This window comes from Phodopus roborovskii, unplaced genomic scaffold (assembly GCF_943737965.1).
Source record: "Phodopus roborovskii unplaced genomic scaffold, PHOROB, whole genome shotgun sequence".
Taxonomy (NCBI): Eukaryota; Metazoa; Chordata; class Mammalia; order Rodentia; family Cricetidae; genus Phodopus; species Phodopus roborovskii.
Window position 1 is genome coordinate 1,088,768 of NW_026126540.1, and position 72,089 is coordinate 1,160,856.

At 40.5% G+C, this 72,089-nt stretch overlaps 1 protein-coding gene and 1 pseudogene across 1 annotated transcript; both read left to right on the forward strand.

Moving 5' to 3' along the window:
• The first annotated feature begins 986 nt into the window (after nt 1-986).
• On the forward strand, nt 987-1,085 carry LOC127233151 (uncharacterized; annotated as a pseudogene).
• A 2,490-nt stretch (nt 1,086-3,575) lies between these two features.
• Tiparp (TCDD inducible poly(ADP-ribose) polymerase) lies at nt 3,576-31,516 on the forward strand. The gene is made up of 6 exons (XM_051199509.1): nt 3,576-3,816; nt 6,364-7,324; nt 22,145-22,313; nt 23,480-23,640; nt 28,963-29,238; nt 29,555-31,516. Exons 2-6 carry the CDS (start codon nt 6,405-6,407, stop codon nt 30,000-30,002), a joined length of 1,974 nt encoding a protein of 657 aa, XP_051055466.1. The 5' UTR covers nt 3,576-3,816; nt 6,364-6,404; the 3' UTR covers nt 30,003-31,516.
• The last annotated feature ends 40,573 nt before the right edge of the window (nt 31,517-72,089 follow it).

Below are 72,089 nucleotides of genomic sequence, written 5' to 3' on the forward strand. Positions count from 1 at the left end.
AACTTGTAAACTATTCAAGCAAGAACACTCAGTAGAAGATAAGTTGTGGCAGTTTTGTCCTAGCCAAGACTATGTTCAGCCTCAAACTCCAGGAATCAGTGGAGTCAAATTCAGGTTTATTTGGGGGACAGAAGTGGCCCTTTTAGGACTGACTGCTGGAGCAGCTTCAGAGTGTCACAAATGACCCAGGTTCCTTCTTTCTTCCCAAGCATCCTCAGACTATGGCTTCCATCTTCACGTTTTCCACATTACGCTCTCTTTTATTTTTGTCATGAGACACTATTTCCGTCTATGTGTCAGAAGAGGAGGGTGAGGGAGGGAACTGGAGGGAAGGAGAGGCTCTGTATTAGAAAAAGAAATGAGTTTCTATCATTTGAGAGCTTTCCTTATGGGTACCCATAACTGCATGAGATCTAGGGAGGTTAATTTTTTTATGATAATACTTTATTTAAATTTGAAACAAGCTTGTTTTACATGTCAATCCCAGTTCCCTCACCCTCCCATCCTCTCCTGCCCCCACTACCCCTATCCTACCCCCTTTCTACTCTCCAGGGAGGGTGAGACCTTTCATGGAAAGTCTTCAAAGCCTGTCATATCATTTGGAGCAGGGCCTAGGCCCTTCCCCATGTGTCTAGGCTGAGGGAGTATCCCTCTATATGGAATGGGCTCCCCAAAACCATTTGTTTACTAGGAATAAATACTGATTCACTACTAGAGGGAGGTTAATTTTTTAGCTAGGCACCCTGATACCCTTCTTCCTCAAGAAAAAAAGGGGGGACCGGAATCTTTCTAACAAAGGGGGAAAGGACAAGAAGAACTGTATGGCCCAATTTGCCCGTCTTCTCATTCAAGGAAAACACTACTATCCTTCCTAGAAAACCCCCAAATTTCAGTCAGTTACTATAGGGAGCTCAGAGTGCAGAATCCAAGAGCCCTCATGGGGTTACTGGTACTTCTTGTCAAGTGTATGCTATGAATTCACGCTCACTGCAGCAGTATATACTAAGGTTGGAATGGCAAAGAGAAGATTAGCATGGACCCTGTGCAAGAATGACATAAAAATTCACAAAATTTAACATATAAACATTCATATTCCAAGATGTAAAAATCTTTATTTTAATTTCATGTGTAGGACATTTTACCTAAATGTATATATGTGTACCTTGTTTGTGCCCGATCCCCATGGCGATCAGAAGAAGCATCAGATCCCTGGAACTGGAGCCATAAAACGTTGTTAGGTGCCATTGGTTAGTGAGAACAGAACCCGGGTCCTCTGACACAGCAGCAAGTGCTCTTATCTACTGAGCCATCTCTCCAGCCCTCTCACTTCCAGTTCTTGTTTTTAAGAACATTCTGGAAACCAATATTTAACAATAAAATAGATCTAGAAGTACATCTAATTATCAACCCTTAATCACATACTTAATTGAATTAAGATAAGTTATCCCTGATTTTAGTGACCCACTGCCTTTTATATAAAATACCTTCCCATTTAGATGCTGAACTTGGTCATGTGACTTGGGTGGGTCAAAGAAATAGTAGTGATCATAATGCAAGCCATAGCTTTCATCCTGAGGCTTGTTCTCTTGCAACCCAGACTATCATCTTATGAAGAAGCCTAAATCAACCAGGTGGAGTATCCACACACAAGAAAAAACTTCCATTTTTGTATTTTCCACATCGTCAGCTTATTTTTGCATGACTCTAACTCCAACCCCATGTTCTTAGGCCTTTGAGTGAGACCTGCCACCAAGCTGTACAAATGAGCTACTGGTACTATGTCCCAATGGAATTCTTGAGCAAAGAGTCTGGAATCATAAACAAATCGTTATTGTTTTAAATCACTACATTTTGGGCTGATTTGTATATAACAGTCACTGAAACATTACTAAAAGTATAATGAATGAATAACAAAAATTGTTGGACGAGAATGAAATGTTAAAAATAGTACAAAAGCAAAGAAAAAAAAAGAAAGAAACCCAAAATAGATGAGACAAATGATAAATAGTAAGATGACAGATTTAAGTCCAAATATGGTATAAACGACCTGAAACATTAGGCCTAAATGTATATGTGCCCCAGGATTAACTTTGAATGCAGCCCATCATAAAATGGTAAACTTACTTAAAGTATGGTTTTTGCAAATGTTTTTTTGGTAACCATTAAGTGAGTAGGTGAAGTTGGTACAACTTTTAAAAAGCTGGAAATACTACGATGTTATTATAATTTTTTAAAGCTAGAATTTTATTTTGCTTAAGTATGAATTCTGCCCAACCTTCCCACCTGCGTTTGAGGGCCCTGACTTGATAAAATTTGAAACAACACTGCTGGATGATCATTAATCTGGTTTAGCAGTGTCATAAAACCTGGGAACCACAACCTCTTCTTAGCGTCTATTTCTCCAGGATCCCATTTTTGCAATAACTCAGACCTATTAATTTTTTCCGAAATTCCGATTATACTAAATTAATGTAGTATTTCTTTCGCACTACGGGAAGCCTATTCAATACATGTAGTTACCATCTACTGGTCCTTTGCCATCCAGATGACAGTTTCATGTACATTTTTGAGGTTAACACACGGGTCCCTGACATCTCTGAGGGCAGACGTGGGGTATGGGTGATGAGGGCTATAGCTCTAAACCTAGTACACGCTCGGCGCGTCCTGGGTGCCCTGAGTTGTTAAATGAATTAGTCACTACGACGTCCGTGGGCTGTAAAACACGCGCTTACGCGTCTCTATTGTCAAAACTCCAGCGCTGGCTTCCCCTAGCGGAGGCTGAGTCGGTGTCCGAGAACCGGCAGCGGGGCGGGTGCAGCCTTCCCGCCAGCACCGCGCGGGGCTGGAGGTAGCAGCGGCCGCTCGCTTCCCCTCGGGATCCTGAGGCGTCTCGTAAGGAGGCAAATAAACAAAGGCAACCGCACCGAAACCGGTCGTTCCGTTTCACATCCTCTCTCACATCGCGTGCCCTGGTGTCCACGGGAACACTGTGACCCTGCATCCGTCCGCAGGCAGGTGGAGCCCGTTCCTCGCGGCGCGCCGCCTTTTACACACACACACACACACACACACACACACACACACGACACACACAGAGCACACACAGGACACACACACAGGAGATATACACACACGAGACACACACAGAGCACACACAGGGAACACACACACGAGACACACACACACAGCACACACAGAGGAGAAACACAGCGCACACACACAGGACACACACAGAGACACCCAGGAGCCTCGCCTGACACACATACACACACACACACACACACACACACACACACACACACACACACACGAGCCTCCCCTTCCCGAAGACCTTAGCGGACCGTCCCCGGCGGACACGCCCCCTCCCGGAGAGCACAGAGCCTCCCGCACGTCCTCCGCGCTAACCCGCGGGCGCGCGCGCCAGCGGGAGCGAGCGAGCGGCCGAGCCAGAGGGCCCGCGAGCCGGCGCACGCGCACAGGAGGCGGGTCCGCTTCCCGGCACCCACTGAGCGCCCGGCCCCCTCACCCCACCCCACCCCCTCGGCGCCCAAGCTCCGCCCCCCAAGACGAGACCGCCGGGAGGAGGAGACCGGAAGCCACTTAAAGCGGAGCTGGAGCTGACAGGCGAGCGAGCCGGAGCCCGGAGCGCTGTCGCGGCTTTCTGCGCCCCAGTCCGCGGAATGGCCCGCCCGCGGCTCGCCGCCTCGGCCGCCCACGACCCCTAGACGCCGACACCCGCCCTCGGATCAAACCGCTGGCGCAGACCCGGCCCGCCACGCCGAGCCTGTGGTCCGTTCTAAGGGCAGCCCGCCTGAGGTAAAAGGGCTCGGGGTGGGCTGCGAGCGGTGGAGGGACCCCCAGCGGGATGGCGGGCGCCGGCCTCGCCGCCCCGAGTCCCCGCCGGGACAGCGGCGGGTCCGCAGAGTGCCAGGGAGAGCTGGATGCGGCGGCGTCCGTCGCCGGCGGGGTGGGACTGGGTAGGCTCGGGTCAGCGGGACTTGGGCAGGTGTATGGATGGACCGGCGCCGGAGGGCTGCGGGGCCGCCGCCGGGCTCCCCCGGGGGGCCGAGCAGCCAGGGCAGCCCCTGCGGGAGGGCTCGGCGCTGCGGGACGGTTCCGGCCGGCGCGCGTTCCGGGCTGCAGCCCAGAAGTTTGCAGGCTGTGTTGGTGGCAACTTTGAGTGCGCACCGGTCCCCTTTCTTGTCCCCGCCACCCGGGCAACGCCAGCTGGGGCTCGGCCCCGCAGCCCCGGGACTCCGAGGGCGGTCCTCGGAAGGTGCCAGGGCTGGAGGGTGAGTGGCTTCGGGGAGGTCGAGTCCTGAGAAGGGTGGACCGTGAGTGAGTGCGGGGGGGGGGGGGAGCCCGGGTTCCTGAGCACAGAGTGAGGGCGGGGATGCTCACCCACACCCCGAAGTGCAGAGCCGGGTGGAACGGGCGCGGCGGACGGTGGTGCCTGCGTAGACGGTCGCGGCCGGCAGGAGGCGTCGCTCGGACCCGGACGGGCGCCCCGGTGTCTCCCGGCGGCGGGCTGTTTGGAGCGGGCGGTTTCCATGGAAGGTGTGATCAGCCGGGAGTGCCAGACGACCCGGGCGTCACGAGGTGAAGGGTGGCGCGATTGGGTTGCCCGCTGCGGGCGGCCGGAGGAAACGTCCTTCCAGTCTTTATTTTTCTGTTATGCAAACTAATTGAGGAACTGGTGGCTTCCGTTCTCCTCTCCTCTGCTTCCCAGTTCTGTTTCCGAGTTTGGGCAGTAAGAGAAAAGTTGTGTGTGCGCGTGCTTCTCTCTGTATGTGTGTGCACGTATAAATAAGATGGCTTTAGTGTTTGCTTGGATTGGTGTGATAGGAGTGGATAATGTGCGTGCGTGGGGGAAGGCACAGGCCGGTTTGATACGGAGAGGGAATACCACAATCTGTGCCAATTGAGCCTTGAGGCTAGAGCACCGAATGATGAATAATAACGCCTGGCTTGGCTGCTCTCCAGTTATTTATGTCTCATGTCAGATCCCTCCTTCGTGAAGCTTTCTCTAACAATGCCAGCCAGCTCATACTGAACTCTTTAAAAAAAAAAAATCTCTTTTGTACTTAGACTAACACTTTGTTCCATGCCTTGTATTTTTCTGAGTTTTGATTATTAAGCACTTTTTATACATAGACTTATAAATCGCTCTAGATTTTCATATTCGTTTTTTAAAAGCACACAGATTTATCATTTTTGGTTTTGACCTTCAACCAAGAGCAAAGTATCTAATGTGTGCCTTTTCTTCAGTAATGCAGCCACGAAATATTTATGGATATCCTCAGTAGTGCACTGTGCTAGATACTGTACTGGTCCCCTCAGATGCATACTTGGTTAAATCATAGATTTTTGCATCAAAGAGCTCTTTCAGTCTATTGGACAAGTAAAAAGACCATTAATTGTTCACCATTGTCCCTTCTCATCGGGCACAATTAGTAAATACCTGGAAATCTTACTCTTTTTAAAGGGGCTGGTTCTTGAAAGAAAATTTCTTAGTTCCTCACAGTTCATTCAGATTCTGAGATTTGGTGTTTTATATTGTATTTTTTGTTTATAATATACTTTCATTTGATTTTATTTTTTAAATGGGTATGTGCAGCTTCTAAAGACAAGGACTGGAAGACTTTTTGTATAGTTGTGTTGTACTTGGTGTCTAACACACAGTATAGTGACTATTGAAGTTAAGCATGTTCTGATATTCCTTCTGTTTAATAATGTTTTTGTTAATTATAAAAGTAGATCTTTAACATTTGGGATTTAGATACTGGGACTTTCAGATTATAAAAATGCTATCAGGCTACTGGGTTTCTTTTATATCACAATTCAATTGAAAGCTCTTATTTCTGTTCTTGCACACATCCTCCCCCACCTAGTTCTTTCACTTTTTAGCTTTTAAGTTTATCCTTTTGATGAACTTCCCTCCCAAAGAAACATAAGTTTTTGCAAACTCATGAGACAGATCATACATAAACAACTGTGAAGGGAACCACAAAGCAAGTGGAGATGTGGTTTCTCTGCTTCATCTAGAAAAGACAGTTGTTTCTACTTCACAGTAAAAATTCATACCCCAGTATAACCACAGCCTGTTATATAGATTAAGCCCATGTATATGTGATACATACCTACTGAAAGATACATTCTCATCTACCATTGCCTAGTGCAGGTTTTAGCAAAACTTTGGAGTCTTAAATGCTCAATAAAAATGAAAATTGCCCTGTAAGAGCTACATACAATGCAAGCAGTGATTGCAGATACTTATTCATAGACCAACACAAAAAGTTTTAATGAATGAATGGGTTCGGTTGTCAGTTTTCAAATGATCACCTTTTTTTTCTTTCCTGGTAGGATCTGTAGATACTGAGGCGAAGTTGGGGCTAATCCACATCATGGAAATGGAAACCACTGAACCTGAGCCAGACTGTGTAGTACAGCCTCCCTCTCCTCCTGAAGACTTCTCATGCCAAATGAGAATCTCTGAGAAGATCACTCCATTGAAAACTTGTTTCAAGAAAAAACAGGATCAGAAACGATTGGGAACTGGAACCCTAAGGTCTTTGAGGCCAATATTAAACACTTTGCTAGAATCTGGCTCGCTTGATGGAGTTTTTAGAGCTAGAGACCAAAATGCAGATGAGAGCAGCTTACATGAACGTATGGTGAAAAAACCCCTGGAACTCAACCCATCATGTGCACCAGCAGAAAACAGTATGTCTGTCTTGATTCCTGATGAGACAAATGTTGAGGGCCAATTACCAGAAGCTCATCCTTCTACTGATGCTCCAGAACAGGTGGTTCCAATCCAGGATCACAGTTTTCCACCAGAAACCATCAGTGGGACAGTGGCAGATTCTACAACAGGACACTTCCAAACTGACCTTTTGCATCCTGTTTCAGGCGATGTTCCTACTAGTCCTGACTGCATAGATAAAGTTATGGATTATGTTCCAGGAACTTTCCAAGACAATAGTTTTACAATCCAGTACATTTTGGATACCAGTGATAAGTTGAGTACTGAGCTCTTCCAAGACAAAAGTGAGGAAGCTTCTCTTGACCTTGTGTTTGAGCTAGTAAACCAGCTACAGTACCATACTCACCAAGAGAATGGAATTGAAATTTGTATGGACTTTCTGCAAGGCACTTGCATTTATGGCAGGGATTGTTTGAAACATCACACCGTATTGCCCTATCATTGGCAGATCAAAAGGACAACCACTCAGAAGTGGCAGAGTGTTTCCAATGATTCTCAGGAGCACTTGGAAAGATTTTATTGTAACCCAGAAAATGATAGAATGAGAATGAAGTATGGGTATGTATTATAACTTAATAATTGTTAAATGTTCTAAGGATGAAAAAGAAGCTGAAGTTTGGCATGGTGGTTTCTTTCAGTAGTGTACCAAGTTTTCCATTTAATTTTCTCTTTTTATGTCTTTTACTATATTCTGACTTCATGGTGTTTGAGTTTAGTGTAGTCTCTTTTTATGATTTGAGTAATTTAGATATCATTCTGTTTAGTGTGTGTATGAATGAAAGTTGTATGAACATTGAGTGTTGTGAATCAAGTACTATTTTAATTATAATCACCTTGACTTTGAAAGGAAATCCATGTGCAACTTAAAGTGAATACTTATCTAGTTTTTAAATTTTTATGTGTTAGGTAGCTGTTTTAAATAGGTGATAAAATATTTGGAGCTTTTTGTTTTCCTCATTAGTATGACTAAATAATTTATATGAATAATTCAGAATTTCTTCCCATATGTATATGGAAAGGCTTTGAGGGATGGTCACACATATATATGGGTGTGTGTGTGTGTGTGTGTGTGTGTGTGTGTGTAAAGATGTTATTTTGATGGTGTTTGAATGTGTATGGGTGTTTGGCCTGTATGAATATCTGTGCACCCGGTGCCCGCAGAGGCCTGAAGAGATACCCTGAATCCAAGTTAGAAACTGTTGTGAGCCCTTATGTGTGTGCTAGGAACTGAACCTTAGTCCTCTGCAAAAGGACGGAGCCATCATCCCAGTCCCCATTTCTTAAAAGTCATTTTAATAAGGTATTGTCCAAAAACTGTATTACCCCTGAGCTAGCAATTCTAATTGTTCTGTCAAGAGTAATTAAGTTTATGAATTCTCAAAGCCACTCTAATCCTTCCAGCTCCAGATTGCAGACACTTCAGAGCAGTGGCCTCTCACTTCACTTATGAAGCAGATTTCCACTCCATTGAGTACTTGAACATTTTGGTACATTAAGTTTCTGTTGGTCAGAAAGAAACTAGCAGGATCCTTGTCTAACACATTACAATCTGTTATCATGAGCAAGGCAAGACAGTCATTTTGGTCCCAAAAGGCCTAAAAATTCTTAGGTCAGCAAGGTATTGGGCTTTTGTATCTTGTAATATTATTTTGCTGAAAAGTAGACAGGTTTAGAGTCTTTAGCATACATTATAGGATTAGTTATAAAGTAGTTACAGTAGGAGCTTGATTTCCAAATTAGTATTAATGATGTTTACTAATATGTTTATAACGCTTAAGAGAAGAAAAGTATGAGTGAGTTACTATTAAAATTGATATTGCTGCTACTACATTGTAAGTGGCCCTGCAGTAATAACATAACTGAAAATATGAACTTGTTAACTAGTAATGAAATTCTCAGTGAACTACAAGAAGAAATATAAGATTATAAATAATTGTCAAAAATTAGGCTTTTGGGGAGTTGACCTGTGGTCAATTGCAACCTGGTTTTCCTTGTATTCCAAAGCGATGTTGTGTTTCCTGGCAACAAGATGCAGATAACAGCATGTTGAGCCTTGCTGAGAGATTCACAAACAAGCTGGAGCAGCCCAGGTTCACATGGTTACCACATTATTTGGCTAAAGCTATTAATCTCTGTGGTCAGGCCTGCAAAGCTGGTCTATCTGTGCAGATTGCACATAACCAGGAAATGTGTGTTCAGCTGTGTATATGACCGTATTGGACTCAGTCAGTCTTGGGATTCAGGAACAGTGGATGAATGGCAATTGTTTGTTCTACTGGTTTGGGGTAGTTTATATGACTTAATCATAATTATACACTATATCATTATTATTTTGTAGACTTTGAGGGATGTATCATAGTTCTGGGTCTCAAGGACAGATGGGTCATAGTTTAAAACTATGCATACGAAATTATTTTTCTTTGCACCTGTGAGGATTAACACCTAAGCCAATCAAAATTGGATATATAGTATTTATTTCGTTTTCAGGAATGAAATTGGGTAGGAAATTAAGCCAGACAGGTTCACAGTTCCCTTTCTCCTCTTTAGTTAAGATCATGCTTATATACTAAAAACACATTTATGAGATTTGGGTAATAAATGCATGTTTGATTCATTGTAACAAATCCTTCTGTTTCCATTCTCTGCTTTTGTATGTCACAGGTGTTTATTGCCCTCATAACCTGAAAACCAGTTAGTTTCGGGTCTCAACTCCAAATTTGATTTTTAGACTTCTTTTTTTTTTTTTGTACATGGGCCATACCTTCAAGGATTTCTGAATTTGAAATATGCAGCTGAGAGCAACAACACTTAGTGTATTTTTTTATTAATAATCTGTAACATTATAGATACTCATTATTAGTAGATGGTGATTTTGAATGGCAGAACTAAGCAGTTTTAAAGGATCCTTGCTATTGGAATACTCTGTTGTTGATCATTGGAACTGGAGGCAGTGCAAATCTCTTTAGCAACCAAGACCACCCTTGGTTTCACATACATTCATTTTAAAGTAAGTCAGAACATTCTTTTAGGTACTGCTACTCATTAATAAGGAAGGAAACCACAAACTGGGTTTTGGGGCTAACTTGCCAATGAAAACTGTAACCAATGGGTATTCCTAATTCTCAGTTTCTTGAAAGAGGATTGGGGTGAATCCATGGTTAGTTTTTCTCAAGGAAAAGGTGTTTCTGTTGTTTAGTTTGAGACATGGTCTTGCTCTGTAGCCCAGGCTGGCAATGAATTAATGATGCTCTTCATACCTTAACTTCCTAAATGTTGTGATTATAGGTGTGAGTTGTATTGCCAGCTCAGAGTTTAGTATTTGTGTTTGCTTAGTGATTATTGATAATAGAATTTTACTTTCTTAAAATATTGGTTGCTATGTATTTTTATTGGTAGTAGTTCTTATGAGCCTTTTCAAAAATCTATCCAGGGGACAGTGCCAGAAATGCTAGAAATGATAGAAAGCTTATGTTGTGGTTTTTATGACTTAGTAAATTATCTAAACTAGAGCAAGCTCCTGACCAAACTTGACTGGAATAGTTAAATTAGCCAAATTAGTCTCATCTACACAGCTGTGATGATGTATGATCTAATTTATTATGTGTTATTGATAACACTGAACAGAGAAGAATAGCTGAAAGTTAACTATGCCTTGTGACTTTTGGTATTTCTTGGATATACACAGCTGTATGAGTTTGAATTTATTTTTAAAATTCCTGTGTAAGAGAAAGACAGAGATCCATAAATAAGAACTTGTTTGAAGTGACTTTCAAAATGGGTACCTTGTGCTATTATGATAAAGCCATGCAATGACTTATTTTTTCCTACCTCTTTATGCTGCTATTTACATATGAAATCAAGTTTAATTGGTATCTATGCAATAATCTAGAGAAGTTAGTAGGTCTGTTTAGAGCTGTCATAGGAATCAATAGCAGTAATTCATTTATTTTTCTAGCTTTTCATCAATAAGTAGGTTACTTTTTGAAGCAGCTGTCACCTGGCTTCAGGTTGGGATCAGGCTTTTACTGATGTAATGAAAATGAACCTTGGAAAAAGCAAGATTTCTAATTATTCAGACAGTAGTAAAAATAATCAAAGCTCATAAGACTATCTGGCAAGTCCTGAATATAATTGCATGATGCAAAATATATTTTATTATCCAGTTGAATCCAAAGCTTTTAATTTTTATTATACATTTAAAAAGGAATACTAGTAATAACTAAGGTATAAAGAAAAACTCAGGCATACAAGATACTTTAATTCTTCTGTGCCCCTGTAATCTTTTTCATTTATTTTCTGTTGCACTAGAATTCTTAATTATAAAGCAAAGTTAAATTCTTTGTATTTCTGACCAGGGATCCTCACCTTATTCTAGATTTGAATGCTGTTTCTAAAGAGTGAAGCAGTTTATATCATGTATAAACCTTAACTACTGAAGGAATGCTACTAAAAGCCAACCGTTGTAAATTGTAACTGTTTTCTGTGACCTTCTAATTTCTTATCCCCCAGTTTGAGACCACCAGATTGTGCATTCTTGGTCTGATGGGGTTGGTTCTGGAATGTATTTAGATTAGGTTGTCAAGTCCTTTTAACCTAGATCAGCAAACTTCAGTAATTACCAGTCTCTGTTGTGGAGGGAAACTAAGTGCATGTGTATATCACTTTACAAAGGGGGGGAAAAAATCTTACTTTGGGTTCCATTATGATTGATTCTGGCACAGCTTTGTGAAAGCCAGGCTCAGAGTGGACACTGGTGAATTTGAAAGAAACTCAGTTCTTAAAGTAAGCAGTGTTTCTTTTTATAATTGCATAAAGATAGAACAATGCTGAAGATTGAGCCACCGTCTGTTAGATTCTGGGTTTTTACATTAGTCCTTTTATACTTATTTATGAAAAGTCAGGATTTCTTGGGATCAGGAATTACACTGCATAAAGACCCCCCTATTAATTTTTTTTCTACAATTGTTTTAAACCTCATCCATCCAGTTCAGCCCAACTTCTGAAATAATAACTGAAAGCCTCAAATTGTAAATATAAGAGCTTGAAATTTCAAGTAGTAGATTTTGAAATACAATGTGAAGTTTTGGTATTAAAGATTTTTATGTAAAATGAACTTATTTCAGTTTGTGTTTTGTAGATTGATCAGTCTATACAAAAGATATTGCAGACTTAACTAAATAGAACCAATTCTGTTGTCAAGAAGATGCAATTTTTAGAAGTTGATGCTATCCAAAAACTTCTAGTTATCCAATGTAAAACTTGGAATTTTTCTTTTCTGACCTAGCCAGTTGTTTTCAAGAATGCATAGAAAGTTAATTAACCATTCCTCTTTGCTGTTCTACACAGTAAAATCTGTCTGTCTTTTCATTCCTTTTCTGCTTTATTCTGTTGACTAACTTAAGCACCCACTTGACCAGTAAAGAACCCTTTCATGGTTATTGCAAAGGATAAGCTTTTAAAAGAGTGAGAATGGTAGGGTGGCTGTTGTCTTTCTCGTATTCCGCTATTTGTACCAGAAGAAATTGTGTAGAGTGTATTGTAAACTTTCATGACTAAGTTGTCTGAGAGTTTAGTAAATTTGTATTTTTTATGCAAATTTAAGTTCTATGCTTTAGTGCAATTGCTTCTGAGAATTAAAGAAAGGTTTGTGTTATGTTGACTGAAACAGACAGCACTTCTTTCACATTAGTTGTATTTTTTTTTTTTTAAGAAAATTCCTTTTTGCATCCTAAGAGGTTCTTACCATGTTTCTTCTCATTTGAAATAGCTACAAGTTCTTTGCTCCAAGTTGTTACCAGCATTGATTAGTCAGGCATCAAAGAATGGCAGGGATGGGAACCCAAAGATGAGCTTTGCAGTTGCATTTGTTTTCAGGATCTTGCTTACACTCTGATCACCACAATTCCCACAGCTGATCAGGGCTAGACAGTAAACAGTGCAAAATACCCTAAATAATTTCCTGCTGTGGTTGGTTTTTGGTTTCTGTCACCTGGTTTAGCTTTATTTCTAGACATTAAAAAAATAAGCACAGAAGAAATACTGGGTCCTAATTCTCATCTTTATTTAAAAAAATAGAAGACATTCATAAGGAAGCAAGAAAAATTCTTGTTTACTTTTTGACATTTGGATTATTCCAATACTATCATATATCAAAAATGTGTGAGATGTTCTACAATTAATTTGTTAATTTAAAAAATTTTAGGTATTCCTGAAATTGAATGCATCAGAGAAATTTAACTTTGTAGACACCTTTTCTCCTCCCAAAAATTACCATTTCAAGATCATGGTTAAAACTTTTGTGGTCACTGTAAAAAGTCATAGTTTTCTTTCTTTCTTTCTTTCTTTCTTTTTTTCTTTAAGGTCTCTCAATATCTTTTCTGTAAAAACTTCCTCATTCCTTCCACAAGCATTTGCTTGAGAAGCTGTCAGTAATGGATTATCTGTATATTAGTTTGGGTTCATTAAACTTTAGTCTGATAAAACTTGTTTACTTATCTTTAGGTTGTTAGCACCAAATACATAAATAGCCATCAATGAGGATATTTCCATCTCTCTTATTTATCAGTTCAATTCATTTGGAGTAACTGGGAAAAAAAGACAAAGTTAAACAAAATTTGGAATAGTTTTATTTTAGAGAGTAATTTGTAATTGGAATATTAAATTAGAAATAAATTGGACTACTACATTGTATCTTTCTAATATTATTAGAATATGTCCTGCAATGTTTATAATTAGTGTCTTGTTTATGTATAAATGAGTTCTAATTTAAGATTATTTTAAAGTGATTTAAAGATTTTAATTTAATAAATTAAATATTTTGTTTATGTAGAAGCATTTTATAAATAAATTTTTTTAGTCCTTTGAAATTTCTAAAAATTAAATTAATTTGTGCCTTGTATATATGGCACACATTTTTGATTGATCACATTGAAACTCCTTTTAAAATATTTTATCAGCAAAGAGGATCTTTATATGTTTCAATACTCTTTAATTGCATAGTTTAAAGCAATATAAGGTATAAATATAACTTTTAGCATGATTTTTAAAAACCGATCTGTGCTTCCTATCCCAGCTATTCTCATAGAAATTAGTTTCACTTCCTTATTAGGCCACAATTAAATATATTTCAGTTTACCTTTTACTTGTCTTAGGACATGTGATTGAACTTCAAAGTTAAGGCTGTATGATATTTCTGGAATGTTCAGAGAGCAAAATTTAATCCCAGTGCTCTAAATAGATGGTGGTAAGATATTACAAGTATTTTATTTACAAAAGATTTTAGACTTATTCACATCACATTAGAAAATCTGTTTGTTATGGTTTTTGCTTTCATCTAGGAGTTTTTTTTTTTAATTTTTTTAAATAGCCTGTCATATTTTGTTCTTTTCCTTGAGTATGAATATTATAATTTGCTCTTAGTGGTTGCATTGATGGGGAGTAAAGCTGTAGAGAGTGTTAAGAACTTCAAATATAGGATCATTAGAATTTTAACAAACATTTTAATGAATTCAAGTAGCCATGTCTTTGTATCATAGTTTTTTGTTTTATTTTAGCATCACAACTATCACAACTATTATTCTCTCTTCCTAGTTAGATATATTAGGTACTAGACTTACGTTTTCCAGCTTAGGACAACTCTATTGTAAACTCCATTATGCCCTCACCCTAGGACTAGATATGTAGGTCATTTTGTTCTCGATTTTCCTTTTCTTAGAGCACACTTGTTATTCACTGTTTTGTATATAGTTTTGTATTAAGCCTAAATCTTTTCTTTAGACTAAAAGGGGAATTGTAGTGAGGTAGTCCTTCTGTAGCACTGACCACGCCCATTGGGGGGTGGAGCGATGGGCGGAGGTGACCTGAGGAAGGAGGTCGAAGGGGGCCAGGAAGGTGCTCTCTCTTTCTGGCGTGACTTGGTCAGGAGAGGATCGGGTTGAATTTCCTGGTGTTCATCTGTCTAGGTTGTAAGTTATTTCTCCCTGAATAAACATCTATTCGGCCTATTTGTTTATCCTGATCCTTATTTATCGCAATATAAGCTATCTACTAACTGCATTTTGTTCCATTCTCCACATTCTTTGGAATATTCTTTTATTTAGGAAACTTAATTACCGCCCCCCTTCCTCCTATCTCTCAACCTCTCTTCGTTTCCATCCCACCCACCCTATTCTACTATGTTCTCTAGAATGACTCTTAAGATCATACACTAAATGTCTGACATGTAAATCAGACATGAGGTTTGACATACAGACAAGTGTGATATCCTGCTTATAACTGCCTGCCTTCTCAGAAATTATGAGGCATGTTTCTCATATTCAGAATAATCCAAGAGGGATAGCACACATGGGCATAATTTTGCTTAATAATCATTTTACAAAATGGTTTATATCTTAAAATAGGGATACCCTTACTCCCTACTATTGCGGTTAAATAAGGATCAGGATAAACAAATAGGCCGAATAGATGTTTATTCAGGGAGATATAACTTACAACCTGGACAGATGAACACCAGCAAGTTCCACCGGATGCTCTCCTGTCCGAGTCCCACTAGCAAGAGAGTGTTCCCCGGCGGCTCTTCCTCTTACCTCCTTCCACAGGTCACTTCCGCCCATGGCTCCACTCCCCAATGGGCGTGGTCAGTGTCACAGAAGGAGACAGAGTGGATATCTCACTACACCCTACCCAAAAAATTTAATGTATTTAGGAACATGGGATATGTCCATGATTCTGGTTTTATGAGTGACCTAAGACTCAGTAATCCTGCCTCTGCTAGATCAGCCTCTTTAAAAATGAACACATTTAATTCATAATCAACATTAAAGATTTGTTATTTTATTCTCCTGCTTGAATGTATGTGTACCAGGTGCCAAAGAGGTCAGAAGAGATCCCCTAGATCTGGAGTTTCAGATGGTTGTGAACCATCACACGGTTCAGATCAAACCTAGGTCCTCTGCAAGAACAGCAGGTGCTGTTAACGGCTGAGCCATATCTCCAGCTCCAACATTTGGTTTTTTAATCTCCTCATAGCTACCAAGATTCATATGGATAATAGTGTAAACTCTGTCATTTGTGTTATGTATATGTGTGTGACTGTAGCTACTCTGAAATACAAAAGGAACCCAGGTATATAAATTGTTTATAATTTTAAGTGTCTAGTGAATAGTGAAAGTTGTTGCGTGGGATGTCAGCATTTGTAAAAGTCTTAATTTTCTCACCCAAGAGCTCTCTACTATTTGTTTAGGCAGTATTAGCAAAACACAGTTACAGTGATAGTGCTTCTAATATAGAAAACCATCATCCCTCTTTAAATACTTTCAGATTCAAAGATTGTTATCCAGGCCTGATGTTACCTATCTATAATCTGGCAGAGGGACTACAAGTTCAAGGTCAGCATAGACAGTTTAAACTCACAAAGAATAAAAAAAAGGGCCAGGGATATAACTGAATAGTAGGATGCTTGCCTAGCACAGGTGATGGCCTGGATTCAATCCCCTCCTCTCAAATTGAAATTAACCAATATTTGTGAGATGTATGCATATGTGTATATGTACATACATACATACACACACACACAGTGTGTAGATGGCAAACATTTCATTGAGGTAAGGAAAAATCTCTTAGCAAAGGGGCTATCACTTATTTTATAAAAGTTTATCTGCATAGTTTAAAGTAAAGTACATAGTTTTCTGAAGTTTAATAACTATAGTGTAGTGCTTTCACAAAATATGTTGGTATATTATACACCATGTCTTTGGTTCTCATATCCTCATGTAACATCTTGAAGGCATATAAGCTGGCAGATACTCCAGCATAACTGAGTTCTGGAAACATCAAAGCCATGTATCAAAAGCCCTGTGAAATTTCTTCAGCAACAACAGCAAACATTCCCATCTGTCAAACTTGTTTTAAGCTAGGAGAGCCTACATACTCTCCAGGCAGCATTTAATTTTTTCCTTCTATCATTATGACCCTCAGCTTAAGGAGATATTTTCATCTTACATGGTAGTAATAAAATAAGAGGGCTTACTAATTGTGACTGGTTATTTCAGCCTATTAGGATGAGTGCAAATGCTTGAGGTCATAGATTTATCCTTGTAGAAACTGGTTAACTCTTTAATAGGCAGAAAGCCAAGGTTCCGAAGTCTAGCTGATCTTGTTAAAACTGAGCAGAGTAATGTTCAGAAAAGTTTATACTTAATTTACTTTGCTGAAGTCTGAGTTCTAATTTTTGTTTGTGTCATCTTCCCACTTACAAGTGTTCTGCTTCCTATAATTTTTGTTGGCATCATCTGAGAATACAGACACATAGGACACATTCTGGACTCTGAGAAAGTCTTTGTTATAATGCAGACTGGCCTCAATCTTGATAGTTTATGTGCCTCAGTCTTCTGCTGATATTACATGTGTGTGTTAACCATACCTGGCTATCGTGGACTGGACTTCTTATCCACATATAATTGTTCTTTATGTAGTTTGATCCTAACCCTACCTCTCAAACAGTTCTCTTTTATTGCCTTCTTAGTCTGTCACCATTTATCTCACAATTGTTAAACTTACAGTAATAAGTATTACTAAATATGCTAATATCTTACAAAAGAGTGCTGGTCTCTTTTCTTCCCTCCTCTTTATCCATCTTCTACTGAAAATAAATCATCTTACTGGAGTATGCTTTAAAAACAGGCAAACATGGGTTTTGTTAAAAGTCATTGTGCCCATAGGATCAAGCCCTAACCTCTTAACCTAGCATACAAAGCTCTTTCTTATCTGGCTCCAGCCAATCTCTCCAGTCCAGTCTTATCTCTAATCACCTCCCATGTATACACATACACCCTGACCTCCCACATGAACTGATGTGCTTCTTGTACTCTACCCTCATCCCCTGCTTAGACCTCTACATATGTTAAGTCACCAGTGGTGGTCTGTTTGGTGACTTAGGTTCACATGTCACACATTCTGAGACCGCCCTGGTTATTTCTCTTGATACCTTTACCAGCAGTGACAGGCCATTGATCAGTATTTATTTATATTTTTAATCTCACTATGTGGTTGGCTTGGAACTCACTATGTATTGTGTCTCCTGAGTATTGGAACTAAAGGTGTGCACTACCACACTTTGCCCAACCCATCTACTTTTGAATTATCCTCATACTGTCACATTTCACACTATAACAATGGGTTGCTTTTCTCTCTAAACTAATGTTCTGTGGCATTTTGACTTTTTTCAGTCTTTTGTCCCTAGTGTATAATCCAGTACATAATCATTGCATCTTCTAAAAATTGTTTTTTAAACAGTTATTTCATTTATGATTTCAAATACTTTACATCAGATTTATTTCATATGTGCATGGTGGGAAGGGGACATGCCATACCATAGTTATGGAGTTTAGAGGACCACATGTTGGAGCCATTTCTCTCCTTCTACCATGTGGATCCTGGGGATGTCAGGCTTGGCAACAAGTACGTTTGACCCAGAGCCATTTCACCAGTCTCTCAATTATAAATACAAAAATTGTTCAAGATAGTTATTTTCTATACTGAGTTCTCAAATACATAATGCATAAACAAAGAACTATCTGAGCAAGAAATGTCATAATTTCTGTTTTATTCAACACCTATTTTCTCTATTGGTTTTGATCTTCCATCTCTGTTTATCTTTTACATTGTGGTATCTTTTCACTTTCTTATCTGATATGAGTAAGTGTGTGGTGTGTGTGTGTGTGTGTGTGATTCTTTCACACACCTATGTAGGTACTAGTGCATACATTAGTAAGATATGCCTGGAAATGTTGGTTTCATTAGTATGTGAAGGTATTTGTGAGATAAGCTAACAATTGTTAAGAATATAAATTATGAGAATGGGTCCTTTCCAGAATTTCAAGTTAGTTTTCTATCTGGAGTTTTGAACAAGTATGTGTGGTGCATGTTTGTTACCAAAATATGTAATAGTTTCTAATTTCATTCTTGTAGTAAAACTTGCTCATAGGATGTGTTTTGTCTGTGATTAATGACGAGGTTGCAATTAAATTCTACAGTATAGTGGCTATCTTCCTTTCATTCTGGCCACCTCTCAGTGGGAATCTCTTATATAAGAGTAAAGTTCTTATTTGCTTTTATAGTGGTACAATCCCCCTAATTTTATAGCTTTGTTTCTCTTTTTCAGTTTTCACATGTCCTATATTTACTGTATCCCTGTCTACTTTCTCCCTATTGATCTTCTATACTCCAAGGTCATGGATTAACTTCTGCTCTCCCATTGCCTGTACATGGTATGCATGTCCTTTATGTCTTATGCACTGTTCAGAAGGTCTTCTCTAACAGTTTAAATGGCTCCCATGTTCCAAGGAGTAAAGCACTTAGCGCATTTTCTTGTTCTCCTGCACAGCCCCTTTACTAGTTGGTATTTCATGTATTTTTACTCCTAAAAATCCTTTTCTTATATACATCTTGGATTAATAAAGTCTTTTTTTTTTTTTATCTCTATCCATTCCTGGACACCAATTTTTCTTCTACAATGCTGCATATTTATCATTCACTATGGCTGTTTGAATATTATTTGCCACTAATGAATTTTTATGGACAGATGTCTACCATTTCTTTGGAACCCTGGAAATTTGAGATCTTATCTGTTTAATTCCTTGTACATTGTCTAATTCAGCCCACCATTTATTACCATGCATAGATGACTCATAACTTCTTTCTGGTAATAGGAAATAATGGCTTGATAAAGAAGATGTTGAGCACTTTGTAATTATATTAAACACATGTATAGTGATACAGATTGTAGGAGGAAGAAAAACCTCTTTTTTAAAGCATTACCTGTTTAAGGGAAAGCAGGTAGCAAAATTAATCTTATAAAAAGATAATATTTATCACATTTGTTATTTTACCTCTGTCAAGTCTGGAAGAGCATATTGGAAATGAAATATAAACAGTATTTTAATAAATCAATCCAAAGAAAGTAAATTAGGGCTTGTCATAGAAATTTCATAATGCCCAAAGGAATAGAATGCCTAGAGGATCTAGCAAAAGCCATGTTTGTAGATGTTTTCTCATGCAAATCATTATCTATGAAGTTTTCATGATAAAGGCTTGTACAGAGATTGCTAGAGAGATGTTCTCAATAAAACCTCAACAGCAAAAAGCGGGAATGACAGTTTGTTTACTTCTTGAGAAGCAGTTACTGGGAAATGAAGGTAATTGGAAATTATTTAGAAACTTGAAATATCCTTCAGAGAGAGAAAGATTTCTGTCTTGAGTTATAACATCAGATTCTCCTTTATAAAGTGACATGAAAATTGCTCCAGGCAGCATAATATGAAGTTGAACTTAAGAGTAAGAATTTCCATTTTTAGGGTTAATTTTTCCTTTTTCTAGAATTTCCTATGAACGTTTTTTTCCTTTTAAATTAAATATTACTAGTTACAAATAAATATAAATAAGGTAGTGTCCAAATGTGATTTGCCCCTTCCTTATGCTTTGAAAATTCCTTATTATGGCAAATAAATGGGTTTCATTATTTTGTAATGAATTTTGAGAAAATCTTTCCCTTATTCTTTATGCCTCTCCTCTACTTCTCTCTAATAGTTTCTTTTCTGTATTCATGTTATTTTCCCCCAAAATGTTATTTTCAACTACATTTTATTTTATTCCCATTTCATGCTTAATTGAAATTGAAGCTGTTTTTTTAAGACTGAATCCTAGTTAGTACTCTTTCTAGGCAAGAAATTTGTTTTGGGACAGGAGAATCTTTTGGAATTTTTAATGGTTTTTTTTTTTTTTTTTCCGAGTTAGGTCTTTTTTGGTATCTTCAGTTACATTATGTGGCTTTAGCTTAGTTTTACTTCGTTTTCTTTTCCAAAGAATAGGAACTGATCATAAATTATGATAGGATGAAGGGAAAAGTAGTAGATTTCCCTTATATTTTCTAGGAGTATGTGCATTGAGAGATGTAAATAGGTACTCATGTAAGAAAGGAGAGGGTCTTAGCTGATTTGGAAGTATGCTTTTTCATTCTTACCATAGCACTACAATGTCATTCTTAGCATATTACAGGGGATGAGGAAAGGCTACAGTAAATGGTTTAACTTGTGTAACCAGTTTAATTTTCAAACATTTGACTACAGAGGGGTTTTTTGTTTTTGTTTTTGTTTTGTTTTTGGTATTCATTAACAGTCCTTGAAACAAATGTACCAAAAGTAGAGTTGGACTGACAAATAGATAGTAATGAGTACCCTTCTCAGAATCTCGTTTTGTAACAAGGAAAGCCTGTCCCAATAAGAAGGTTCACTGGGTATGGAGTGTCCTCTATCATATAGATATCCACCTAGAGGTCTGCATTGAGAGTGGGAAGACTGGAGAAAAACAGGAACTTAGTAACAAGTACCTGTAATGTTATTTTATTTTTAAAACTATTTTCTTGGGAATTTGCAAACATGCATTGTATAGAGCCAAGTACAATGAACATTTTACTAGTTTCTTAAAGTTAATGGTTCAGATGTTTCAACATGAACTAATGATTCACTAAGAGGAAACATGTTTTATTTAGCCCATCCTTCGTCAATTAATGATTTAAATGAGTTTGATTCTTAGAATGGACTTGGGAGGTAGAGGTAGGAAACCAGGAGTTCAAGGCTAGTAGCTATCTAACAATTCAAAGCTTGGACTACATGAGACCCTGTCTCAAAAGAAAAAAAACAGACAAACAAAAACCAATACGGAGATGTTTGTAAAGTTTTAGCAATAGCATAATGACCAAAAGGAAAGAAAAAAAAAATCTCATAGCTAGCCCTCAGTAATTCAAACTACTTTTTAACATTTTTTCACTTATAGGATAAAATGTAATATTGATGCTTGTTGAATCAGCAGAACTGGCTTTCTCTGGTATCATTTTGGTTTTCTGTCATCTTTTCCCTACCTCACCAGGCAATATACATACTTACACTGGCACAGATAACCTGATAATTCTGTAAAAAAAAAAGGGGGGGGCATGTTTCAACAGAAATTTTTGTTTCTCTGCCTGTTTTTGTTTTGTTTTGTCTTTATCAGTTTCATTCTTCAGACTGGTGTTTTGACGGTTGATGCCAGGGTTCAGCTCATCTTAATCAGGAAGAAGCAGCTAGGGTTATATTGATTGATGGCTGGATTGAGCCAGTGATTAATTATTTTAATCATGCCATAAGGATATGACCTGGAAGTGCTGGTCTAGTTAGGCATGAGCATGTAGAGAATGAATGTTGGGGAAAACAACCAATAATGTCCTTTTATACCAAGTAAAACAAACTTGGCAATTCTACAGCAGATTATATTAGATATTCTTAATGCCCAATAAGATGTTTAGGTGCTTTTATTTAGCAGGTCTTTTTTCTTGGGTCTTTCTAGAGGACAAGATTTTTGGGCAGATTTGAATGCCATGACTGTATTTGAAACAACTGAATTTGACCAACTACGAAGGCTGTGTACACCACCCTGTAGTAATACAAGTGCTATTTACAACACATATTGGAAATTCTTCTGTAGAGACCACTTTGGATGGAGAGAGTATCCTGAGGTATTTGCATGTTCTTTTTCTTTTAAATACTTTTAATTTTTTTTTTCTTGTGGTCTTTTTTCCTTTTCAACAGTGACTAGAACTGAATAGGTCATAATCAGACACCTTAAGGATGTAAATTTTGTTAAGTCTTACTTTTACAGGTAAAACGTCTCTCTTCATATTTCTAGAAGTATATTTCTTTACATTAATCTGAAACCCATACATAGAATACCACTAAAGGACTTTCCCAGAATCTTACAGTATAGAGATGAAGTACTTACAGATTGGTGCCATCTTCATAATAATTTTAATGAGATGAAAATTGGTATAACTTTTGACTGTATCTGCCTTCTGTGCTTTAGAAATCAAATTGTGTTAAATTTAACATTTTTAGAAGCCAAATGGAACAAGAAGCACTCTTAAATCCATGGAAGAAGTAATTGAATAGGTTAAGCTATGGTTAGGCAAATCATATCTTTAGAATTTTATCATGTGCATATGCATTCATATTATGAGGTAGAACTCATCAGAAAATATTGCTTGTAACTGAATCTAGATGTTAGAGATCAAGTTCTTATTCCAATGATCTATCAGTTTGTTAATTTCATTTGTAGAATTACAAAAGGAGGTTTTGGTATTGATGTATTTTTTTAAGACATGACCAATACCTTAACTCCAATTAAACACACTGTTGAACCACATTTAATTTTTGTCACTTAAGAATTGATTGGTGTCTACCTTCCAAATGGAGTAAGGGAATGTTTAAATGTCATACTTGAACTACCCTTGTGCTTTTCTTCTAAGGGTTCTTAGTTTGAGAACTTTGTTTTTGGGTTTGTTGTTGTTGTTGTTTTATGCTTTTGAAATTTGAACACTGTTACCTTAATTCCCTTTCTGAAAATTTCCTTAACAAATGTAAATCAAGAAAGTCCCAAGAATATCATTAAGATTGAAAATAGAACAGACCACTAAGCCTCACATGTGTTGTAAGGCAGATATCCATGCTCTTGTGAACAGGGAGCATCTTTCTACTTTACATGTTTGAGGAACAGAAATCTTAACTATAGAAATTAGTTTGATTTATTATATTTATTGAAATTCCTTTGATGTTAGTAGTTACTTTTCTCATATCATTAGAGATTATATATTTCATTTTCATTTACCTTCTGTTTTCTTCTCTATAGTCTGTTGTTCGATTAATTGAAGAAGCCAACTCTCGGGGTCTGAAAGAAGTTAGATTTATGATGTGGAACAACCATTACATCCTCCACAACTCATTCTTCCGGAGAGAAATAAAACGGAGACCCCTTTTCCGCTCCTGTTTCATACTGATCCCATATTTACAGTAAGTATCCAATTGTTTTTTACTCTTCATTTTTACTTGCCATTTGTGTAAATGCACTACTGGGTACCAAATTTAAGAGAATTATCTTGGTTACCATTACCAGAATGTGAAACTGCTTTCTTTAGATAGAATTCTTCAGTAAATCGAGTTCACATAACTATAGTTCACCCAGCCCTAAAAGCTTGAGTTTTATATTGGAATTTTGAACCGAAAAGCAGATTGTAGTTAACATTTTCCTACAAGTAAAATATGTTTGGAACAAAGCTGTTTGCTTCTTCTAAGGAGATCCTTTCAAATTATAAGACTCAGATAAATGGCCAGAGGACTTCAGTGGATTTTCTGTAAAGTGATGCTCTCCATTCTTTCTTCCTTGAGCTAATTTTAATGTGATAATTTATGTTCTTTCTTGCTTAAATAAGGCATATTCTTGCGATAATGAAATTATCTGTCCTAGTTCCTAAAAAAATATAGTTTCTTAATAAAAGAAGTTAGGCCTCACCTGAATTGCAGGTGAGTGCTTTCATTTTCCCAGGTGCCACTCTTTCCCTCCAAATATCCACTGAGATGTCTTTATAGATACTGAAGGACAAATCATGCAACCATTTAGCACAATAGCCTTTAAGGGTGTCTCAGTAGGTAATGGCTCTTGCCGCCAAGATTAATGACCTGAGTTTTGTTTTTTTGTTTTGTTTTTTGTTTTTGTTTTTTTTTTTTTTTTGGACCACAAGAGGTAGAAAGAGAACTGACTCCCAAAAGTTGTCCTTTGACCTCCACACATGCTTCATGGCACATGTGAGTGTAAAAAACATTTGTCTACCCAGACATACCATTAATTAGAATTTGCTTTGAAGGTGATACTATGTTTACTTAGTGTCTGTGAACTAAAATATTGGTTGGTCCATAAGGTAGAAGTGCTGTTTTCATATTCCTACTATTTTTATTTTGAGTCATTCATGGTAAACACTTAATAAATTTGATCCTGGAATTGAAAGAGGACCATTAAAAACAAGTCAAGCTGGTCATGATGACTCAGGCTGTAATCTTGGTGCTTAGGGGGTAAAGATAGGAGATCCTTGAGTTTGAAGCCAACCTGGGATACATAGAAAATTGCAGACCAGCCTGGGCTACCAATGGAGACCCTGCCTTAAAATTAAAACAAACACACAAAACTCCAAAATGAAAAGAATATGTATAGAAGTATATTGGCTTATGTTTTCTTCCAAGTCCATATTTGAAAATGAAAATTGTTACCTCCTAAGTTTTCTTTTCTTTTTTGTTTTTTTTTTTTTTTTTTTTTTTTTTTTTTAATTAGAAGTAATAAAAAATGTTGTTGCTGGGATTTCACTAGTAGCACAGCTGGAGCTCTTGTCTACATCCAGTAGTTAGGAACATACTGTCCTCCTGGTGAGACAGTAGAACTCATTAATAAGACCAGCAGCTTGGCATGCCGAGCTAAAAGATGCAAGATGTAGCTTCTCTCTTAGGGTCGAAATTCTCATTCAGATGCTACATTGTTGGGGAAAGTTTTAAATGGGGAAAAGAGTTACTTAAGGGATTATGCTCCCCACCTTTTTTTTAAAACTATATATTTAAAGGAATAAAATAATAATGAGCACAAATATGCCTGTTTTTATAATTCAGACTTGTTAAAAAAAGAAAATAATTATTTGCTTTTTCTTTCTAAAAACCTCTGTTTTAGTCTTCCTGTCTGAAACAGTGGTAGTAAAAGGATTAAAATGAGAGCAAGGCAATGTTTCAAGGCAGATGTTTCAAGAAGAAGAACATTGAGTAGGGATGGCCAGGGTGAAGTATTAAATTCACCTTCTAATCTGTCTTCCTGGTATACAGCTATAGGACATTACCTCCTAATGTGGATATGAGGTAGGGACATTTGTTTCAGAAAGCAGATTTCAGGGGTTGAAATCTTAACTAGAGAGAATGTTTTGTGTTTTACATTTAACCATTAAATTCAAAGAATCAAAGGAAACAATTTCTAGCACATTCCATTGTTTAAAGAATTTTCCTGATGCTGATAAGAAGCCTGTTCTTTAATATTCCTAGAATACTTGAGTTGATGTAACATAAGCAACAAATCCATAAGGGGCTTGAAGGGCCATGTCTTAAATTTGAAAGGACATCTATTACATGTAATCTTCTCATGGTTATAAGAATGCTAAACTTAGTTTCTTTGACTCTTCCTTAGGGGATAAAATTAATTCATTATTATTCCAGTACTGAAATTGGTTTAGGAAACATTTCAGGATGGTAAAGGGAGACAAGGAGAATAAGGTTAGAATTGGAAAAGCCATTCTTCAGAATGTTATGGGATGTGTTATTAGGATAACATAATCAGAAACAACATTTTCAGTGGTTCATTTGTAGCATTGCTTGAAACATGCTCACAGGTTTTTTTTTTTTTTTTTTTTTTTTTTATGTGGCAGCTGGAGTATAAAAGTCCACTATACATGCCTTTAGATGTTTTACTAGGGTTAGAGTGTTAGCTTGATGAAAGCATTTATGTGTGGGAATAGATGTTAACCATATATAGAATCTAGAGTATCTGCATGATTGTGTTTATTGCTGGACTAGTCATAATAGTCAAAATAAAGAATCATTTTTATGTGCCCATCAACAGATAAATAAACAGAGAAAATGTGTTATATGTTTACTGTTACATGTAAGGCAGATATGAAAGTGGAACAGGGAGTCTGGGAGGAAAAGAGGGGACAATAAGGAGTAATGGAATAAACAAAGTACAAAGATACATGTGTATTATTTACTTTTCTCATTACTTTGGCAAAATACCTAACAAAAACAAACCTAAGGAAGGAATGGTTTGTTGTGGCTCATAATTTGAGGATACTGTTGATGTTGTGCCAGGAAGTTATATTGGAAGATATGTGAGATGGCTGTCTTCCATTTTACTTAGTCTGAGACCCAGACTAACTGGGAATATCTTTACAGAATTCCAGTAGGTTTATTCTTGTGTGATTCTAAATGCTGTATGATTAACCATCATAGCATCTTCAAAACCTCATAATAAAACCCATTATTTTGTATTCCAACTGTAAATAACATCTGTAAAGAGTACTGTTTTTCTGCCCGCCGCCATTTGTAATGAGTACTGTTTTTCCTCCCCCAAATAATACACAGAGACTCTGTATTTGATACAATGCTGTTGGCCCGGTTACTTGTTTCTTATCGGCTAGCTCTGTCTTAATTATTAACCCATTTCTATGTATTTCCATGTGGTCTTACCAGCGAGAGGCAGCTGGCGGTTCTAGTCTCTCCAGATTCTCCATCTTGACTCTCCTTACTACTTCCTCTTTTCCTCCTTGTCTCCTAGTTCTGCCTATCTAGCTTTCCTATTGGCCAACAGTGCTTTATTCATTAACCAGTATGAGAAACATATACAGAATGACATCTCCCATCATCTCCTCTTTTCTATCTAAAATAAAAAGAAGGGTTTTAACCTTAACATAGCAAAATATATCACATAACAGTTATCAAATAAGACTCACAGTTAACACTATTTAGTCCATTAACATTTAGCAAGACTAAAAGAAACTATTCTATCATCTATCCTATATTTGTAAATCTAAAGTCCTAGATGTAACTTATCTTTAAACCTAACTAAGGAAAACTATAACCATAACTATTTGTCTTCAACTCCATCAAAGACCACAAAAGGATAGTATATAAACTCTAGAAATGACAGAGAGAACTCACTGCCTGTAAAATATATTTATTTTAAGTAGAATGTTTAGGAAGAATCTTATCTTTGTTGGAAATGTCAAACCCATTAATGAAATCAAATGGGCTGCTACCTAACTTTGCAAAGCAGGATAAAGGGAGGAGCTAAAAGTTGAACACTTTCTTGTAATTTGTTCAGAATAGTGATGGCATATTAAGGAGAGCTAGACTTTTTGAGGATCTGATTAAAGAAATGGAGCTTCTCTTTTCAAAATCATACCAGTGAAAAAAATAACCATTGTAACAGGAAAATATACCTGTACCATTTTTCAAAGGAATTTGTCAGAGCTCTCTTGACCCAAAAGACAAGAAATATGTGTCTTTCATTGTAAAGGTTAGAGAAACTAATTTAAATGTGCCCCTGAATCCACCCACTTAAAACTTTGACTTACAAAGGGGCTTTGGGGCACATTGAATTAAAGGCATAGCTACTTACTTGAAGCAGACAGGGATTAGAGAAGGCAATTGTGTTTTCATAGCATTAGCTTCTTAATAGACCATCTTTTAAGAGTATAATGGCAACGCAGTAGTATTACTACCAATAATAGTAGTTATCGTAAGAATCAGGCAAACCATCTTATTCTACCACTTAGTAGCCTTATTTTATTGTAAGTTGTGAAGCATGGAGACAGAGAGAAACAAGCCTGGGTTTAAAAATGCATCAACTGCTATTTTAGGTCCAAATTATTAGCCCCTCTGAACTGTTTCTTTATTTAAAAAGTAGTGGTAATCAAACCATATTGCAGTTCTTGTTACAGTGATACTGTTTGTGAGATACTTGTGAAATATATAGTATATTCTCAGTAGGTGATTAATGAGAGTGATGATAAGATATGCTCTTTAGAGACAAAATGAATGTTCATATACGACTATAACCTCTGTGTCACAAAGCTCTTTTGAAAATATCAATTTCCTAATCCACTTGGCAGATAATACTCCTTCCTTGTAACCAGCATGTACTGATGAGTGAGTGTTATGGTACCCTGGTGCTGAAACTGGGTCTCAGGGTCAGAATTCTCGTTCTTCGCTTCTTCCCTTTTCCTTGTTTTGAAATAGCTGAGAAGTATGATTTAAATATATGGACCAGGAAGGAAAAAGCAAGCTTACTGTTTATTTACATTCATCTTTGTAAATAACAAAGCTGAACTTAAAGATTGAATGAATGGTGCACATTCTGGCATGTATTACTTCTATTTGAGGTTAGAGGGCAGGGAGAAGGGTTCTGGATATTGAACCCAGGGCATTAAACATCATAAGTAATCATTTAATTACTTGAGCCTACCTATCCTTATTAGTCCCCTACTTGGGGTTTGTTGGTTTGTTTTTTGAGACAAAGTTTCTTAGGCTGATGTGAGGTTATACTTGCCTGCCTCTATATCTGAGTGCTGGTGTCATAGCTATGCACCCTGACATTAAGGTTTATGTTTTTCCTTCAGGAAGTAAATACCATATTAACACATAAATGCTTAAGCTGTTCAAGTATAAAACTGGACACTAATACAAAGCATTGTATATCATGAGATGTACCAATTCCTGACTGCTTTACTTAGTGTTTTTTCTCCATTTTAGGACACTTGGTGGGGTTCCCACTCAGGCTTCTTTGCCTCTTGAAGCAACTTCATCACAAATCATCTGCCCAGATGGAGTAACTTCAGCAAACTTTTACCCTGAAACATGGGTTTATATGCATCCATCTCAGGACTTCATCCAAGTGCCTGTTTCTGCAGAGGATAAAAGTTATCGAATCATTTACAATCTTTTTCATAAAACTGTACCTGAATTTAAATACAGAATTTTACAAATATTGAGAGTCCAAAACCAGTTTCTTTGGGAAAAATATAAAAGGTGAGTCAGAGGTATGAAAAATTTAGAGAACATTTCTTAATATAGCTATTATCAAGTATAGAACACAGTAAACATTTGCATAGTATAACATTCATACTTTTCCATGTAGGAACACATTTTAATCATCTTAATATTTCTATAAATAGTACTATTAAAATTTATAATGAACTATAGTATGATTTTTTTTTGGCATTTTGCTTTCATAGCTGGTTTATTATATCTTTACCCTGGGAACCATAAAGCAAAGTTTGACTGCATTCTGTTTATTACTATAATCTACATGACCTCCTAAATACCTGTCTACTTTTTGCATTAGGAAAAAAGAATATATGAACAGAAAAATGTTTGGCCGTGACAGAATAATAAATGAGAGACACTTATTTCATGGAACATCCCAAGATGTAGTAGATGGAATCTGCAAGCACAACTTTGACCCTCGTGTCTGTGGAAAGCATGCTACAATGTTTGGACAAGGCAGTTATTTTGCAAAGAAGGCAAGCTACTCTCATAACTTTTCTAAGAAGTCCTCCAAAGGAGTCCATTTCATGTTTTTGGCCAAAGTGTTGACTGGCAGATATACAATGGGCAGTCATGGCATGAGAAGGCCCCCTCCAGTCAATCCTGGCAGTGTCACCAGTGACTTATATGACTCTTGTGTGGATAATTTCTTTGAGCCTCAGATTTTTGTCATTTTTAATGATGACCAGAGTTACCCTTATTTTGTTATCCAATATGAAGAAGTCAGTAACACTGTTACCATTTGAAAACCTTGGTACTATTAAGTTATTTGATATGAACTCAATCCAGCATTTGTAGCAGGTTTGGGTGGGACTGGGTGGGAAAAAGCAGTGGACAGAAATAGAATTCTTTTCAGGCCCAATTTTTTAAGTGCTAGAAAGTAATTTTTTAAAAGAAATAATGGGTTTTTAAATGGCCACTCATTATTTAATTATTTACTAATTGTTAGTGTACTCAGTGTGGAAAAGACTAAAGAGTGCATATTCTTCATTCACACTTGTACATATAGGGAGCAATATTATTAGAAGTGTTTGGAAACAAAAACAACTGACTAGCCTAATTAAATGTTGCTTGGGTCTGGTAGGAGTTGGTCAAAACAAATAGAGGCTGTGAGCAAAGTGAGGATTCTGTTTACTTAACATTGATAAAACCATCTGGAACTGATACTACCGAGCTTATTTCCTATCCAAAGCATTATGTGTTATACTTTGGGGTAGTGTAGGTTCATGTAATTCTGGAAGGTGGGAAGAATTTTTCATTCTGTGGGCAGGACTGAAATGTATTTCAGTCAAACCTCCAGAATTTTCCTGAGAATTCAGGGTCTATTCAGAGGAATAATAACAATAAAGGAACCATTTGAAAAAATTGTTCACCAGCAAAATTTCCATTAATTAGTTGTGGAGCGTGATACATGTGTTTAAATTCAGTCATTGAAAACAGTCTCTTCTAGTGTTGCCCACTACATTGGTTAAAGCCAGTCTTGAGGGTTAAAAGTACTTCTTTTGGAATTCCAGACCTAACCCTGAACTGGTATGAAACAATAGAAGACATCTACATCCAAAGTAAAAGGCTACTTACTGTGCTTTGCCACAGCTGCTGAGTTGAGTTGTTAAAGACAGCAAACCCACCCCTATGCCAGCTTTGCCAGATGCACTGGATTTCTTGGCTGACTCTGTACCTTACACTACTTACTTTAAAAGAAACACAAACTTGGAATTAGTGCCACTGGCCTAGCAAGAGCACTGTTGGGTGAATGTGCTGTTGCCTCAATTCACAGAGGTAGTTCTTCTTAGCAAAGCAAAAACCTGAACAACTGAAGTGAAAGTGATTGCTCATAAAATAATTTACCACAGAAGTCCTTCAGATACCAAGCTCTCCTTTATGTTTGTGGTTATCTCATTTACCCAACCTTTACAAGAAATTCTTTGTTATTTAAAGCAAGATACAGCTGTACAAACGTCTCAGTGAATCAGTCTGTTTAAGCACTTATCAGGGCTTCCACACAATTATTTATTTTGCCCTAGTTGATCCTGTTGTTTGCTGCCACTGACAGGAGGAAAAGGGCAACTGTGGCAGTCATTCATTCAGTTAAAACTTGTAAACCAGTGATTCCCAATCGTTTTCAAGTTAAGACATGTTACCATTGCTTGTTTGATTTTATGGAACTTGTTCCTTTTTTCTCCCTAAAGGAAACAAAAGCTTTATGACATATTTATTTTTTTAATAAAACTAAGCAAAAATAAAAGTTAATTCTTTAAAACTTCTGCTTTGTTCTGTTTCCATATAAAATAACAAATCACTGAATAGTTGATGATCTGTAAATGTTAAACCAGTTGCTTGATTGGTTGGGTGAGTGGGTTGGTTTGGTATTAGAAGACTGATGGAATCTGAAGAGACCTGTTCAGAACATGCTACTTACCAACTCTTCTGCTTGGGAACCGAAGAAAATATATTACCTAGTTGTCAACTTGTAAGTCATAAGAGAAGAAGGAGTATTTTTATTTGCACATGTGTATCTGGGGGCAAGGGACAAGTTTCAAATATTTATAAAGAAAATGAGCTAGTTTGAAAGTACTACTTTTAATTGTATAAAGGAAATATAAAAAGGAATTGTAAACTCAAGATTTCAGCCTAAAGAAATTCCTCTGATGAGACTACATGAGCACCTCAGACTATATCATGGTAATAATGACTTTTGTTGTGGAATATTTGTTTATACTATAAAGATGTCTCTGCCTAAGGCCTTCAGGTTGGAATAATAAAGAGCTAAATTGTCAATAGCTAGGCAGGAGAAATAGTCAGGACTTCTGGGCAGAGAGAGGATATTGGAGATGAAGCTAGGCATGCGGGATAGATGCCAACAAGACCTGTGATGAGGGAGTCAGACATACAGAATGAAAGGGCAAATGTCATGAGGCAAAACATTGATTAACATAAATGAGTTAAGTTATAAGAGCTAATGAGACAAGCCTAAGCTAAAACTGAGCTTTCATAATTAATAATAAGTTTCTGTGTTGTTATTTGGAGCTGGTGACAGAAAAGTCCAACTATAGACTGTTTAAATTCCTATAGAAAGTACTGTTTGTATTCTGAATTATCTATATGTATGTGGTCAGTCTAAATTTTGTAATGGCTCTATGGGCTTAATGACTTTCTTCCTACCAGCACAACTATACTTTATACCATTTTATTTAAAATATGGCTGAAACATCTAAGAAGTGAATCTGCAGCTTCCTTGGGATATTTCAATGTTGTATAATACTATACTGGGGAAGATGTTTCTTAATGTCTCTATAGCCCTGGCTGTCCTAGAACTCACTGTGTAGTTCAGGCTGGCTTCAAACTCAGAAATCCACCTGCTTCTGCCTCATAAGTTCTGGGATAAAGGCATATACCACCAAGCCTAAGATTTTTCCTTATTGTGAACAAAGTATATACATATTTGATCCCTTAGAATTTAAATCTAAAACCTGACTTTGTTTTTCATGTGTTTGAATGGGCTGGCCTAAAAATATAGATCCTTCTGCTTTAACCTCCCATGATAACTTCTAATCTGAGCAAATCACAGCTTTTCGCGTAGTTAGTGCCTTTATCTTAAAATAGGCTTTTTGTTATTGTTGCTTTGTTGATGTATTTTTAAGACAAAGTCTTACTTTATAGTCCAATCTTGGAACTCACTATGTACCTCAAGCTAGACTAGAACCTATGATGATTCTCAGTCTCAAATACTGTGATTAAAGGCATGAGTCACTCCACCTAGCACCACCACACTTTTTTGTTACTGTCCTGTTTGTTTGTCATACTGGGTTGACCTTGCACTTGGTAAGCAAGCACTCTGCTACTGATCTGTGTCCCAAGCCTCCTTTTTACATTTTATTTTTATTTTGAGAATGACTCTCACTAGTTGTCCAGGATGACCTGAATTTTGTATTCTTTTGCCTCAGCTTCCCTAGTAGCTAGGACTGTAAGCCTGAACCATGAGTTTCATCTGGAAGGTTTTTTCAAAAAGACTAAATAGTAGAAAAATTCTTTGAGACCTTATAATTTCTGTGAACTTCTATATAAATAAGTGATAATATTTCCTTTAAAAAAAAAAAACTTAAAAACTTGGATAGTTACAACTTTTTTAGGATAGTATTGAGTTTTTGAAAAAGGAATCATCCAGCCTGCTTACTGATTTCTGTTCTCTTGCAGGCAAATAAATGAAGCAGAATGAAGTCCTAATAGCTCTTAGCCTTTCTGCACTTCATATTTAATTACTAGGTTTTTAAGTGCAATTAAGTTATGTCATGAAAGTCTGAAATTCTGCCATATTTAAAATGGTTGAATTTAGCACATGTTCAGGAAGTTTATTGCTGATAAACACTTTCATTCTTGTAATGCTAAAGCTTCAGAAGTGTCATCTGACAGTTCTGTGTAGGATTAAGTCTCCCAAAAGATCTTCCAGGGGTAGATTAAGCCATAAAATAAGATCAACTAACAATACAGATGAAACCTTTGAGTCACGAGGGCTACAAGCAAGCTAAAAAGAAAAGGGTAAAAGCAAGTAGTGTTACATTTTGATTTAATTTGGATTAGTGGGCTCCTGTATGCTCCTGGAGTTAGACTGGCAATCACTGGGCTAGATATTCGACTTCATGCTTAAATAACTTACTTATAACTCCCTGTGTCTCCTTAACTATGTTCAATCTTAAAAATCACTTTAATTAGTTAGCTTACTGGCTCAACTAGATAAAGTGTTCAAGAGCCTCTAAACCTCTTCTAATGCTTTCCATGTCTTGGGTGCCAAATTATTTTGGGTATTGTGGTATGTACAGCAGAACTGCACTTGGAATAGTTTCCCAGATCATTAAGTACTGCACTGAATAGCTGAATGGCAAGAGTACTCTAAACAGGTACTACTTGATGATATGATTACATCATACTCTGAAACACATTTTTGTATCATCATTAGTTTGTAATTTTTTTGATCAGCGGTGATGAATTTTTAACAAAAACTAGTCCCACTTCAAGGTGTATTAAAGTCTTTGTTTTTGTGGTGCTGTGGAGCAAACAACCCAGAGCCATGTGCACGCTAGGCAAGTGCTATTGGCTGGCATAGTTGGTTTACATTTAAGGATAGCATTCATAAATTTAACTAGCATTGTTCTCAATAATTTAAAGCTGATTCAACCTGGTATGGATAGTGGCTCTTACAAAAGTAGATGGATTCATTCTAAGTACAAGTTTCTACCCATGGCTCTAGAGAAACACCTGCAATTTTTTTTTCTAGAGCTACTGTAGTCTTACAGTTTTCTAGAGCTTCTGTGTCTTATAGTTAACTTGCTGGTGTATACATGTCATCCTAGATGATGAGTGGGAATGCAGGTTTTTGTGAATCATTGTTAACCCATTTTGTGATAAATTACTGCCATTTGTCAGGAGCAGCTTAGTCACAGGCCTGTCTGTTCAAGAAAGTCATACAATTTTAGTAACTAGGTTGAGGGCAAATTAGGATAATGTAAAGCAGAGCAGTGTCTAGCTTATGGTATGCAATAAAATTTTATCCATTACTAGTAGCAGTAATAGAAATCAGCAGGAATAGTGGTATAAGGAATTGAATAGAACTCCCCAAGATGTTCAAATCCTATTCCAGGAACTTGTCAGCATGTTACTTATTGTGGTAAAGGGGTTTTATGTAGGTAATGAAGGATCTTAAGATGGGGTAATGTCTTGCTCTATTATTATAACAATACCTGGGACATGGTAATATCTAAAGTAAATTTTTTGTGTAGCTCAAGACCCAGGAGTCTTCATCTGACAAAGGCCTTGTATATTGTTACACAATAGAAAATCAGAAGGACAAATGGACATGTATAAAGAGAAAGGGGGAACAGACTGCCTTGATAACTAGCTTGTTTTTATGAATGAAGCAGCCCCTTTGTGAGGGTCCTGTCCCGTGACTCAAAACACCTTACTAAGAACTTACCACTTTTGAGGACCAAACTTGAATGTGAGTTCTAGTATACCACATTTAGATTTAACAGATTATGACTTAAGCCCAATGTCATCAAAGGAGTTCTTTTAAAGATGTTTTATGTGATGAATGCTTTGTCTGCATGTATCTGCACTACATGCATGCCTACCTAGTGCCTGCAGAAATCTGAAGAATATTAGATTTCTGGAACTGGAGTAAAAGATGCCAAGCCACTGTGTGAGTGCTGGGAACTAAACACAGATCTTCCACAAGAACATCAAGAGCTCTTAACCACTGTGCCATCTCTCCAGCCCCACAACAAGAATACTTACAAAATAGCAAGGGTCTGAGAGAAATCAAGAAGATACAATGCTACTGGCTCCAAAGATAGAGGCTGAAATCACTAGCTAAGGAATACAGGTGTCTTCCAGAAGCCAGAAAATAAAAGGAAATAGATTCCTAGTTAAAGCTTTGAGGGAAACAGCCATATCAATGAATGCCTGATTTTTAAGACTAGCCTCCAGAACCAAAAGATGGCACATTACTAGAGGTTTTTGTCGATAAGATAGTTTGTAAGAGTAGCAATAAACGGGTATCTAATGTAATAAAAATAATTGAAAAGCCATTAACTGGCAAACTGTTCAAATATAAACTGATAATTAAAATGATTCCAAATCTGAAATTTTTCCAGTGCCTTTTGAGAATTTTTAAAGCTATGTGAAATTCTAAGTAACAAGTGGCAGTTGGCTGTGGAATTTATACTTTGTCACTGTAGGCTGTTGCCATCCATGCCATATACCACTTTCAGTCTAGGAAATGAGTCCAAGAATTAGTTTGATTTTTTTTTTTTTTATCTGATTTGAGGGAGTACTATGTACAATTTTTGTCTCTAGTTCTTATAGCAGTGTTCCCAATTAAAGGAAAACATTCTTCAAAAAAAAAAAAAAAAAAAAAAAAAATCTGGCTTGTCTTCCCCATATATCCTATAGTAGGCCATATCTGATGAAAAGGTTTGCCTCTAAAGCTGGTCTTATTTTGAAGATGTGCCATAATGTTTATATTTTCCATTGGCTGGGCAGTGGAGGATCAAGAGACTACTGTGAACCGTCTTAGGCCTCCACAGTGGCATACATTCCTGCTGGAGGACAATCCTATCCCTGCTGTTCTGGTTCAACAGAAACCTCCCATCAGGAGACAGAATGAGTGAACAACTAACTGGATCCAGGAGTTATTGCAGATAATTGCCAATGAATGGAAAGGATTTCTGACTTTCAAGTTCTCTGTCACAGAATGGCAAGGCCAAAGGAAGCCAACAGAAAGAAGACTTAGGATTCCCAACACCACTTTTCAAGAATTAGTGTGGACAGTGTTGTGGTTTTCCAAATCTAACCAAGGAGATTTTGCTAGGAACAACAATGGCCAAACAGTATGAAAGGGAAGGAAAAACAGAGGAACCATGGCCACATACAGAGGCTGAGGATCAGACCCAAATAAACCTGTAGCTAACTGGGCTGTGTGGAAGCAAGACAGGCAGGTAGATGTGAGACATGATTTTGTTCTGCCCTCTTAGTTACTTTTTTGAGTAGCTAACACCAAAATTCCCTCAAAAGCAACAAAGGATGTAGGTTGTGTTTTAATTTGTGGTTTCACAATGCTCATTTGGTTGAGAAAAGGAGACCAGGGATAAGATCCTCCCAAAGGCCCCCTACCCAGTGACCTACTTCCTCCAGCTGTGTCCTGTCTCCTTTGGTTTCCAGAACCTCCCAGAATGGTGTTGTCAGGTTTGGGCTGAGCCTTTGGGAAGGCACCTCATAATCCAAACTGGAAGACCTTTCCAGAGATGCCTAGTGAGCCCAAATGTTGGAAAGAAATAGCTGATAGATACACCTATAGAATTTCTAGATAAAGAATTCTGTGTGTTGGTAGTTCTGGTTCAATACAGAGTTCCCACAGGAAGAGCTGGTAAGAAAGTAGTGATGACTGTGTGGTGGTCCTTCATGCTGATAGTGACTGCTGATGGTAGTGATAGAAACATTTGTATAGTAATGGACACAGAGGTGGTCATGGTTCAGGTAGTAATGTTAAGTCACAGGGACTGATGCAGGTGATAGATTGTTGCTATTAGGTGTGGCAGTAGTAGAAAGGGGTGGTAATTAAGCCTTGATCTGGAAAAAGTGCAAATAATGAAAGTTTGATTTTCCTAGTTCCACTATAGAAACTCTCCCACAGGAAAAAGGAAGAATAAAAATTCTGACCTTTAATTCTATACAGAAATTTCAGTCAGACAGAAATACGATTGTGTCAAGACAGAAATAATTCAGAAGTATTTTCTGACTGGCAAGTATCAATACATGGGAAATGCTTTTTTTTTTTTTTTTAATTGAGGAAGGTATGTTAAACGACATCTTGTTTTTAAAAGTGGAGTTTTCATCCACGTTCTATGGCAAGAACCAAGGTATGCTAGCTGTACTACTACAGGAACACTATTCACTTGTCCCTGTGAATGTGTCCCTGGAAAAGTTTAGTGGCTACATGCAGATGTAGTAAAGGCCCTGGCATAAAAGAGTGTTGTAGACTGGCTTGAGACACTGGAACAAGACTCTGAACTCTGTGAGATCCAAGAAGTCCAAAATTTTCTGAAGGAACAGTATTGTTTCCAACATCAGGAAGATGGGCTGGCTCAGTCTGAGCAGAGTTTGTAAGACATGCCTAGCAATGGGCAGCAGCCCAAGAACTTAGAAAAAGCAATGGTGTCAACTAAATATGAAGTTCTTTCCAGCCCCTTATTTGTCTGAGAGTCTTTAAAATACATCTCACAACACTCTTGATCTTTGGTACAATAATTCTGTTTGAGAAGCCTATTGCCCACTGTTGAGCTTGTGTCTATAGGAAATAGACTAAAACCTTCAGTGATAGGGTTCTGGACCAGGGGACTGCTATCATGCAGTCATCAGGAGAAATATAAGAAACTGCTCTTGTTTGAGCATTTATATTTGCTCCTTCAAAATCCCTATATGGAAATCTGACTCTAGGTATGATAGCTTGGAAGTGGTGCATTTGGGAGACAATTACATTGTGAGGCCAGAATGCCCAGTGATAGTTCATATGTAAAGAGAAAGCCACTGTCCCTTCTTTCGTTGGAGGGTATAATGAGAAAATGACTGTCCTTGCAGGAGTACCCATATGTCGCTGCCTTGATCTTAGTTTCCACACCTCGAGCAAACAGTTTGTAGTAATTTAAGACAATCTAAACATGCTAAGAGGGGCATCATTTGTAAAAATTCACAAATACATACTGGCCTTCTCATAAATGATACAGGAGTTCTTTCTTGCAATGTGATTTCTTCTGCAAGCCCCACTTGTGATGTCCTCACTAAAAGGCCCTTAACAAAGCTGGACAGATGGGGGCCAGAAAGTCAGCATCCAAAACTATTAGCTAAATAAACCTCTTTTCCTTATAAAAGTACCCAGCTTCAAGGATTCCATCATAGCAACACACAGCAGACCGCAGCAACCAGCTTTTAAGTAAGTTATGTGATGTCTAACTTCATGGGTGAATGGGGTTTAACAGGTAATAGAGATGAACTAAAGAAATGAGAAGGGCTTATAATACTGGGATTTGCTAATCCCTGCTCAAGGTCCATCATGTTCAAACCATATCGCATTGTCATTTATTTAAAGTTATGTGTTTACAACTAGAATGTAAGTTCTCAAGGAAATCTTTGTATTCTCAAAGCCTAGTTAGTTAGTTGAAACAGGGTCTTCCTCTGTAGAGTTCTAGGATTACACATCCAGTTCTGATGCATTTTTAGAAGCCATATGCAATGTACCTTGAGAGACCACAGCAAAGTACAGAATATTTGAAACCATTTTTATTTTTCTGAGTGTACCATGATCCACATGTGGTAGTTAGAGGAGAGCCCTGGGGAAATCAGTTCTCCCCTTCCACCCTGATTTCCAGGGATTGAACTCGGGCCCTCAGGCTTGGGGGGTGGGCATTGTTAACCAATGAGCTATTGGCTGGCCCTTGAAACTCATTTTAGAGAATAAGGTTAATTTACGATTAAGATTAAGATAAGACAAACATAGAACAGTTAGGGTGATAAATATCTGCCAAATGTCACAGCCCCACTCCCAAATGGAGGAGTGGCATTCCCCTGGTTCAGCAGATTCAGCTGTCTTATCCTCACTAGGAAATGTGCTTCATGAAGTGATTCAAGGCACAGCACCAAATTATTAATTCTTTTTGCCTAGACAGCCAGAATGGCAATAATGTAATTGATTTGATCAAAATAAACTGCCAAACCAGAAAATTCTGTTAAAATACAATGTACTTACTGTCAAATTATGGCATTTGTTTAGACTTATTAATTGGAAAATACCAGGTTCTTTTTTACTAGATGCCTTGTGTGTATTACCTGCAGTGACTAAGAGCTGAGTCCAGACCACATCCCAGCTGATAATTAGATAGTGCATGACTTCTCTGAAGGCGAGTTGACCTTTATTGTGTTTGGTTCAGTTGGGATCAGTTTTTATGTCTCAATTATTGTTAAATTCTGGTCACTATTCACTAATTAAAATTCCTTTAAGCCAAGAATGGTTAACTCGAACCTGTAATTCCAGCACCGAGGAGGTTAAGGCAGGAGATTGCTGTGAGTTCCGATTCAACTAGTCTGTACTGTAGAAAAAGGCTTCATCTCAAAACAACAACCAATTTTCTTTAATCCTATTAAGCTCCACAGGCCCCTATGTATTAGTTTTGCTAGTCTCTCCTGTCCCTTGTGTCATTACTGAGAGCAACACATTTTCTTTTGAGTACAGGGGAATGAAACACAGAGCTTGAAACAGTGAATAGAATTGTTAAGTAAAATGTGAAAGTGAAAAATTAGTGTCATTTGACTACTTGGAAAAAAGAGCATGAATTCTAGTCCCTGATATTTGTAACTAAGTCACCTAACTACTCCAGGCTTCAGATTCCTTCCCTGAAAAATGGGTAGTTCAGACCTCTAAGGTGATTTCCATGATTCTATGACAGTTTAAGAAATAGTCCATCCACAACTTGAATCCTTAACTCTAAGACCTTGGTTTTTGTCACAAAGAAAGTCATCTGATTCCAGGCTGGGAGACTCCAAAAAACTCCAGAAAAGAGAAGAGAATTAAAATTGAAATTCAGAATTCCTCAACGGACTTTGTATTAGAGTCTGTGGTGCTAGCACTCGGGTTCTAGAGTCTCTCCTCCCCTCCCTTCCCCAACTCTCTTGTCCCTTCCTCTCTCTTCCTGTCTCCCACTTCCACTACCAAGTGCCTCTCCCCCAGAAATTAAAGCCTTTCCCTTAAGCTTCGTCATGAGAACAAGGGTTCTGATCCAGAACTTAGCCTTCTGTAGTGACCCACTTTCTAACAACGTCCTCCTCTGTGATCAGGTTCTGTCAACACAGATGAAAGGCCTGCCACCCAGAGTAGTCCTCCTGGATTTCTCCCTGGGGTTCCTGCTGCAGAAGGCTGAGGTTTGAAGCCCTTCTTCTGGACCCAGCTTCAGAGCAGGCCGACTAAAGACATTTGATTTCAAATGCAGCATGCAAGGCTGTGGTCCTGGGCTCATGACTAGCAGTTTCTGTTCTGCACTCTGTGATCAGGTTGTGCTCTCTGACTCAGTTCCACATGCAACAGCTCTCAGGGTGTTCCCGTGGCCTTTTCTAATGAGCAATTCTCTCCCCAGCAGCCTCAGCCACCCTGCCAATTCCTCAAGCTCTGCCCCTGCATGTACTCCCACACCAGCCTCAGAAGTAATGGAAATTTTGCCCCAAAGCAAGTTAATTCCTCACATCTCCACTAAGATACATATTTAATGCATCTTAAAAATAGAGACTGAAAGTCATTTCCATAGTCATTTCCAGGTTCAGGTTCTTCTTTTAAATAAGACTTTTACATATGCAGACATGCTTTATTTAACACCAGACAGATTTCAGTCTCATAATGAGCAGATTATGAGTATTCTTGGCTGACCTTCCCTAGCACAACATTGTAGAAAGCCAGAGTTAGCTCAGAATACAGGCATCTGAAAAAAACCCCAAGTTTCATCTTATTCCTTAGCATTCTACTTTTGCCAGTCTATCACCGCACTGTCCCAGCAATTGAGTAGTTTCAAGATCTGGGATGACATTTCTGCTGGGAAAAAAGTTTATTTTTAGAACCCAAAGACACACTGCAAATATCTTTCAAGACCCCCCCCCACCCAACACACTCACTCAGTTTTCTATCTGAACATTCGTTGGTCAGGGTACCTATTCAAATCTTTGGATTAGAGATAAGCACATCATCTTCTGAAGAGAAAAGATATCCCCCCCCCCAAAAAAAAAAACCTGATCTGAAACCTTCCTTATCTTTAGTCTTCCCTATGCTCAATGCTGACTGAGAATTGTCTATCTACTAAGTCAGCCCACAAGTGATTACCACTGACTAGGGGTGTTTGCCTACTGATCAAATTCACATACAAGATAGAGCCATCAGGTAGAAATACACAAAACCAACTGTTTGTGAAAGTTATGTGTATAATTCCCAATACTGCATTGCTATTTCACTGTTTTGCTGACTAGCCTAATATGTGCACAAGAATGCAAAACTGTAACAAATATGTAGTTAACAATTTCTTCTATATTTAAGATAGGCGATATTTCCTCACTGTGCCCAAAACAAACAGGCAAACAACAAGCTAATGCAGACAACTTGAAAGGAATAAAGCTTTATTTTGGATCACAGTTTCAGAGATTTTTGACTCGGTATTAGCTTAATTTGTTGCTAGAGGACTGCTGCAAGGCAGAGCATCTTTGGGAAGGAAGGTGTGAGAAAATCAAACTCACTGGCCTCATGGTGATCAGGAAGCAGAGAGGGATGGGGACAGAGGAAGAGGCCAGAACAAATCATACTTCTCAGAGGTAAGTCCCCAGGAGCCCACTACCTCCAGTCAGGCCCCACCTTCCACAGACTCTACCGTCTTCTAAATCTAATTGAGTTCGTCAATGCATTAGTACAAAGATTAGGTCAAAGCCTTCAAGATTCAGTCATGTGCCAAAAGACCATCAGCTGACAGCCAGGCATCTAACATTTGAGCTATTTAGGGCTATACTTCATCTCTAGCTCATATGATCTCTCCAAGGATCACCTTGATATGTGTGTGTGTGTGTATATATATATATATATAATTTTCAGAGATGATGGAATACTAAACACACAGATTGTGTTCCTTGCTTTTTCTTTCACTCCATAACTTATCTTAGAGTGCAGATTCACTCGTCTTCCTGGCTATAAAGTGTTCTGTTGTTTGAACGCTCTGTGGTTTGCTTACTTGCTACAGATGAACCTTCAATTATTGGTAGTGTTATTACTGCAAACTGTGTGTGGTATCTTTTATACATTATCCTCTTGAGCATGTTCCATTTTGACACACTAAGTTCCTAGAAGTGGGGCTTTTGAGTCAAAGGATTTTTACTCAAGCATTTTAAGTTTGTGCACATACTGTAATGTCACTTTCCTTGGAGATTGAATCAATATGTCAACATTCCTCCAAATACCTCCCTTCAGCAAAGACATCAGAGGACTATGGCCTTCTTTTATGTCTTTGTGGAGTTGCTTTTAAAAATAGAGATGCATAAGCTGGTCATGGTGGCGTACTCTTTTTTCATCCTAGCCCTTAGGATGCAGAGGCAGGCAGGTCTCTGTAGATTTAAGGCAAGCCTGCTCTACATATTGAGTACTAGGTTAACCATATATATATATATATATATGTATATATATATATATACATATATATATATATATATTTAAATATGTGTGTGTATGACCCTATCTCAAAAATAAAAAAATTAAATAAATATAACAGAATATAAGCATGCATAATATTATTATCAGGCTCACTTAAATGCTATTCATCCTTCCTTTGAGAGGAGCTGCTGGGAATCCATCCCACGGTCTCGCCTGTGTTAAGCACATGTTCGACTGTGCTCTAGCCCAGCAGTCCTCTGAGTTATTTTAGCATCACATGCTATAAGAAGCTCTATTGTTTCTTCATTTTCTTTCCCTATATGCCCATCAACTAGAAGGGAAGCCTGGGAGAGACCATAAAGGGTAACTATATTTTTCATCCAGTACCTGGCAGTAATTGGCATTCAATAAATGGGGCTTGGTAGGAACAATGAGTCCAGAGTACTTTTTGGTACCATTGCTACCCAGGGACATGAGTTTGCTCCAGAATACCCCAGAGCTCTCTGAGACATGTTCAAAATGCAGGGCCCAGAGGCATTTCTGACACATTCTGCTAACAGTCCACAGGCTTTGTTTGGAGAGAAGAGAAGATTTACATCAACTTTAAGGAAAACAGATAGGGCTGGAAGAAACTATCCAGTCCTTTGACTTAGGCCTAAAAAAGTAAGTTACATTATCCTTGGCTGGGAGCAAACCATGGCACAGAGAAATATAAACAACCATCTGTAAAATGATTTAAAGAACTTTTCAAAATGAGTTCTAAAGCACAGGCTTTGGACTTCGAGTCTGGCATGCCATGTTGAGGAAGCCCTGTCAGGAAGAATCTGCAGTGACTCGCTGAACACAGGTAGCAACAGATGAGTGTTTGTTGAAGGGGCGTTCCTGAATCCTAAGAGTTATTCAGCTGGGTCCTGGGTGTGCCTGGCAGGTTTGGCTAGGCCTAATTAATTGGATTCAGCCATGTGGGAAACTTCAGTAATGACTTGGTATTAACATTTTGTGCCACCCATTCACTGGCCTGGCACCAGGAAGACAATGTCATTTGTGCTTTCCAGACGTTATATATCCTGAAAGATACAGGGGACAGCAACTAAATTTTGCTGCCAGAAAATATTTCTCAGTCTTAATCAATTAAATATATGATATGAAGTAACTTCCCCTTTGTTGCCATGTTGCCAGAGAATGAGTGTTTCTCAGGAGTCTGCTGTTCATTTCTTATGTAGAAGTTACATGTAGACCTTTTTTTTTTTTTTTTTTTTTTTTTGCGTGAGTGCCATGTCTCTGATACACTTTATCCCCATTAGGGTCACCTTCTCTGGTTCTTTAATAGTGTTTTCTCAAGCTTATGTAATATGCTATGAAAGAGCAGCTTTGCAGGCTGAATAGTAACCACACCAGCTTGGTGGCTGTTCCCAAGCAGCTGCACTGAGAAACTCTCAAGTCACTCTTGGGTGTGGCCATCTAGATTTGAAAATCAAGAGTAGCCTGCAAAGGGCTACCTGCATAACGTCCTCTGTCAGCCCCGCTCCTTCCTGGTTGGGCACACACTCGGGAGCACATAGGATCATAGGGCCTTTCTCAGCTTTAATCTAGGCAGCCCAGGGACCGAGTGAACTTCGGCCTCTGTGAGAGAATGTGGTGGGGCTGGGTAAGGTTGTGTGGGACAGACACGAGACACCTGGCTCCAAAGGATTTCTCTGGGTCTGTCAAAGATTCCTATTAGGCCCAGGCTCTCTGGCTAGAAACTTCCCAATATTCAGTGAGAAAGGACCAGGCCATCTCCAAAAGAGTGTTACAAAGTTCTAGATCCTCCAGAACTGGGCACTTGAGCCAGTATTTTCTCCAAACCTGGAAAGAAAACACAGTGGAGGTAGGGTACACCAGTGCACTCCAGAGGCAGTACATGATGTCCTTTGTTGAGACCCACAATTGATCTGGAGCGTTTCAGACACTTCTCTCTTTTATAACACAGTTTTCACCTTTCATAACGAAACATGGACTAGGTACTTGTGATTACAAAATGTACTAGAGTTTGAAAAGAGACCGTAATGGAATTCTGTCCCACTTGATATTTCCCTACATGTTTCCTTAGAGATTTTCAAGCACATGGCTGGGCGAGTCACCTGTCTATCATTGCACTCAAGAGGATGAGGCAGGAGGCTTGCTGTGAGTTTCAGGCCAGCCTGGTCTATGGGATGGAACTGTCATCCCCCAAACAAAATAATATAAAACTGCTTTTTAAAAGTTTTTTTTAAAAAATCCATCTATTTGCCTTCAGTTTTCTGCTTGGGGAATAAAGAGCTTCCCTCTAAATATCATAATTAGTGCAGGGAGAAAGACAGAGGGGAACACAGCCTGCCTCAAGGGATAGGAGTTCCAGAGGATCCACCAAGACCATTTCCATGATCTCCGAGATAGCTGTCCCTTCCAAAGCCTCGTTTCGCCAAGCCTGACTTAGAGGCTTAACGATGCCAGTCCTTCAGATGAATGGCTCTTGGGAGTCTGTGCTTTGGTCCAGTTTGTGCTGTAGGTGCACAGATGAGGACATGGCTTCCTCTGTTCCTCCATATGACCATTCTGTTACTGAGGTCCAGTGGGCAATCGGCTGGCTGTAGCTATCTGCTAACCCTAAGGTTAAGCTGCCTTAGAAACGCTGCTATGAGGTAGTCAAGAGATCTGAGTACTCCACTTGAGAGAACAGGAACTAAGTGTCTGGCCTCACATGTTTGCCAGTTCTTGTGTGTAGTACATAGAAACCATTCTAGATGCTGTCATTTGTGCCCTTTTCTGAGATTCTCAGTCACAAGACTGTTAGCTTTTCAATTTTATTTGTAGTGTATGTATTTATGTAGACAGAGCCTCCCTTTGTTGCCCATGCTAACCTTGAACTTGCAGTCTTCCTGCCTCATCCTCCCAAGTGCAGGAATTAAAGGTGTATGCCCCAGGCCCAGGTATAAAATTTGTTTTAAATGCCCTTGCTCACCGAGGTGTGTAGGAGTTGAAGACTCACCAAGCTGTCAGTTAGGCAAGGTTCAGGTGTGAGTTCCAAGGATGAAGAGAATTCAGCTACGATTTATTTACCATCCATCTAGTTTTTATTGAGTTCCTATCATATACCAGGCACAGGTATAGGCTACAGCAGCCAAGAAACATCTTACTCCCTGTCCTCATGAAGCTTCCATTGCTCTCTCAATAGCTCTATCACAGAACCAAAGCCCTTGGCCAGTTAAGGTGCTACACTTGCCAGTGCTATATCCTACAAATGGGCACCAACGTAGCTTTCAAGACAGCCCATTGGATGTGCTGTCCAGAGGACAAGAAACTGCTAGGCTTGGGAGCAGAGAAACCTGAGGCTAGACCCACCAGTACTTTTGGACTCTGTAACTAACACACTTGCTGTGTGGCCCTGAACCACATCTCCCCCTCTGTATCTATTTCACCTTTGACAAAGCAGGAATTTGACATTGTGTACCTGTCTCCAAGGGATGTGTGTAAACCAGTGTTTGGAAAGTCTTTTTTCAGTTGAAAGGGCAAATAAAGGCACTGAGACGTGTGGCCTGCCTTGGTGCTGCTAACTTAGTGCTGGCCTTTGAGGAGACCCATATGTAAACACAGGACCATGTAATTAACCTGATGCTGGGTCAATACTGGCTACACAAAGGCACAGGCTGAGAGGCATCAGAGAAACATCCTAGAGCCTTGGGAGAGGAGCCCTTTTCTCTGGCTCCGTATCTTAACCTTTTCAAGGGAGGAATCTCCTAGCAAATGTATCCAGAGCTGGTGGGTTTCATCCATATGCAAGATACACAGTGTAACCCATGGCAGGCAATTATTTTCTGAGGGGTTATAAGTAAACAGCAACCGTGGACATTTTTCCAGATTGTTCAAGTGGAAGTCAAAGGATGCTCATAGAATCATTTGTCATGGTGTGATTCAGTGCATAAGTAATGGAAGACGCACTGGACTTCATTGCTATTGATGTCTGCCAACAATTGAGGGAAAAGCAGAATTTAATTAATAAGGTTTTGTCTCCCATTTGCCTGATGGTTTACTCCATTTGAGAAAATACTAGATCTTTTGATACAATTATTTATAATGAGTAACACAACTTCAAAACAGAAAAGGGAAAGTCATTGTTTCACTATATTAATAAAAATGCAGAGGAAAAGTCAGCACAAGGTTGGGTCAAACACAGTCTTGAAGGCTGCCCGAGCAAAGTGTGACCAAAAAAAAAAAAAAAAAAAGTTCAGGGATTCTAGATGCATAACTTCATCATAATGAAACACAATTTTTTTTATATTTTTAAATAAAAGAATGTAAGATTTATTCTTACCTGTGTGTGTGTGTGTGTCATATGCAGTGATCTGAGGAGGCCAAAAGAGGGTGTTGGGTTCTGAAACTGGGGTTACAGTTCCATATTGGAAGCCATGAAGTGAGCAATGGAACTAAGCTTGGGTCCTGTACAGGAGCAACAAGAGTTCTTGACTGTTTAGCCATCTTTTCCAACTCTAACAAAAAACAAAACCATTTCTAGCACATCCTGTCTCAAAAGGAATGAAAAATGTGTCCTAAGGAAGGTAAAACATGCAGCAAGGGCTTCAATCAGGTGGTAGAGTGCTTGTCTAGATACACAAGAGTCCTGAGTTCACATCCACCACTGTACAAGCAGGGTCAGTGGCTCACACCCATAATCCCAGACAGGTCATCTGTCTCAAAAACACACAAACAAATAAACCCTCAAAGACATCCTAGCTAAACAGGAAATGTTTTCGGTTTCACTGATAGTCAACTGTCCAGCCTTCTTGCATTCCCTCCCGCTACCCTCCCTACCTCTCATCCACAAGTTAGAGTTGTTTTTTTTTTTTTTAAATGAACAGCTTTTTTTGACCTCTCTACCCTCTGCGTTGTCCCAAGTCTGGAATGTCTAAGATGTCACATGCCTAGAAGGACTGAGAAGTAACAACAGAGTTCCAGCAAGGCCTTGGGAGGTGAGTCTTATCACTTTGTAGGCTCAGGACACTGATCCAGGGATTATGGACTTCCAGAAGGTGTCAGAGGGCAGGAAAGAGATGAAGTAAGAATGTAAGTGACAGGCAGCTGACAGGCAGCATGCTAGGGTAGTTTTCCAATAAGTAGTCTGACTCTGTGGGAAAGAGCCCCATCTAGAAGGCCTGTGAGGAGAGAGCAGTACACAGCATCCTATGACTAGGTGCTTGACTGAATGTGGAATTTTCTCAGAGGCTTCCTGGCAAATTCCAAGGGTGAGAGTATAACTGTAAAACCACATGCCACTGCCGTTTGTTCCAGCCGGTGTCTGTTCTCTGTCCATCCCAGGCCATATGTGACTTTGACAGGTCTCCAGGAACCCACAGCCTGTTCCTGGTAGCACATGACTTCAGGACCTGTCTTTTCTTGCTTTTACCCTGATTTTTACAAGGCCCATTTAGTGTTGTTGAATAAACCAATCCTCCCTCTCTTGGCAGCCATTGATTACCTAAAGTTCTTTACCTAGGTGGGAACCTTGTGAGATTTCCCCATCCACTGTGGCATGTCAACTAGTCTTGTCATTATGCAGACATTAGGATTTCATAGGTGCAGCTCCCTTGTCATAGATGGAAAACCGTATCTTAGAGCAGACACTCTGGTCCTCTGGCTTTTACACTCTTTGTACCCTCTTCCTCAATGTTCCCTGAACCTTAGGTGTTGGGTTGTGCTATAAATGTGCCAGGTGGGATTGGATACCCCTAGAGAGCTGCCCTTTCATTTTGACCAGATGTAGATCTCTGCAACAGTCTTTGTCTACTGACCAAAAAATAAATAGATAAATAAATAAAAATAAAAAGGTTTGTTGCTGATGAAGGATGGGAGTGACACTTTATCTGTGGATAAAAGAATAAATGTTTAAAATACAATTAGGGCAGTTGTGGTGGCCCACACTTTTAATTTCAGCTCTCGGGAGACAAAGGCAGGTGGATATCTATGAGTTCCAGGCCAGCCATGACTACACAGTGAGACCATGTCTCAATAAATGATTAAAAAGAAAGATCAGAAGGAAGGAGGGAGAAAAGGAGGAAGGAAGAAGGAGGGAGAGAGAGAAAGAAAAGAGAGAGGGGGAGAAAGAAAAAGAATACAGTAGGAATTATTTAGGTATGTGGCAATAATAGGTTCTTGTCCTACTGTTTAGGCTTGTGCCAATAGTTTAGGCATGTGCCTGATTTTTACTCTGGAACTCTGAACTACACTAGTGTTTGATATTATTTATTTTCCTTCAAAGCAAGGTCCTGCCTCCAAAATGCAGAACAATAACAATGAAAACAAGCAACCCCCAAAATAAACAAAACAAAAAACCTAAGCAACAAGAACAACAAAGTGATCATTAACCATGGGCTTGGAAGATATTCTATGTGCTGGGACTAGGGCCACTCGTTATTAGGAGGATCTGTTTTCAATTCAATGTCATCTTATGAATAAGTAAACCCAAGGCTCTGTGAATTTTCACTGGGGTTGTTTGGTACCTTGGTGAGAGTGATGATTTGAGAACAAGGAGCTTTAGCTGGCAAAAGATTCTGTCGACCAGTTAAGGTGCACAAGTCCTGCCCAGGAGGCAAGGAGAATATGAAATGTCTCCATGCTCCCCTGGGGTAGCCATTTTACTCAGGATTAATGCAAGACTTCAGTCCTGTTGGCAAATCACCCACTGGAAGGGATCCCCAGCACAGTGGTTTCCACATGCCAGATGTGTTGGCCAAGGTGCAGGCAGGGCCGCAGTCTGCTCATACTGCATCGGTGCTCACACCAGCAAAGCCCCTCTGCTTTCTTTGAAAACACATCTATTAGTAGTGGTGAATGCTTTTAATCCCAACACTTGGGAGGCAGGGGCCAGTGGAGCTCTGTAAGTTTGAGGCCAGCTTAGTCTACATAGTGAGTTCCAGGACAGCCAGGGCTACATAGTGAGACCCTGTATCAGGAGAGAGAGAGAGAGAGAGAGAGAGAGAGAGAGAGAGAGAGCCTTATTGGACTTGAAGTTGTCTCCAATGTCATTGACATATGTTACCATAGCTGTTCTGAGCTGACTGGTCCAGGCAGTGGTCATGCAGGCAGACATATCACACAGACCTAAGGGACAGAGAAATGACAATGAATCTGCACAGGCAGAAAGTTGGCAGGGTAAAAGTCATCTCTGCTTACAATTTCCTGAGAAGCTTTTTTCCCTTTGTGGTAAAAGATAGCATCATCTCCCAGGAGGTTTAAAAAACAATAAAACATAGGTCACCACAGGAATCATTACATTTCTCACCACATAAATAAATTGAGCAAAATTACACAAAGGCAAGACGATTTGTGTGTGTGTGTGTGTGTGTGTTAGTCCACTATTTTCTATACTTTTATATATGTTTTAAAACTTTTAAATAGATTTTTTCAAGTTTTTGAACATCTAATTGACATGCTATTGCCACACATTAAGTGGAGTTTGGGAATCCTGTGGAGGGGAAGGAGAAAGGATTGTAGGAATCAGAGGGGTCAAGGACACCTTGGGAAGGCTCACACAGTCAGCTAACCTGGGCTCATAGGGGCTCACAGAGACTTAAAACCAGGGAGGGAGCCTGCATGGGACTGACCTAGTCCCTCTGCATATGTTAGAGTTGTGTAATTTGGTCCTCTTATGGGACTCCTAACAGTGGGAGCAGGGGCTGTCTCCAACTCTTTTACAGACTTTTGGGATCCTACTCCTCATTCTGGGTCATCTTTCCCAGCCTTAATACATGGGGAGGTGCTTAGCCTTACAGCAACTTGATATGCCATGTTGTATTGATACTCCTGGGAGACCTGCCCTTTCCTAGATGGAGAGGAGGGTTTTCGGGATGGGGAACAGGGCAGTGAGGGTGGGGAGAGAGGGGATTGGCTGCTCCTGAGATGTAAAATACATCGATGAATTTTAAAAAAAAAATACCATCTTTATTCAGCTTATTATTAAGAATCATCATTAAGCCAGGTGTAGTTGTTCCACGAAGATAGTCACACTGAGTTCGAGTCTAGCCCGGCTATATAGTGAGTACCAGGCTAGCCAGGTCTACAAAGCAAGGTCCTAACTCAAAAAGTAAACAAATAAAACAATTTTTGAAAAACCCCAAAGAGCAACCAAAATAATAATCATTAACTGAGTTTAGAAGATAACTCTCTATGCTAGACTTTCATATGCATGGTTTCTAAGACTTGAAACAAGGTAATGAATCCAATTACAGATGAGAGGCCAAAGGATCAGCTTCTTGTCCACTAGGAGTAGAGAACGGAGCCCAGAGCTCTTCTCTTAGGACGCACACCTTCTAACAACTCTATGCTGCTTTCAGTGCAGGGGAGTGAATCATAACAAAGACGGCTGCTGCCCAGCTCCACTGGTCCAGAGACAATGTGGAACATGGACTTCTGGATCCTTCTGCTGAAGAGCAAACAGGTAAACAAGATGGTGGTGTGTGTGGGGGGGGGCAGCTGGCTTCCATCCTCAGGAGGTTTTCCAGGCCTCCTTCATATACTAGTTCTCACATGGTCCTTCCAGGAACGACAGCTGCTTCCAACATGTTGTCTTTACAAATGGTTGACTTCTGCATGGCATGAAATGGTACAATATCATACATACCACACCTTCCCTCTTGAATTCTTCCTTACACAGCCTTTTTCCTGTTGTCCTGGGAACATGCAACATCTGCCCCCTGGGAGTCACTAATGGTGGGAAAGGTTGCTAAAAACGACAGGGAGATTCAGTGTCGCCTTCCAATTTCCTTGTCCACCATAAACTCTGAAATAGTCATCTCTCTAAAAGATAATACCATGTCCTCTAGTCCTACAGAAGACTGGAATCCATAGCCAAGTCTGGTTTTCACAGGCCAAATTTGCTATGTAGAATTCTTTCTCTCTAAGCCCTGTGCTTGCTGAGTGGAAGCAAGGGTCATTCCCAGCTGGAAAGAATGAAGGACTCCTTAGAGTTGCCAAGGGTCAAAACTAAAGCATTTTACATTATGGGCCTGGGTTCAAAAAATCATGAAATTCCAGAAAGAACAATGGGTGCCTTAGAGCCTCTTATGGTCCAAATGGAAGCATTTCACATCATGGTCTGAATTCAAGAAAACCATGAAGTTCCAGAGCTCTTTGGAGATATTGACATCCAAAGGGGCATAATATATCCCCATATATTTCAGGCCTTGAGGGGCATATGTAGGGTTGTAAAAGTTTTGCCTGAATGAAGCCACACCTCATCGGAAACTCCACATACACCCTACCCATGAAAGCTACATATTCTCAGAGCCTCCCAACAGTCTTGAGAGACATTTATCTTTCACAGTACCATATGACCCCCCACCATGAGGGAATGGAATCCAAAAAGTCCTCTTAAAACATCATTATGAGAGAAGACACACCAAAGTTTTCCCATTTGTTTGCTTTTCGAGGCTAAGAAAACATTCAAACTGGGTAGAGGGAGAGCAAATGAGGTCCATCTTGACCTCAAGCCCAAAGATGACTCTTTCCTTCAAAGACAGATGTCTTTGAATGTCTCCATAGTCTGTAGGCACTTGTGGCATGTGGATACCCTAAAGTAGGCATAGGCCTGTTCCTTCCTCTTCATGCAGGCTGACTAGTTGGCCAGAGAAAAGCACTGTGGGAATCAGTTACACCATGGCAATACCTAAGGAGAGACAGCACTTACAGTCTGTCACAGACCTCTTCTTGTGGGTCCCACAGGACAACATCCAATAGAGATGGCTATTTCAATAGACAACCTCCTCAGAACCCCTTATATGATTCAGAATGCAGAATCTTGCAGATAGGCACCTTATTGTTGGATAAGGTCATTTTATTTACTTATTTACCTGTTTATTTTTTGAGGCAGGGTCTCTCTGTGTAGCCTTGGCTGCCCTGGAACTTTCTATGTAGTCCAAGCCTATAGAGATCCACCTGCCTCTGCCTCCTGAGTTCTGAGATCAGAGCTGGGTCACCATGCCCAGCCAAAGGCAGATGTTGTAAGTGAAGTTGTCACTCATGCCTTAAAGCTCTAAAAAACGTCCCCTGTGGACTGCTTTGTGTGGAAGCATTTATAAACTGCTCCCCACAAACCTGCTTCTTAAATAGGTGCTACATATAATAAAGCCCTTTCTTCAAAAAATTAGTTATCGTGTGTGTGTGCTTATTACATGTGGGCATGCATGCCACAGCATATGAGTTCCAGGAATTAAAGTCAAGTCTCCAGACATGTGCATCTTCCTTTGTTGAGCCATCTCACCCACGCATGGAACCTTTTCTTAATAACTGGATGTCACTCTTCAGCTTCACATTTCTCACCTATAAAATGAAGGAAACAATAGACTTGACTGCAAAAAGTCAGAACCGAATGAGATATGGCATGTAAACTGCTGAGCACCCCACCCCTACTGTCAGTGTTAGATAGATGGCTGCAATAATCCACACACAGCTGCATCCTGAGCAAGCCAGACCACCAGGTATCTTTGCTGGCCACACAGTGACTGTCTCAGCAGTGTCCTGCCAAAGCCCTACTGGTTTCTTATTCAGTAGATTAGGAAATCAAACATGTCTAATACTACATGTTCATATGTGCTCAATTAAAATCAGTACAAGTTCAAGTAAGCAGTTAATGTGGAGCTGTGTTATCTCTTAGAGGACATCGGCAGGTGTACAAGCCCATGTGAAGAGCCCAAGGGGCAAGCACTAAGGTGACAGGTGACTACCCAACTGTGGGTGATTCTCCTGGGAAGTGGGTCCTTAGTCCAGCAATCCTTAACTGGCAGATGACAGGTGACTACCTAGCTGTGAGTGACTCTCCTGGGAAGTGGGTCCTTAGTCCAGCAATCCTCAGCTGGCAGATGCCAGGTGACTACCCAGCTGTGGGTGACTCTCCTAGGAAGGGGTCCTTAGCCCAGCAATCCTCAGATGACATCATAGCAACTTCATCAAAATTACAATTTAGAATGGTCCTGCTAAACTGACCCCAAGTTTCTGACCCACTCTGAGAGACCATGAGAGAGGACAAATAGCTATTGTTCTTTCAGGCCAGTAAGTTGGGAGTAGTTCGGTATTAGATAACTACCAGACTTCTGCTGTGTCTCATTCCCTGCCCCTGGTAGGAAAATGGGAGGCCATGAGGCATTCTTCCCAGGCTTTTGTCCTGAACTGTTTCAGTTCTGAGCATTTCCAGAAGGGAAGAAACTGTCTTGCCGGAGACCCTCCTACCGTATGCCATCACCTTCCTGCGTGTCGCTGTCATTGCCTCTTGAAAGTGGGTCTTCTCCGGACTGAAGAGTGTGCCTTCAGATAAGCATGGCTTGATTTAGAGCAGTGCTTTCTTTCACCCCACTATCTCACTCAGTTTTGTCAGTTAGGGGCTCTTTCAATTTTTCCTTTTGGTCCTTCCTCCCACTTTTCCATGAGGACTCAGGCAAGGAAGGGCCCAGGCTGACTAATGTAGCCATCTTGCAGACAGACTCAGGCATGGGACCCACCATCTTCCAAGTGACATATTGCTGCAGGCTGGGGTGGGGGGAGGGAGGAAAGAATAAGCAATCTTATCTAGTCCAAGTTCCACAGGCCTCCCACTGCTTACAACTATACAGGTTTTTGCTGTATTGTGGCAACTCAATGGGGAATAGTATGACTTGTCTAGTCACTACCCTCCAACTTGACTCGTCCCCAGCCACACATATCTTGGGGATGTCGTGCCCCTTTCCTTTACTCTTCTTGCCTCTTTAGATGCTAACCTGCAGTCTGTCCAGGTTAAGACCCCCCCCCCCACACACACACACAATATCTAAGTCGGTGTTGTACTTTTGGTCACTTGGCTTTGAGACTTTTGTAGATGTGGCTGTTGCAATAGGAAGAAGCATTTTGGCAGAATGTCACCTCATCCCTGAGATCCAGCTCAGTGGACCTCTTGGGCTGCCTTTCAGCACTGATGGTAACCACATAGTCTCTTTTCCCCGAGTTCCTCTGCTAATGGGAAGCCCCTTGGATGGATCCTGATAAGACAGCTATTTCTCTTGCTACCTCCCATGCCTCAGTTCAGGGGTTCCCCTTACCCAATTCTCTTTCTCTTACTTAGGGGAGCAAGGGGAAACCTGTATGTCCACAAGCTCAGATAGTTGTCCATCTGGAGTAATGGAGAGTGAGATGCTTGTTCCTCCTTTCTGAAATTCCTTCCACAAAGCTTTAGCCTCAGGACAGGAGAGGAGGACAGTGTGTTGGGGGGTGGGCTGAGGGGATTGGAGCATCTTACATAACCCTTGCTGAAATCTGTTGACCTATGCACTCCTTCCTGCTTTTCCCCATTAGGAAGGGCCGGGAAGGTAGAGGGGAGAAGGCTGGCTTGACTGAAGCCAATCATGTCCAGAGAAGTCCTTCCTGTCACCCCACCCCCCACCAGCCTCTCTCCTCCTTTCCTTTTCATCAAATGTTTCCCTCCTTTCCTTTCTCCCTCGCTCCTCTTTCTACCTTGTATTTTGTTTGAGCCAGGGTCTCAGTATAACCTAGACTGTGTTAGAACGGCCTATGTGAACCAGGGAGGCTTCCAACTCAGTAATTTTTCTGCCTGACCCTCTTAAGCATTGGGTTTACAGAGGTGAAACTATTTCTGCAAGACTTCCTTGGGGGGGAGGAGAGTGGGGACCTCAGGATGTCAAAACAATAAGAAAATGTTCATTCGTTCCAGTATGTCCCTTCCCATTTTGTTCTGTTCTGGCCGTCATGGGCAGGACTCTGGCTCCTCTGATGCGGTGAACTGCCAGGACTGCAGGCAAGGATGACCTTGGTGAGGCTCGAACACAGGCACCAGTGGACCAGTGGAAGACTACCTCCTTGACTGATCAGGCGCGGTCACCCTGTTCTGGGTGTTCTAGGTGGGCAGGGGCTGTCTGCCTCCTTGCTAGTTCAGGCTCCACATCTCAGCACACTGGCCCAGGTCGGTGGGCTGACTGTGGGAAGAGTTCCAGCAGGTCACATGCTGGCTCGGGGACCAGGGATAGTGTAGTATCCCTGGTGAAACAAACCCTGAGGGTGAGTCCTGGAGGCAGACAGGAGGCTGGGCACCAGGCACTGAGCACTGGGCTCGGTCCACTGCCACGGAGGTGATCAGAGCTGACTGTTCACAGATGATTCTTCAGCCACACTCAGTCTCTGGCAAGCCATCGTGTTACCATTCTTAACAACCCACATATCTGGTTGGCTCTTATACACAGAGAGACACCTTGCAGAGGCCAAGAAGCTGGGAACAGTGTGGCACAGGGTATCAGCATCAACAGCAGCATCAACCTGTTTCTCCCAGACCCAAACAAACATCATCTGCTCTGTATGTGCAGTCAAGCCCTTGAAGAGACTGCCCCGCTGCCCCTCTGCCCGCTGCCGCCCTCTGCCCTGCTGCCCTCTGCCCGCTGCCGCCCTCTGCCCTGCTGCCCTCTGCCCCTCTGCCCGCTGCCCTGCTCCCTCTACCCCGCTGTCCCTCTGCCCCTCTGCTCCCTGTCCCTCTGCCCCTCTACCCGCTGCCCTCTGCCCCTCTGCCCGCTGCCCGCTACCCTGCTGTCCCTCTGCCCCTCTGCTCCCTGTCCCTCTGCCCCTCTGTCCTTCTCTCCTCTCTACCTGCTCTTTCACCCTACTTTTTGTTTTACTGAGACAACTCATTCCATAGCTTCCTTTATCAGGGAAATTTACTGCACTGATTCCAGGGGGGTTGAAGGACCGAGCCCAAGGGGGTTAAAGGACCGAGCAAACATTTCTCTCACTAAAGAATAGAAAAGAAAAGAACATCTCCAGGACATGGCCCTGAGAGCCTGCTCCCTTGTGCATCTGAGAGAGAGAAAGGAGCACTGTGGCTCTTTATTGATTACGTGAGCATGGCCTTTGACACCTTGGCAATCTTCTCTGCCTGAATATGTCCCACTTCCCAATGCCATCTGCTGCCACACACCTGCATCCTTTAAATAGGCCAAATTACTCCCTGGCAGCTGAGAGATTTCTGCAAGCAACATCCCCCACAAAGAAGATGACGTTTCTTTAAACTCTCTGGATTCTGCAGGTTATGTGTTCAACCTGCAGCTCGTGGGCCCTGTGTAGCCTCAAAGAGCTAAGAATGCAGCCCAAGACAAAATCATAAACTTGCTTAAAATACAATATTTAAAAAAACCCAATTGCACAGTTGTTGGGTGTGAACTTTGTGGTTAAGGACATGGTCTTGCTGTGTCAGAGGTTGGACATGACAGAAACAATTATAAAACATGACTGCCAAGGGAAGGCAGAAAAGGCTGGAGGGGAGTAGGGGAGGGGGGAGAATAACATGAGAGAACTCAGTGGTGGAGATGGGGGAAGAACACACAGGGAGATCAAGGAAAGATTAAGGGAGTCATTGTGGGGCTAGCAAGAAAACAAGGATGACCCCAGCTAAGACCCTAAGCATTGGTGGAGAGGGTGCCTGAGCTGGCTTCCCCTGTAATCAGATTGATGACTACCTGAATTATCATCATAGAACCTTCATCCAGCAACTGATGGAAGCCAATGCTGAGATCCACAGCTAAGCACTGGGCTGAGCTCCAGGAGTCCAGTTGAAGAGGGAAGAGCAATAATGTAAGCAAAGGGGTAAAAACCATTTTGGGTGTACCCACAGAGACAGCTGACCTGAGCTACTGGGAGTTCACTGACTCCAGACTAGCATGGGGAAATCTGCATGGGACCCAACTGGGCCCTTTGAACGTGAGTGACAGTTGTGTGGCTTGGGCAGTCTGTGAGGCCACTGGCAGTGGGACCAGGATTTATCCTTAGTGCTTGAACTGGCTGTTTAGAGCCCATTCTCTTTGGAGGGCTACCTTGCTGACCCTAGATATAGTGGGGAGGGCCTTGGTCTTGCCTCAAAGAGATGTGACAAACTTTTTTTTTTTTTTTTTTTTTTGACTCCCCATAGGAAGCCTTACCCTCTCTGAGGAGTGGATGGAATGGGGTAGGGGGAAGGTGCGGAGAGTGGGAGGGGAGGAGGGAGTGGGAACTGGGAATGATATGTAAAATGAGAAAAATATTGTTTTTAAACTAAAAAAATCATGTCTAAAAATAAAATAATAGAAACAAAAAAATGACTGCCATCTCATTTTTTTCTTTCTCCTTTTACCATCTCCCCTCCTTTTTCTTCTCTATCATCTCTATCACTCCCTCAGCCTCTCCCCCCTTTCTTCCCTTCTCTGGATTAAATTCGGGGCTTCAAGCATTCTCTGTCCCTGAGCTATGCTGCCAGCAAGGGGCTGTGTAGTTGCCACCAGGACACTGCAGAGTGGGAATACAAGAGGAGCGCTGAACTGGAGCTCTCAAATCAGAAGGTAGAGTGGCCTTTACTTCCTTGACTTATCTGCTTGGTTGTGTTTGCTTGTTTGTTTGTTTGTTTGTTTGTTTGTTAGTTTTGAGACAAGGTCCTTCTATGTAGCTTTGACTGGCCTGGAACTTACTATGTAGACCAGGCTGATCTCTAATTCATAGAGATCTGTCTCTGCCTCCTTAATGCTACAATTAAAAAGGTACACTGCCATACCCAGTCAAAATTTCATTCTAAATTTTATTTTAGCATGTGTGTATATGTACATCTCTGTCTCTCTGTCTCTGTCCTCTCTCTCTCTCTCTCTGTGTGTGTGTGTGTCCATCCACTAAGTGCATGGAGACGTCAGCACAACCTCTGAAAGCTGGCTCTTTCCATCCACCACATGGGTTCTAGGATGAACTCAGGCCCTTGAAGCAAATGGTTTTGCTCACTGAGCTATCTCACCAGCCCCTGGTTTGTCTTCTTATTAAGGAAGGATGTAGAGGTGAAAACTAACCCAACCCTATTTTTTCTTGGGTCGATTGAATTACGTTTTCATTGTGGCTTGGTTAATTTGTTATTATTTTTGCTACCAATGCTCTAGTTCTTAGCTCACTGACTTTATCAGTCATTTGGCTAATCTATAATCCTGGGACCAAATCCAGAGCCTCATGGGTGCCAAGCAAGTACACTACCATTGACTTACACTCCCCAACCCTTGGTTTGCTGGGAATACTTTCTTTGTGTACACGGGCGTGTGCATGCGTGCACATACAACTCCCTACCTATTGGTTCTTTTGAGAATATCTTCCTACATTTTTATTTGTGGGTATTGGGGTGGTGAATGTGCCATTACATAGCTCATGTGTAGAGGTCAGAGGTGAACTTCTGGAGTTGGTTCTCTCATTCTACCCTGTGAGTTGGAGGAATTAAACTCAGATCACTGAGCTCAGGAACCAGCAACCTTACCATTGAGCCATCCCACCAGCCCTCTACTGATTCTTAAAAATGAGAACTATTCAGTTACTACAGTAAAGGTTGTCTTGTAATTAGAAATATGATGACATTCTAGACTGCTCATTTTCTTACAAAAGAGCCATGAACACTGTTGTCATATTTTATTGATTACTGAGGTATGAAACTTTAGGGAAATTCCCACCAGGTTATAATAAACCAACTGGCCTAAGATTTGAAGTCATCACATTCTCGCAGATATTAAACAGTTATGAAACTGCTGACCTTCTGAGATGTTTTCCTCTGTGTTTTGATGTCAACTCCATGACCAGTTATAATAATTTTACATTCCCTCGTGGTAGGTTTAGATTGGTGAGCGTGTTAACTAAAACTGTTTCTTTTCTTTTTAAATCAGGGCTAAAGGGGTCAGAATTTTTTTCTCAGCTTCCATTTATGGTTATTGGCAAATGATATTTTTAATGCTTCACTTTATTATTTTATTTTATTATTTATTTGACTTTTGAGATGAGTTCTCACCATCAACTTTGCCTGGCTCGGAACTCACTATATAGACTAGAGCTGGCCTCCAACAGCATCAGCTTCCCAAGTGCTGGGATTAAAGGCAATGCTTCCCATTTATATGAGCTCTTACTAGAGTCCTAGAGTGAACACCTGAGGAAATAATACTTTTATTTACCTAAACAAATGTACTACATTTATTTATTTTGGGGTGGTGGTGCAGCGAATAACATGGCTTACATGTGGAGCTCAGAGGACAACTTATGGGAGTTGGTTCTCTCCTTCTACCATGAAGGTCCTATGTATTGAACTCAGCAGCTTCCGGCTTGGCAGTGAGCGCTTTTCCCAGCTGAGCCACCTTGCCAGTCAATAACTTCAGATTCCTCACTCCACAGAGGCGATTGTTGATACTTACTTTCTAAATGAAGGGATCTTTTTGAAGCCTTGCTGAGAGTTCTGCACTATATCCTTCTGTGTTCACTTTGATTCCCCTAAAACCACCTACATTCCCTTCTTTTTCTTCAGCTACACATCCAGTTGTTCTCTCTCTCTCTCTCTCTCTCTCTCTCTCTCTCTCTCTCTCTCTCTCTCTCTCTCATTGCTAAGGTTTTTCCTCTTTCATTTTAAAATCTACACTGTGTGAATTAGAACAAAACCAGGGAACTTAGAAACGCACATGTTTTAGCCTTTGCTCAGAGGCAGCACCAATAAAATATTTCCACACAGTAAATGTTTATATTCCCAGAGTGCTGAGGTTCTCGAACACTGTGGCCCATCGTGAAGGTGGGAGCTTGTCAACTGTGGTCCTTGGCGGGGGAAGCTAGGTTGGTTCTCGGTGCCCATGGGTGTGGGCATGGGTGGGTCAGGAGAACACTCCTAGACCTGTCTTATCCCCTACACCTCCAGCGGCAATGATCGTCCCTCCTAGAAGCCTCTTTGTGTGGTTGCTAGGGCAGGGCACTTGAGGAATGTTGAGCTTTGCCTGCCTACAGATGACCTCTGACCCAACCTGTGCTTATTTGCTGTTGCTGCCTGATTTCTGACCCTCCTTTGCGCTCTTCTAAATAAAGATGATATTGTTAGAATCACCACACATCCCATCTCTTGTACAGTCTGGACTGTCCCAACTGTGGCCTTGAGAGACAGGGAGTGGTGTGAAGTCATGGGACCACCTAGAAGGCACAGAGGCTTCGGCAGTTTAAATGCAAACTACTGGGAATAGAGGAGGAAGTGCATTTGGAAAGAGAGACAACAAATGTTAGGATTGAAAAGGACCCAGAACCCATGGGCTCTAGCAGTTCACAAAAGCCTATCCAGCTTGGGTGGGACACACTGCATGTCTTAAAATGACCAGTACAAGAAGGGCTCCAAGTGAGCGAATCACTGCACACTTAGCCATCCTACTGGTCTAGATGAGGGGCATGACACTTCGATGTCTTTTACAAGTCACCTCAAAGTATGCATCCATTTCTTCATCAAGTACAACTTAGACATTCCACATTGTGCTGAGGAGGAAAGTATGTTAGACCAACATGATAATGAAAGTGAAAACGGTTATCAAAAAACTCAGAGTAAAAGTGAAAAGGTGCTGTGGGACTGAGCTTAGGCGGGGCCTGTTACCCAGAATATTTCACATTCCTCAACACCAAGACTCAAAAGCACACAAGAGCCAGGCGAGACGAGGCACACAGATACAAATAACAGGAGGTCTGGGAGACATGGACTCAACTGTGTCTAGCTTCTTGCCTCTTCTCAGGCCAGGTGTGGGCTGGACCTGAGTGCAGACTCAGGCCAAGAGCCCAGGAGATTATAACCACTTCTTCCATCATGGAAGTGAGTGTCGGGAAGTATAATGCAGCTGCTTTTCTGTTAAAAACCAGAACTGAACAAAACAAAAACAGGCCCTAAGGAAAGAACAACTTAAGCACAAAAGGGGTGGGGGACCAGATAAAGGGTTAGAACTCACAGCCACTTCTCTGATGATCTGCTGTGCCTCCTGCACCACATTGGGATTTAAACTTATTAAAGAAACAAACAAACAAAACAAAACAAACAAAAAAACCAAGAAACCCCAAAACAAACGCAAACCAAAGCCTGTTTTCTGGTAACAATGTAGCAAAGCAGGCAGCACCATTTTTTCAGAGTAAGTTCAGGTTGATCTGTGAGCTCTGTGTTGCCACACACAGACAGGCCACAGAGAAGCCAGAGCATTTAAGAGATCTCTTCAGTAAACAGCCTGGGCAGGGTGACCAGCCTTTTCCCTACTTTGAGTCAGCCCCAAGCTTTGCTGCTAAGAAAGAACAGGATCCACTTTTTGTCTTTTCTTGTCCTTAACCCTTTAGGTAGTGCCAGGGTAAAAACCCACAGAGCAGCTGGGAGTCAAGGACCAGTGTCTGTGGCATGGAGGAGCCAAGCAAGACAAAAATGCTGAATGGATTTTCCCACTATAGGGGCTCAAACAAACTACCGACATTTCCCCCTCTCTAGCAAGAGAAAAGAAAATTCCAGTCCTAAGGGCACTTGTCCCAGCTCAAGGGCAGAGGGTGTTTTCCTTCCTGGAAGAGGGGACTGGCTCAGTCAGACAGCCCGGAGTTTATACTTTATATTGCCAAGATGGCTACTCTGGCAAGCCTTGGGAGAGATTGCTTGAGAAGGTCTCCATGCCACTTATAACTATACTAAACTTTTCCTACTTAATAGTGCCAGAAAAAATTCAGCTCAAGAAAAAGACTGAATGTATGTAGATAATTTCATTGACAATACTTTAAGTATTATAATCAGAAGTCATATAGGTATTAACCAGTGTATTCTAAGCTGAAGCCTTGCTATATTGCCTGATGTGGAGAACAGGGCCACAGAGGAGATCATTATGGATTCTCAGTGTTGTGAAGATGTCATAAGGCGCCACACGTCTGGGGAAGCCCTTTCCCATGTCCTTTGTCCTGAGGCATCACAAGCACTCAGACCTTCTCTCAGTGGTAAGCTGCAAAAGTGACACCGGCCTCAATGGTGTTGTGACACAGAATGCTATCTCTTACAGGTGCCGACAGCAATCATTTGGTGTTTATATGCTCTGTAAGAGACCTCAAGCAATGACAGCAATTGTGTAATGTCACCCTGTGAATTCCAAGAGAGCTCAGGGTCATATAAGATGGCCCATTAGACCAAAACTATTTCCATAGCTGTAATAGAGTGTCATTTATGTTTATGGCTGTGGTGATACTTGCACTGATGATGTAATATAAATGATTAAAAAGAAAACCTGTTGATAGCCTTTGCACAAATCAAGGCAGTAAGACCACCAAACAGTATTAATAGTCAGAGTTCCTGATTGCCACATACTGGTAACATAAACACACAATCCAAACACAACAAAAGACAATAAAAACAAACAAACAAACAAAACAAAAAACCCTTCCAAATTCATTAAAAAATGTTCTGGTAAAGCTATGAAAACTGCTCCCTCAGCCCACATAGAGCCTGCCTGTGATGTATATTATAGGAGCCCTGCACAAGGCACATCTGCTACAACACACATACCATTGTTTGAGTTATAAGCTCAACTATCTGCTTCTGCCACAAATGTTAGAAATGCCCAAAGATGTAAAATAATGTCACTCTTTTCCCTATTTTATTTTGATTGGGAAAATACAGTTTTTATTATTTTTTTTTCTTATTTTACATATTCATTCCAGTTCCCTCTCCTTCTCATCCTCCCATGATCCCCTTCCCCCTCCCATCCAATCCCCACCTACTCCACAGGGAGGGTGAGGCCTTCCAGGAGGGATCATCAAAATCTGTCAAGTCATTTGGAGTAAGGACTAGGCCCTCCCTCCTGCCTCTAGGTTAAGGGAGTATCCCTCCATGGGGAATGTGTTCCCAAAGTCCTTCCATGCACCAGGGATACATCCTGGTTCCACTGTCAGAGGTCCTGTAGACTGCCCAGGCCTTCTAACTGAGACCCATGTTCAGGAGGTCTGAAAATACAGTTCTTTAATGAAAGAATGGTTAGCATGAAATAATGCCACATTAAAGTTATCTTAAAGAAAATTAAATATTACGTTTCTGTTTCAATTTTTTATTTTTAAAAGATGTCTCTGTATTATTTTTTGTTATGTGTATGTTTCTCTCTCTCTCTCTCTCTGTGTGTGTGTGTGTGTGTGTGTGTGTGTGTGTGTACGTACACATGAATACATAGCCTGTGCAGATCAGAAGAGGGCATTGAATCCCTGTAAGTACAGTTAAAGATGGTTGTGATCCACCTTGTGGGTGTTGGGAACAGAACTAGAGTCCTCTGGAAGAGCAGCCAGTGCTCTTTACCGCTGAACCATCTTTCGGTCCCCCCCACTGTTTCAATTTTTAATTTATCTATAGATAGAATGCAAACAAATGAAAGCCCTTTGGGGGACTCTGTATTTCCATGACTGTGAAGGAGACCTGTTCAGTTATTTGAAAAATGTGCTTTACTAAAACCCCACTTATTCTGATGGAGAAACATGGTGAAGTGGTAAGACACGTTTCAGAACCTTGGGTTCTTATGTTGGGTTCAAATTCAAACTTGCTACACACTAGCTGTTTGATGTCATAGATCACTTTAATTGTCCCAAACTTCACATTCTTCACCCAGAAAACGGAATAATATTTACTGTATAGATCTCCTGAAGAATAGAGAAAATATATCTGATAAACCTAACAGATATAAGTACTAATGTAGATGATCAAATATTAGCTGACTGAGGAGTCATAGTAAGATGACCAGAATATGAAAGAATGCTTTTGGTTTCAAGGAACAGAAATGGCTCTGTAGTCTGGAAAAGAGAAAAATCAATGAAATAGGAGGAAACTACTCAAGGTCTACTGTATTCACCAGAGGTTTAGAACAGTGGGTTCCAAATGGCACTGTCCATCCTGGCTACCTCTGGAAGTTACTGGAAAATATCACTGAAATTGTAACTTGCATATGAATTGCCTGAGATGTTTAGCATTTGTAATAAGCTCCCATATAATGTAGGTGCTGCTAATCTACGGAGCAAGTTTGAGTGGCAGGATGTAGATCTCCTGCCTCCAAGTTACTGATTCAGAGTCTCCCAGTGGGGCTGGCTTCAATGTGGTAGGACAGTACTAATATCCAAGACTGACATCCATTCATTTACACATCCAATCAATAGACTCCTATGCCTGGCCAAACATCCTGTGTGCTTACTGCAGAAATGACAAAGGGTCTAAATGCTGTGGGGCAGGAGGAGCAGGCTGACCTATTTGCTTGTCTCTTTAATGCAATGTGAGAAGTGCTCTGGTTAAGATAGGTACAAAGTGTTCTATGATTCTGGAATGAGGAGTGACTCACTGGTGAAGGTGAGGTTGACAGGGGAGGTTTCACAAAAGAGAAGCTAAGATAGGGTGGGGGAAGAAAAGTTAAAAAAAAAAAAAAGCCTGGAGATCTACTGAAAGAGGCCTTGAACTCTATATTAAATCACTCTACAGTCCTGATTGCACATAGAGAGCTTTTAAAAATACTGATACTGATGCCTGGACTATCCTACATTGATTAAATCCTACTTTCTTGAGGCTCTCTCTCTCTCTCTCTCTCTCTCTCTCTCTCTCTCTCTCTCTCTCTGTGTGTGTGTGTGTGTGTGTATGTGTGTGTGAGCAAGCACACACATTACAGGATATCAGAATTTTGGATAGACCAAGCAATATAATGTACAGCCTAAGTTGAAAGCCAGGACTGTAAATGAGCAAGTGACCACCCAACCTATTTGCATAGTGCATGCTCTTCTCCATGGATCATGCCTCTTCTCCTTAAATGCACTTTTCATGTCCATTTGATATTCAAAATCAGAATTATTTAAAAGCCTTTATGCCCGAGAGGCTGTGTGATGGGCATTGGAATGGCACTCTTCCTACCCAGGAGCAGTGTGGTGTAGGCAGATGAAACATGCCCTTTGTTCCCTTGAAAGCTGATCTCTGGGAAGTCAGAGGCCTGGGCAGAGAGGGCACTTTCTTCACTAGCCCAGACCATGGGGTCCCTGAGGAGGGTCCAGTGTGTGTGCCTTACCCCAGCTGCCTTTACTAGCTGAATATCTACTGGGGAATTGAGGGATCTTTTCATTCGATGAGATGAAAAGAACTCTCGGCATTGTGATGGCTGGCAGATGCATCTTTCCGGCGGAGCTTCACAATATGGTTTTACTGTGTCTGTACTGTGTTTTGAAGTCTGTACCCAGCTACTAAATGTCATAATTAGGAAAAATCACTTCTCTCCTGCCTCACCACTAAAGTCCCTGCCATCATCTTCAAAGTGTCCAAATGTTGCTATGACACTTCTATAGTTGTTGTTCATCAAGTGTCTAAATTTCAGAGCTGTTCTGAGTCTTTTAAAATGTGCTTAAAAGGGATTCCATCTATAAAACATAAACACCACTAAAATCAGCTGTTTCTGTCCAGCTCCATCCCCCAGGTTTCAGGCAATAAAATATGCAGTCATCTTTAATGGAATGGATGAAGTTCTTCCAGTGGGGGACAGAGGAGAATGGGGACTACTGTATGCAAATGCTGTGGCCCCATGGTTCCTGCTGTGGGCAGACTCTGAGGCCTTGAAGCTTATTTTTGACTGTGTGCTGCTTTACAATGTCCCAACCAACACACAGGAACTGTGGTGCTCCTTTGTTTTCTGGATTAAACTTTCAGGAAGCCTGGGGGAGCAGAGGGGTGCAGGGGGAGGTGGGTGCAGAATGCTCAGGCCCACTTTTCCTGGGAGAGGCTCCCAGAGGAGAGAAGTCTGCCTGCCTAGTTCTTCCATGGTGACTACAAGCTCACCAGCTGGCTTCCTTGGTGATAGCCCAGGCTTTCCTCACAATCGAACGATGAGTAATGACTTGAAAAGAAAAATTCAACCCTGATCTTCCTCTCTGACTCAAAGAACTGGAGTCTATGAACATTGCAGGCTTTCACTCCTCTGGTGCTGCACATGTGACCAAAAGCCCGCGGCACAGCTAATGCAGACTGGGAGCTGGCCTCCATGTGCACAAGTGTGCCAGTGTGTGGGTGGCCCAGGGCAGGCAGGCCTCACAGGGTTTGAGTGTGTGTGTGTGTGTGTGTGTGTGTGTGTGTGTGTGTGTGTTGGGGGTGGTGGTGGTGTGGACACAGCTGACTCCTGACAACTTACAACACCATGGAACTAACAAACCACCTTCCCAGCCCCACAGCCAAACCTGTGTTCCCACAGCCTTAGGAGAACTGTGCCTGGCAAACTCAGCTGAGTGTGGCCTACCATTCCTGCGGCTGCGGGCCTCTCAGACCAAGTGCGGCTCACCCAAGGTCCTGCTTGGAAACAAACAAGCTGGCCTTCGATCACAGGAAGGGAGTGGAACCTCCCTCCATGTTTCGGTTTTAATCTTGGTTCTGGGGGACATTAACTCCCTCTCTGTGGAGCACTGATTGCTTTCCAAATGCCAGGAACCATTATTTTACCTTACAGGGTTATTGTGTGCTAGGGTTAATTTAGCTAAGGCTTGTGGAAACAGTAAATGCTGAATGGCCTTATTAGTTCCCCCTTTAAAAAAAGCCCTTTAATATTCCTGGGCAGCTGATTTGATGAGAAGTGCTACTTACTGCGACCCTTGTATGTAGTCCTTCTTCTCAACTTAACCTCCCAGGGCTTTTTAGCCCCTTTGATGAATGTGTACTGCTTCCAAATGAACCAAACAGTAAGCATCGATTGTGAATTTTGTCTTTGGAAAAAGAAATCATAGTGGGGAAGGGGGGCGGGGGTGAACTCCTGCTAATTAGGAGGGAGAGTGATCGGCCTGTTAGACACGGGATGGATGAAGGTCTGGGTGGCAGTCTAAACTAAAACGATGGAGAAACAAGTTGAAGAGCTTACTCATGTCCTCAAGACCCTTCCCACGACATTGTTACCCTCCCCTTTGCGTTTTCCTCTCCCTGCTTCTTTCTGTGCCAGACAGCATGGCCACAGGAATGAGCCTGTGCAAGACACATCCATGCGTCTTGGGTGGTGCAGAAAGCTAGGAGGAGCACAAACAAGCCTCTCCCTGCTCTGCCAAGGCACATTGGGCTGCTGCGGAGAAACAGCCTTGCCTTCTGCAAGTCTATACGCCCAGCAGCCAGCCCTCTGCAAGTTGGGAGCAAAGAGCCCCTGCACTCTCTCTTCCTCGGTCTCAGGGGACACACCAGGGGGTGCCAAGCTCATCATGCTTGACAGTTTTAAGACTGCCTTTATGAGTGTTTTAAATTTTTATTTAATAAAGGAACAAATGCTTTATAACTGGAGATCGTTGGTGATTAGGACCCGTTCTGCTGACAGTAGGAGCGCCTGCCCATCTTTATGAGGTCTGAGAGCCCACAGCTGTCCCTGTCTCCTGCCTTTTCTCTGAAGCAGCATGCAGCCCCACTTTCCCCCAACTTTGTTTTGGCTTGTGATTCTATCTTGCTTACACAATTGCTCAGCCTTTATCCTCCTGTTTTTGATTACCAACTGGTGTTTATTTTAAATGCAGTTACTGGCCAATTAAGTAGAAATTAGCGACATTTAGAGTCAGGACTCCAGCTCACTGTGTCTTCCTTTCAGAAACACTCATCCTTTTTTGAGGAAACTTGCAGAAGAGACATGCCTAAGGCAAAGCCCAGCCAGGTGACAAGGCCCTAAGGACAGATACCTGCTAGGTCTGTAGCTAAAGGAGAAGGGATGGGATGCTCTGTTTGCCCAATAAGAGCTGGAGTGAGCTAGGATGTAACAAGAGCCGTTTCCTGTTGTGATTCAGTTAAAACATTTTTGATTCAAGACAGATTCTCCTACCACAAAGCCCAGGCTTTTTCACTGAATAAGAGAATAAATAAATGAATAAAACTGTCTACTTTACTTTGTTGTTCATGGCAGCTGGGATGCATCTTCCCTTCCACACAAATATTGACCACTACTCACTGGGTAAAGAAAGAAAGAAAAACAACAACAACAACAAAACAAAACAACAACAACAACAAAAAAAAAAAAAAACAGGCGAGTTCCCAACCAGGCAAGTTCCCTTCCTGGGCTGGGTGGAGCACATGGGCTAAATTACTTGGATGGAGCCTAAGGCCTGAATCTTACTGTAACAAGCTTGTGGCTTGGGCTGTGGGGGCTGTGGTGGCTGTGGTGGCTGTGGGGGCTGGGTCTGTGGATACTGATCTAGTACCTAGGTCCTGGGAGCTGGCCTGAAAGTTCACACATGGAGGCCAACTTGGCACCAGATAGGCTTTGAGCCTGAGTCTACAGGGACAGGCCCATGTTTTTGGTGCATAGGAGCCAGTCAGTCTGGAGCCTTAGCCTGGAGGAGTTATCCAGAAGTTACCTGTGTCTTCCAGGTTCACAGGTGTGGGGGAGTCACTGAATCTAGCCAGGGGTCACCTGTGCTCATGGGGCCAGCTAAATACTCTGTGGAGGTTGACATGGATACTATATATAGGGACTGGCCTAAAACCTGAGGCCAGGGGGTTGAAGAGGGAGACCTGGGAGCATGACCTGGGAGGAAACAGGTGCAGAGAGTCTGCGCTGTGGGGCAGTACAAGAGTCTATTGAGCCAGGCCTAGACCTTAGGTCTGCTGAAAATGAAGCTCTAGGAGTAGTTTTCATTTTGGATCTGTGGGTACTTCCCTGGGGCCTGGGGCTTTGGCAATTGGCATGTATCTGTGATCCGTAAGTGTAGGTGTAATCCAAAAGAATGCTTACATGTCTGGGGTCATGGACTAGCATGGTGTTGGGGTAGCTGTGGAAACTTCACATATGATTGTCTGCTGGGAGCCTGGAGCCATGGAGGCTGGCCTCCTGTCTGATTTACTGGAGATAAGAAAGCATAAAGAATAGTTACTCACCTATTACAGTTAAACTTGTAGTCATGTTAGGTACGTTTTCAAGGTCAAACAGAGATGTATTTTAGTACACAGGAGGTCCTCAAACACTTCAGTCAGTGTCTGCAGCAATATCAGATGCAGTAACCCCTTGCCCACAGTGCCTTCTGGCTTGGGAAAATGGTGATGGGAGGAATTTATACCCTCATCAAAATGTCTTTTCAAAGATTTCTACCCTATGTTCAGATGCTTCCTAGATGTTGTAAAGAAGTATTTCAACTGATGTTTCTTCGAGGAGTTGAAGACTAGAAAGACTTCTGAGGCTCATTTGCTACAGCTGAGAATTTTAAATTACTGCTAGCTTGTTAACTATGCTAATGTGAAAGGCAGGCGATGCCCTAGAGCAGAGGACCATTTCAGCTGAGGCAGAAACTGCAAGAGCCAGGTGGAATTGTTCAAAGTGAAAAACCACAAGAAGCAGTAACTACCATAGCTCTGTTCTTAGACTCACACAGCCTGGGAAATAAGCAGTGAGTTACAAGGTAGAACATCAGTAATTACTCAGATTGAAACACAAAGAGTGAAGGAGAGGTCGAGCTCAACCTCCCACATCTAACGTGTGTAGATTGAGTCTCAGAAGAAATCACGATGAGATTATCAAAACTCAAAGGCAGATACCAAACCACAGACTTCAGAAGCTTGGAGAATACCAAATAGGATGACAGCACACACACAAACACACACACACACACACACACACACGCGCGCGCGCGCGTGTGTGCACGTGAAAGCACATATATATATACTCACATACATGTGTACATATATACATTCACATACATGCACAATCACATAACATACATATACACATGCATATGTACATACATATTCTCATATACTCACATATATACATTCTTACACACTCACATATATACACTATCACAAATACACACATACACATACCATACACTCACAGATACACATAAACACACACACACAAGTCATACTCCTTTGTCTGTGGCAATCACAAGTACCAGAGGCTGGGTAATTTATGAAGAATGGAAATTTTCTTAGCTAATGTGTCTGAAGAAGTTCAAGAACATGGTACCAGTATCTGTCTTCTTAGTGTGTTATAGCATGGTAGAGGTTATCACATGATGAGACAAAGAGAGTATGCTACTTCAGGCCTCTTTTCTAGTTCTTATAAATGCTTTTTGGGGCCTTGCATTCATGACCTAATCTAGCTTTAATTATGTCTCAAAGATCCTACCTTTGAATACCATTAACATGTGAATTTTAGGACTAAGTTTCCAACACATGAATTTTTTTTGGGGGGGGCGCATGTATATATTTAAACCACAGCACATATCTACGCATAATATTGAAATTCATGAAAACCCATGGCAGGGAAAAGCATTGATACATTCACAGCGAAAAAAGAAATACAGTATCCTAAGGAACATCTTGATATTCTACTGTGAAAATGGACTATTACAGGATGAAATGGAAAAAAACAAGAATTTGTTGTGTAAGTACTATTGTGAAAGTAGATTAACATTAACTAAAGATGTATATTTACCCCCTAGGAGATACTAATAGCAATCACAAAAGAAAAGTAAATACTTAATAAAACTATAAAAGAAAATTATAAAAAATTACTCAATAATAGCAACAAAAAGAAACAAAGATGGAACAAATAAACTGACCCTGTTTTTGCAAAAACACCACTTAAAAGTAAAAGGATGGAGAAAAACATAATGTTCAAAACCAGTCAAAACAAAGCCAGGACACCTGTAACAACACAAAGTCTGCTTTAGAGCAAGAGATTTTCAAGGATTAAAAAATAAATGTAGAGACAACTGGTTCATTTGTGAAACAAACAAACAAAACCTACAACCAGTGAAGTAGTAAACACTTCTCCCAACACAGGCTTCCTCCAATGAGGTAAGAAGAGCTGGAATGGAAGACAAACTGATTAGACTGTTCAACACACCTCTTTCAGCAACCAATGGAAGAGGCATTAAGTCAACATCTATGGCTGAAGATAACCTGGTAAATGAGATCAACAGGCATGTGTAGAAACACCTGGAAGATTGTGTTTTGTTTTTTTCTGCAAATACATAGGAACACTCACCATGATATACCATGTCCTAGGCACAAAACAAATTTCAACAAACTTGAAAGACTAGAAGCCATATAACAAGTGTTCTCTGGTAGCAGGATTAAATAGATGTCACAAGTAGGAAGTTATCTAGAAAACCCTCCACTTATTTGGAAATTAACTCGCTATATTTCATAAATGTTCTTGACCAAAAGAAAAGAAGAATACAACATATCAAAACTTGGTGGATATAGATAGAGTCCTGATTCAGGGGTAATTAGCATGCCAAGGTGTCATAACAAAAGCAGGTTCTTGAACCAGTGACCCAAACTTCCATCTCTGATGAATAGAAAAACAACAAATCCAAA

Bases quoted from the DNA above. Each gene is read 5' to 3' on its own strand.
- Tiparp (XM_051199509.1), top strand. From the start codon at position 6,405: ATGGAAATGGAAACCACTGAACCTGAGCCAGACTGTGTAGTACAGCCT. The intron at 7,325-22,144 runs GTATGTATTATA...GGGTCTTTCTAG, and splicing joins AGAATGAGAATGAAGTATGG to AGGACAAGATTTTTGGGCAG. The intron at 22,314-23,479 runs GTATTTGCATGT...TCTTCTCTATAG, and splicing joins GATGGAGAGAGTATCCTGAG to TCTGTTGTTCGATTAATTGA.